The sequence below is a fragment of the Vigna unguiculata genome, chromosome 7 (genome assembly GCF_037176805.1).
Source record: "Vigna unguiculata cultivar grain cowpea cultivar isolate G323 ecotype 2 chromosome 7, ASM3717680v1, whole genome shotgun sequence".
NCBI classification, from domain to species: Eukaryota; Viridiplantae; Streptophyta; class Magnoliopsida; order Fabales; family Fabaceae; genus Vigna; species Vigna unguiculata.
In genome coordinates this window covers 30,578,131-30,650,219 of record NC_140798.1, presented here as the reverse complement: position 1 = coordinate 30,650,219, position 72,089 = coordinate 30,578,131, and the positions used below count along the sequence as shown (strand labels likewise).

At 32.0% G+C, this 72,089-nt stretch overlaps 2 protein-coding genes and 1 pseudogene across 7 annotated transcripts; 2 read left to right on the top strand and 1 right to left on the bottom strand.

Annotated features, from left to right (window-relative positions):
- Positions 1-18,190: 18,190 nt before the first annotated feature.
- LOC114192372 (bZIP transcription factor 53 pseudogene) lies at positions 18,191-19,227 on the bottom strand (annotated as a pseudogene). Its single transcript, XR_014996486.1, has one exon. The product of XR_014996486.1 is annotated as a bZIP transcription factor 53 pseudogene (transcript).
- A 7,108-nt stretch (positions 19,228-26,335) lies between these two features.
- Positions 26,336-40,365, top strand: LOC114191695 (vacuolar protein sorting-associated protein 51 homolog). Its single transcript, XM_028081042.2, has 20 exons — positions 26,336-26,605; positions 26,721-26,860; positions 26,939-26,993; positions 27,092-27,199; positions 27,359-27,457; positions 27,566-27,643; positions 28,011-28,088; positions 28,348-28,458; positions 30,134-30,234; positions 30,322-30,389; positions 36,729-36,802; positions 36,925-36,991; positions 37,298-37,407; positions 37,546-37,812; positions 37,919-38,035; positions 38,859-38,930; positions 39,023-39,073; positions 39,370-39,597; positions 39,684-39,860; positions 40,037-40,365. Exons 1-20 carry the CDS (start codon positions 26,438-26,440, stop codon positions 40,154-40,156), a joined length of 2,289 nt encoding a protein of 762 aa, XP_027936843.2. The 5' UTR covers positions 26,336-26,437; the 3' UTR covers positions 40,157-40,365.
- A 4,250-nt stretch (positions 40,366-44,615) lies between these two features.
- On the top strand, positions 44,616-67,784 carry LOC114190369 (WD40 domain-containing protein). Of its 5 annotated transcripts, none has more exons than XM_085675673.1 (26): positions 44,616-44,820; positions 44,971-45,050; positions 45,505-45,885; positions 48,842-48,996; positions 49,654-49,893; positions 50,190-50,299; positions 50,395-50,472; positions 50,547-50,647; positions 51,790-51,881; positions 52,250-52,380; positions 52,490-52,593; positions 52,673-52,750; positions 52,869-52,947; positions 53,107-53,275; positions 54,913-54,983; positions 55,253-55,333; positions 55,430-55,500; positions 63,439-63,535; positions 63,633-63,692; positions 63,805-63,859; positions 63,967-64,358; positions 64,425-65,233; positions 65,337-66,318; positions 66,477-67,037; positions 67,179-67,237; positions 67,360-67,784. In XM_085675673.1, exons 3-26 carry the CDS (start codon positions 45,533-45,535, stop codon positions 67,559-67,561), a joined length of 5,130 nt encoding a protein of 1,709 aa, XP_085531799.1. In that variant the 5' UTR covers positions 44,616-44,820; positions 44,971-45,050; positions 45,505-45,532; the 3' UTR covers positions 67,562-67,784. The 5 variants fall into 5 exon arrangements, with proteins under 5 accessions (XP_085531799.1, XP_085531800.1, XP_085531798.1 ...); XM_085675674.1 differs by having other exon boundaries at positions 44,616-45,050; positions 45,519-45,885; positions 65,337-65,668; positions 65,756-66,318; XM_085675671.1 differs by having other exon boundaries at positions 44,617-44,820; positions 45,519-45,885.
- The last annotated feature ends 4,305 nt before the right edge of the window (positions 67,785-72,089 follow it).

Here is a 72,089-nt window from a genome sequence, read left to right as displayed (position 1 = left end):
AGGGGCATTTGGCGACGAATTTATTGGTTGGTAAGGTGACCAGACAATTGCCGACAGTTGACCGACAGATTAATCCGTCGGTAAGTTCGCGAATTAAACTTAAAAAAATCATATTAAACACATTCCCCCATTGCAAAACTCGTCAGTTCTTCTCCTCCAAACACATCACCGAAGTCGCTGCTACTATTGTCGCTCACTGCTGTTGCCACTGCCGCTGTCGTGCCACTCCCAATCGTTGTCGTTGGCCTGAGTTCGACTTCTCGTTCGGATCTGTTTTGATGTCTATAGAGAAGCAGAGTAAGGGTTTTGTTGTTCGAGGAATCATCCAACCTTTTAATTAATCCTTACCAATCATTTTTGTGCTGATAGTTGCTTCCATTTATGTGGTGAGAGGAATTCGAAGTGGGCTTCCGCGTGAGTGGGGGGTTTCTGCGGAGAAGGGGTTGTTGTGGAAGGAGGGTGTTGTGTTTGGTGTTGCTCCGGCCGTTGAGGCGCTCTGGCCGTGGGGGGAACGTACTGGCTTTGGTACTGTTGGGCTGTCGTGGAGGTAACACCTATTTTCCTTTAATTTTTCTTCCTACTGCAGTGCATCTGAATTGAATGTGATAGGGCATGTTGCTGCTGTGATTTAAAGCTTAATTTTGTCCAAAGTATCTTGCTTTGATTGTAGTATCATCAATATGTGATTGTGGTATGCATGCTACTGCAAATTAAATTATGTTGCCATTTCCTATGTTAGTAATTGTGCAGCTCTTAAAGTATAGTGTTTGGAGAAAATTAACACACATTATTTGGTCGTTGTGTCAAGTCCAATATATGGGGGTTGAATCCTAATTGTAGAATTGTACAATATTTTAACCTTAAAGTACAATGCTAATTTCATAATACTGCTTGTGGAACGATGACAACAACACCACTAATTGCTTAATTGGTGTAGTGTAAATTTTGGGACAGCCTTTATCATCTTATTATGGCAGAAAATAAATAAATAAAGAGGAACATATAGAGTGCGTTTTGAACTAAAAAATAAATAAATAAAGAGGAGAAGACAGATGATGATATAGTAGAAAACTTGAGAAAAGAAAAAATTGAGAAAAAAATAGTAAGAGAAGAAAGTGTGGCATTGTATCACCAATTCCGACATCCTATACACTCTCAATCAATGGCAGTTGTTTCATTGTCTATTTCTTGTTATTTGTCTTGAAAGCCATAAATATCAACAAATGTCATTAATCATCCCACCATTGGTTACTCTTCTTTGACCTTGTTGAATTTCACTGAAGTTATTTGTCTCACTAATAAAAAAAAATGTAATTAAGCCACCAAAATTCGTCACTAAAATAATTCAGTCGTAAATTATCACTGAAATAGTCATCAAATTATAATGGTTACAAATTAATCATTGAAATCGTGACCAAATGGATGTATATTAATATTTATTGTTATAACGACCAAAATAGCAATCAAATACATTTAGTCTCTAAATATAATGTTTTCAGACATCGATTCAATGACTAAAATAAATATTATCTTATAAAATATATTTAATATGATAATTAGTTATCAATTTTTTTCAGTTATAAAATATTAGTTAATATGTAATATTTTAGCCACTGTTTTAACGACAAAAATAAATATTATCTTAAAAAATATAATTTAGTAATTAGTCACTAAATATTTTTTATTACTAAAACATTATTTGATATGCAATGTTTTAGTCATCGATTTAGCAATCAAAATAAATATTATCTTATAAAATATATTTAATATGATAATTTGTCACCGAATATATTTGGTCACTAAAACATTATTTAATATGTAATGTGTTAACTAGCGATTTAATCATCGAAAGAAATATTATCTTATTAAATATATTTGATATAGTAATTAGTCGTCGAATATTTTTTGTCGCTAAAACATAATTTAATATGTAACGTTTTATTCAGTGATTTATCAACCGAAATAAATATTATTTTATAAAAATATATTTAATATGATAATTAGCCACAAATATTTTTGGTCGTTAAAACGTTATTTAATTTTTTAACATTAAATTCTCTCTTATCTAGTTTCCTATTTTGCTCTTGTTTATTTTGGTCAAATTCAATTCCCTTCATTTTTGCATTGTCCCTCTCTTTCCTGATTTCACTTTATTTTTTTCATTTCAATTTTTGAATTTAAAATAACTTTGGCCTTTCATTCCATATTTACATGGTCATCCTCATTTCAAAACCCTCTCAATTGTCGTTCCAGCGGTGGAACTTACATATGACAGGGGAGCCATGGCTCCCGTTTTTCTTAATATATATATATATATATATATATATATATATATATATATATATATATATATATATATATATATATATATATATATATATTATTTATATAATTTAGTTTTAAAAATTTTTATTTAAATTTAATAATCATATTTTCTCTCTGTTGTAATTTCTTTTGTTTCTTTAATTGGTTTCTCTTTCCATCTCTTTCTATGTTATTCTCTGTATTCTAATTTTCACCCGCAATCTCTTATCATTTTCAAAATTAAACTGCACCACAACAAAACTGATGAGTTAAGGAATATTTTGGACCGAATAATTTTTTCTTTTGAATAAGTTCATTTTTTACCCTTTTTTTTTTGAAGCAATATGTTTTTCTCTTGTATGTGGCTTTTCTACGCTCTAGGCATATTTCTATCTGTTGGAGATCATAAAATATACTCTAATTATTCATCAAACTCTCTTTGTGTAGATAGAGCTATTTTAACCTTTGAAGTTGTATAAGAGGAGAGCAATATTAAGAATCTACTTTAAGGTAAGGGAAGCTAATCATTTAAAATGTGTTAATTTTCTTAAAATATCGAGTCTTGGTTTTGAGATCTAATTTGAGGTATTCATAATTTTATCTTTTCTTAAATAGGTAAGAGGTGACAAATTTATACTAGAAAAATCATGATAAAGAGCAGAAGAGTTGACTCTTTTTTCAATAGTGTCGCAACCGGAATCACGACAGGAAGACGAACCGAAAAAAAAAATGGGTTTAAAAAGATATTGGAGTCGCCACCATAGTTATTTTTGGAAAACTATGGAAAACCATAAAAATAAAGCAAGTCTGCGAAAAACCAAATTTTTGGATCCGGGAGTCGGTTACGCGTAGGGAAGGTGTTAGCACCCTACAGCGCCCGCCGAAGGCGGTAGCTTTAATTAAAAGTACAAAGTTGATGTGGTTTCGAAATATTAATTTTCCCCAAAAATAATGATACAAATAATACTAAAAAGAAACAAAAATATTTTTTGGAATTTTGGGCCCGACAAGGATTGACCTTGGTCCTACGTATTCTCATTAAAGATGAGAAATCAGATTTACGTAGTTCTTTAAAAGATATATGAAAAACAAAGAAAATGATTTGTTTTTTTAGAGGTGAACCTGACAAGGACTGGCCTTACTCCTACGTATCTCAAAATAGAGAATCAAGGATCACGTAGTTCTTAAAAAAATTGTTGGAAAATGTTGATATTTTGTATTTTTTTGTATTTTTGAATTATCTAAAAATGTGTCACACGACGCGAACGGTCGGACAGACACTAAAAAAGAAAGAAAATATTTTTGATATTTTGAAAATGAGTATCACGCGGTACAAGCGACTGGACAGACACAATAAAGTTAATGAGAATTTTTAGATTTCCTATTTTTGTAATTTTGATAATTTTCAAATATATATTTTTTTTTAGAAAAATAATAAATAAATAAATAAAAGGATGAAATTATTTAAGAAGAAAAAAAGTGGAAAATAAAATATGGGGTACATGAATGATTAGTGGGGGTGCACACAGAAAACACAACAACAAGCCCAAAAATAATAGACAAAGATATGGGGTGCATGAGTATCACATGTGAGAGGTGTACGAAGTAACAGGTGGGGTGCATGCAGGAAATAAAGGGGTGTGCTAAGCAAACACAACAACACATCAAACTAGAAGGGGTGTGAAGATTGAAAGGGGAGGTGCGCGAAGCCTTTTTCTTTCTTTTTCACAAAACCCTAATTAGAGCCATTCCTTTTACCATGGCAGCTCTTCCTCTCTTCTCTCGAGCCACCAAGATCCCATCAGCAAGCGCCGCTGCCGCAAGTCTCACGACCGGCGAGACACGCCGCCGTCGACGCCAGTCGCCACCGGAGGCATCGCCAACGAGAACCTAACCCCCCAAATCGTCTCCATCGTCATTTCTTCTCTCGCGCAAGACAGGACCAGTTTCTTCCTCGCGTGCGTGGCAGGGGTCGTTTCTCTCTGACGACGTCATCGACGCAGCCTCCGTGACCACCGTTGTGAACGTCGTAGCTGTCGCGACCAGAGCGTGTCACCGGTGATGCCAAGCTTCCCGAATCGCCTCCCTTTCTTCTTGTTTCTTATTCCCGTGAGAGAGAAAGTTTGTGCCCTAGCTTCAGCGACTCGTCACCACCACGCCAGCCACCGCGATGAAGATGAGAGTGTAGGTAGAAGGGTGGATTTGGAGTGTGTACTATTTTATTTGTTGTGTAAGCAGATTCGAATGAATTGGAGGCCGTGTGAATCTGATGGTGTTATTATGTGTAGGTTCAAGATGAAGGTGATAATGGAGGGATTAAGAAGAGGTGAATTTGTTGAGTGAATCTAGAGGAACAATGGGTTATGGTGTTTTAGTTGGAATCAAGAGGGTGAAGGTGTTGTTTTTCATCTTGTCCAGAACAGAATGAGAAATAGCCCCCTTGAGTGAAGAAGGTGAATCCTCCTGAATGAAAGGATCTTGATGATATTTGTTGTGCCTTTGCTCCGTTCATTTCCTACCTCTAGACGTGGGATAGGGCTGAAAGCAGATGTTGCTTCCTGCTCTTTCCTTATTCAGCCATCATGACCATAGCTAGCTAGCTACCATCCCTACCTATCAGAGACCTTAGATCTTACGTTAACCTCTTCTCCTTTTTTTTATTTCATTTTTTTTACATTTTTTTATATACATATTTTTTGAAAAAGGAATAAAACAAAATAAAAAAAAATAAAAAGTAAACAAAATATGATTAAAATCAAAATTAAAAAAAATTAAATTTAAAAACAAAAATAAAAATAAAATAAGAATAAAACAAAACAAAAATAAAATAAAAGTAAAATAAGATGAAATGACAAATCAAAATAAAATTAAAATAAGATAAGAAAATAATAATAATAATAATAAAGGTATTACCTGGACAAAATTGGGTCTTGACAAATAGGAAGGCTTGTGATGAAGATGAAAAAAATGCATCTTCGTCATCTAAACTTGAGAAACTTCACGATAATCCAAAATTGAAGAAAATGAAAAATAACTCTCTAAAGTTCCTATAGTTACATATATTGAATTTGAAAATGCTTTAGAACGTGATATGGGAAAACGTCCTCAAATTTGACAATACTCACCAAATCAAATTGATGAGGTACAAATGACTTATCTAAAATGGGGTTCATATCAAATGCATCTAAAAAATTATCTATTGTCTGGTAAAGATCATTATCCAAGAAGATTTCAAAACACATGGTTTAACTTATTTTCTTTATGGTTAGAGTATTCACCATTAAAAGATGTTGCATATTGCTTATCGTGTTATCTTTTTAGTAAAAAACTAAGCGGATGACATGACTCAAATGTTTTCATTGTTACAGGTAATTGAATTTATTTCCATTGAATTCTAACTGTTGACATGAGAAGCCTAGGTGATTTGTTTCTTGAAGATTTGATGAAGATCGAATGAAGCTCTTTTGAACTATCTTGAAGCCATTACCATTGAAATGAAGCCTACATTGATGAAGGAAAGGAGATTTGATGATATCCATGGTGATCAAGGTTGGAACGTGTGCTCTCCATGTAGTTACATCATTAAGAAAGTGTATTTGTAGTTTGTAATTCATGTTGTAAACCTTATAGCATTAATTAGATGTAGTTTGGCCTTTATTGTGTTTTTAATTTGTTGAATGGTTTTTCAACAGGTTAAAATGTCTCTTTTAATCTGTTGAATGACTTTTTAACAGGTTAAAATGTTGGCTGCAGTAGTCTTAAACTGCAACAAATTCAATCAGTTGATTTAGTTTTTAATCGACTGATTTCACTTAAGTCAAGTGAAATCAACCGATTGATTTGAAAATCAACATGTTGAATTTCGTAACTGTTTGACTATTTAAGCTGTGATTTTCGAAAGAGAGGTTAGTTGATCATTTTAGAGCATGAATTTGTTCTGGAAACTTGTAGAAACTCTCTCCTTCGTGATCATAGGTGTTGCAGCTGTTGAAGATTGATCTTGGATCAATTCTTGGAGCTTTTGGCTTGGTTTGAAGCTTAGAGAAAGTGCTTTGTGGTAGACTAGGTTGTGCTACCACTGAGGTTTGATCTTTCTCAAGCTTTGTGTGTGTGTCTGGTGGTTTTCCAGGTCTGCAAGAGGGTTCTTGCTGTGCTGGTGTGATTCTTGTGTGATTCAAGAGTCTTTTGTGGTGTTTTTGCATATTTTGGAAGTGTAAGGGTGGATACTTTGTAAAAATTTTGAAATAGTGCAAAGTCAAGCTAAGGTTGCCTTGACAAACTGGATGTAGCTCAGGTTTGAGTGAACCAGTATAAAAATCTCGTGGTGTCCTCTCTTCTCTAACCTTTCTCTCTTGCATTTTCATTTTAAAGTTTCAAGAACTTGTGCTTTAATAATCTTTTTCATGTTCTTGCATGTTTTCATGGCATCTGCAGCATTGATCATGTTTGTATAATCATTTGGAACTGGTCTTGATCATTTTTGAGTATTGTTTCTGGTTTAAAATTCAAATTCGCATTTCTGCATCTTTCCCAGTATTTCAGTCGACTGTTTTTCAATTTCAATCGATTGATTATACCAGAATAGAATCTGTTTAGTAAAATCAATATGTTAACTCTGTTTTTGATCGATTGAAAGTCTACAGTTCAATATTGTTTGCATCCTAACTTGGTGATCTATTTGATTCAATTAAAGGTGATTTTTAGCTTGCAAAGATAGCCTAAATTTTTAACTAGCCAATTCAACCCCCCCTCCTTCTTGGCTTTTCAACCATTTCAAAACTAACACTAACTGCATTGAGTTGATTGTCATCAACATGTTTTAACTTTTTTGAGTGTTTTTTATAGGTTTTAAAAGTCTTTATAAAAAGCACTATGATAATCTATATTGAAAGGGATATTGCAAAAACTTCAATTCTGATTCAACTATTGAAGATTTTAAGTAATTGAAAGAGCATTGAGAAGCACTCTGACTAAAGGTAACTTTTGCCTTTTTAATATATGATTGTTGATAATAATCTTTATGTCACACTTTCATATATATTATTGTTATATTTTTTGGATTCTATTATCATATGTGCTTATTTTGAATAGAGAAAATGATGTGAGGAAATATTTTTTTTTAATGTAGAAAAAATAATTTATATATAAAAAATATAATTTGGTCCCCCTAAAATTTTGGTCAAAGTTCCGCCATTGTGTCTTTCTCTCTTTCACTCTCTACACTTTTCAAATTCACCTAGTAAAAAACACTCTAGTTCATTTTTACTCAACCTCCATTCTCTGAAATCAATCTTTACACTCTCATGCCAGTCAATCCATTCATTTTCCCAATCCATTTTTGCACACATGTGAAGTTCTTTATAGTTTTTGTTTTTGTTGTTGGCTGCCTAACATGATTAGGTTACTAAGGATTGTTGTTACAACAATTGAAGTTCAATTTTCATGGTTGTTACTTATGATTTTAGGTTTCTACCACGAGATTCCCTTAAAAAAATTGTTGAATTGGTTTTGGTTTTGGTGTGGTCCATAGTACGATTTGTTGTTGCATTGTATTTTAGTTGACTTGAAGATTTCATTCAAAAAATTGAAAATTGAAAATTAGAGTGAAAATAAATACTATTTATTACTTTAGGAAGTAAAGATTTACCCATAGTTTAATGAACAATTATTATGTATTAAAAGAAAATATTTCTTTATTTTGTATGTCCAAAAAACATAGATGTGAAGTAATTGTTCAGTGACCAAAATTTAGTAGAAATATATATAAAAAAATTATTTATCTTTGAAAGCAAATGTTAAATGATTCTATCATTATTAACTCTATTTTGAGCGAATTTTATAAGAAAGTATAAATTATACTTAGTTATATGTTATTGTTATGTGAAGGGGAGAACATATAAAATTTAATGGCATGTTGTATTAATGTAGTTAAGATGAAAAAACATCATTCACTGGTGCAAATTTGGGTTTTAACATCAACATTTTACATAATATTTTTTCAAAGTGATGTAGTATGGGATGCAGTAGCAAACTTGTAATTATTGAGATATATATTACATCGGTTATTTGTTTAACCAATTTAAAATTTGTTTTTGGACCTAAAATATCTTTGCCCCATATGTGCCCCACGTCTTCATTAGGGTTTCTCCTCCACTATCTTTTCCACAAATGTTTCCATTGCAAGAACCAAATGTTCGTTCTCCATCTTTGTTGTCGCTTGTTCTTGGGATCTAAAGGACGTCTTCAAGAGGAAGCACCAAAGATCTGAGTTGCTTGGGTCTGTCTCCCCTGCAACTTTTGTAGATGGATTTGTCCCTGGATGGAGGTTTGAGGTTCGCCCAACCTGTATTGTGTGCCTCCACATCTTGGTTTTAATCCAACTCTAGTTGCTTAATCAGTCAAAAGTGTTGCCTTCACTCTACATTTTCATTCTAGGCCACCTTTCGTGCTTCGTTTTCGATCCTAACCCCCTTCCATTGCATTGCTGATGAAACCCTAAATCGCTAAAGCATTGTCTCAACATTGTGATTATCCAGTAGGGCCACTCCCTCACCATCACTTAGTTTTGTGCAGTGCCTTTATGTTGTGATTTTCCTCTCGCGTCGCACTCTATGTTATGATTTTTTTTCTCGCATCACTACAATTGTCTCATTGGTGCAGATCTTGGTCTACCACATGTTAATATTTTGTTTTCATGCATTTTTATTTTGATTAATTTGAGTTATCATTGTTTCAATGTTTTGAAGTTTGGGTGCTTCAAAGCAGGGATCTTTGGCAATGCTAAGAAAGCTTGAAGCACTTGAAAGAATTTGAATTTGAGTATGTATTCTTGTAATATTTTTTTTTATTAACATGAAGTATATTACAGGAGTTATGAAACAATCAATGTGAAGGAAAAAAAAAACTTATTACATCGACATATTTAACATTGGGTGTGATGTAATTACCTATAAACAACGGATGTAAAATGTTATTTTTGTACTAGTCATTACTAAACATACATCTAACCGATTCAAATTTTATAGTTCTTGATTTCTTTTTATTATATAAATGTTTATAATTGGTTGACAACTATGTTGAAGTTTTAAGCCATTACATTTAGATTGTACTTTGTTTTGTTCGTATTTTAAAAAGTTGAAACATAACAAAAAAATAATAAAAAACAAGCATATTTAGTCATTGGGTTTTCTTTTACACACTTACTTATATGATGTGGTTTGCTCTTGCATGTGTTTGAGGCATGCATGTAAGATGATATGTATTAGAAAGTTTAATAAGATGGTAACAAGTATTCAAAAGGAGTGAATTATGCACATGAAGATTTCTCTCTCATTATTGTAGAAATTATGTATAGATAGGATGAAAAAGAGACCAACATAGGATAAAAAATAACATATTATATTTTACCTTTAGTCGCCTATAACATTTTATTTTAAGGAAGATATTTAATGCCAAATGAGAAAATCATTTCTAGGGAATAATGTCACATTATAAGATATTTTTATAAAAACTTGATGAATTTGTGGGTGATGATTAAGTAGATGACTATTATTGGTTGCATATACTTTGGCTTAACCAAGTTCTATTTTTCAATCACAAACTCTTTCGTGTCTTTGAGCCCTTTTAATATATTATATGAGATTGATATGGAAAATATAATTAAAGTTTTTTGGTGCACCCTAGTGCAAGTAATGTTTGATTTTATCACCCATAATCAAACAAAACACCTCCAAAAACATAATGTCGTTTGTTTAGTCCTTTTTTATTATTCATTATGTGTCCATTTGTGCTTTTCAATATGCTTACTTGATTTTTTTGTGCTTATATCTTTAAACCCTTTTTTATCTCTATATCTTTGAAATTTTAAAAATGTAGTGTTATAATGATCTGAATCTTAACTATTTGAACTCAAGAACATGCAATCTTATCAATTTCAACTGAAGAACACTCAATTCCACCTAAAAACACATGTTTTTTTCATTCATTTTCTTTCACAAACAATTGGTGTGCATATTAAGGAGAATTGACATATTTACAATAGTGCTCATGTGAGCTTCAACAAAAAATATATCCCCCATTAACCAAAAATCAAGTATTTCAAAGTCTAATTTAGGGTATGATACCTATGCTACAAAATTACACAAAAATCGAACATAAAAACAATATACAAAACCTACAACGATCACATGGCTAAGAAAATAAATCAATGAAGAAGAAGAATGACCATCAACTACATTTTCATTATAGTTCTAACAATAACTATTCCCTTTTTTTGTTATCGATTCAGGTGGGCTCACTTTCCTATGCCAAAGTCGGGCTAATCTTGTGTAGGTGTATTCATGTTGTCATTTTAATACCAATTTGATCTTATGTGTGTGAGCTCACATTATCGTGTTGTCAGCAATATGCTCTTGTCTATATTGTTCATTGGCTTAATTTATTGTGTTTTCTCTATGTTGTTGTCATTGTCATTCCAATCATGTTTGGGTTATCTCACCTTCAATCCATTTGTTGGATATTTGTTCCTTCGCTGGCGTTTCGTTACCTAGAGTTTCTCTTTCTAAAACTACAAAATAAAAATAAAAGTTTCACTAATAGAAAATATGCAAAACTTAAAAGTGTGACTCATTTGTTAAAAAAAATGTATAATTACTCGTATAGTACCCAGTTTAGGACTAGTGTGTCAAATAGGTACCCAGTTTAAAAAAAGTGTCAATTGCATCCCAACTTTTGAAAAAGTGTTTCAATTAGGTCCCTTTCAGACAGAGTTAACTAACGCCATTAGTCAACGTGCCATGTGTCAGCCTGTGGTTTTTTTAAGTTTTTTTAATTTTTTTTTTAATTTTTAATTTTTTTTTAATTTTTTAATTTTTTAATTTTTGAATTTTTTGAAAAAAAAAATGTCACATATCAAGTCTCGTGTGTGACACGTGGCATTGTCAGTGTCACGTGGCATTGCAATGCCACGTGTCAGTATCACTATCAGATGTCATTGTGTTGATTTCGATTTAGTCCCCATATATGTTTCTTTGTTTCAATTTAGAACCTACTTATGTGTATCAGATTCAATTTTGACCTAATATTTTTTAATAATTAAAATCCATTTTTTATAAAATTAAAAGTAATTAATTATAAAAGTTTTACAAAAATTAAGTATTTGATATTTATATTAAAATTTAGTGGTAAAAGTCATTTTATTAAGTCATTTTTAATAAAAAAAAACTAGTATAACATTCATACCAACAGAAATTTTGGTTTAAAATTAGTAAGAGACAATATTGTTCTATTTTGGAAAAAAAAATAAAAATTAACAAAACATGAGTACTTAATAAAAAAATAATTAATAAAGTAATATATTAAAAAGTCGTTTTTAATAAAAAACATTAGTATAACATTTATACAAATAATAAATTTGGTCTGAAATTGAGAAAAACAATTAAATATTATTACTTAATTTTGTAAAAATATTTATACTTAATTATTTTTAATCTTATAAAAAATGGATAACAAAAATATTTTAATTATTAAAAAAAATTGGGACAAAATTGAATGAGATACACATACTTAGGTACTAAATTGAAACAAAAAGACATATATGGGGACTAAATCGAAATCAACACAATGACATCTGATAGTGACACCGACACATGGCATTGCAATGCCACGTGTGACACACAGGGACTTGGCACGTGGCATTTTTTATTTTCTTTTCAAAAAATTTTAAAAAAATTTTAAAAAAAATTAAAAAAACTCAAAAAAAAATCAAAAAAACCAGAAACTGACACGTGGCATGTTGACTAACGTTGTTAGTCAACTCCGTTTGAAAAGGACCTAATTGAAGCACTTTTTCAAAAGTTGTGATGCAATTGGCACTTTTTTAAACCGGGTACCTATTTGACACACTAGCTCCAAATTGGGTACTATACGAGTAATTATACCTAAAAAAAAATAAAAAAGGAAAATCATGGTGTTGGAATGATGATGAAAAGTGTACATAAGGTTTTTCAAGTAATAATAATGGATGATAATGTCACAAAAAAAGGTTTTGGACAACACACTATAATGAACAAAATTAAATCTATGTGAATTACAATTGCTCCTTCGTTTTTGAGTTCCACATATAATTGCATTTCTTGAAGATGCCATTGATCAAAAGAAGAAAAACCATATTATCCTCCTGGTCATGTGCAAACCCTCATGATCCTAAGTCTCGATAATTAAGATTGATGGATTATGTCTCTTTTTAATCTTTTTAACTAAGCATCGTGATCTCATGTCTATTTTCACCTTTTAGATTGAGATTAGGAAGAAGTGTATCTTTCACTTAAAGTCTCATCATGTCTTAATGCTTAAGGCTAAAGCTTAAGACCTAAGGGAAATGCACCTCCTAGTCATTTTAGCTCTAATATCTCTTCATGCATGTCACAATGCTCAATATCAAAGGGTGTGTAATTGTATTGTCACCTGTTAAATTAAGTCAATCTAAGTATTATCATTGCACAATTTTCAACATAAACCTTCATTAATCTTGAAAATTTACCTTTTTTAGAAAATGAGCATAAATATCTCTTTATGAGTTAATATATCGTGCAATAGTGACCTTCTCTTATATAAAAGAGTCATATTGCACTTTGTAGAGTTTACTCTTGAAATTTATGATAGAATGCTTATGTTGAGATCACTCCACTCTTCTATTATTTTTAGAGCACCCAAACTAGAGGTTTACAACATTTTTTCTAACTACCTTCCACTAGCCTAGTTTCTAGTCTAGTTCTCCTTTCACCACAAACATTGCTACAAGAGCCTTAAACACTTGTTTTCATTCCATTTTTGCTCCCTATGGAGTTTCTACCAGCCACCACAAGTTGGACCTCCATCAAATTGGTATCAAGAGTCACTCAACACTTTCAATGGACTAATATAGTTGTTTTCAATCCTACACAAATATTGATTTATGAAGTTCTTTTTCATAGGTAATTTTTTTAAAATAATTTTATTTTTGTTTTATGATATTTATTATCTACACTCAATTTTTGTAAGTAATTCTTTGTACGAAAAAAGCTCACTAAAACTTATCATGTTTATCTATGAAATTTTTGTATATAATTTTTTTTTTACCCACAAACTTTAATGTTATATACAAACTTTTGCCCAGACAAAATAAAATTATCTAAAAAAAACTATAGATAATATTATTGTAGTGTGAACAAAAGTTAAAGTCGTGAAACTTGGTTAATGCAAATTTCCATGGTAATCTTTTCACTTACACTCAATATTAGAGTTATGCACAGGTAGACATTTTATTGATCTAATTTATTGTTTTTTCACTTATCGTCAATGTTAAAGATTGTTAACTTGTATATATTATCAATCTAATTAGGTAATTTATGTTGTTGTAAGAATTATCATACCATATCTTAATTTACTTTTTTATGGGTTTCATTGAGCTGAATCAATCTTAAAACCTTCTTGCAACTTTTTATTCGAATAGAAACGTCTTATAAAGGTCACACTTAAATTTTTTGTATTCTTTTGACAAAAATCTTAAATTTATGACCCTCTAAATTATCTTTACAATAAAAGATATTCTTAACCATTTTTTTTACTTTCACTTAAAACTATATAGGATTGTATATTAGACATTTTATTAATCCAATTAATTGTGTGTGTGTGTGTGTTTTGAGATTACAAAATGCAATATATGATCTATTGCAAAAAAAAAAAAAAAATAACACAAAATTCAAATTCCTCTTGTATTCTTTCCGACAATCAATCAAATTATTATTCATTATTAAATATTAATTGAAAAAATTAATATAAATTATTAACTTGAATTACTAATTTAAAAAAATGTTAAACTAACATCATAATAAAGATAAACAACTACAAAAAAAATAATTATAATCTGGAAAAGAATAATTAAATATAAACAGGAATTTCATATTTAAGAATGGACGAAACATTTATAGGGACTTCTCATCTTGGCTTGAAAATGTATTCAATAGATTTATTTAACTTTATTTTTTTACAGATAATAAAATAGTCAAACACGTTTCTTTATTAATCTATTCCAAAACAATCATTAAGTTCATTTTCCCCCTTGTTAGAAAAGGAAAATATTATACGAACATCTTTAAATATTGTTACACCTATTCAACATTTAAATAAATTTTTTTTTTCATTTAATTATTCCTAAATGATTTTATATTTTAAAACAAAAACATAATTTTATAAGTGTTAAGTAAGTGTAGAATAAAAAGTGAAGTGTCCTTATCTCATTAGTCGTTAAAAAATGGCCTTTGGTGTGCACTAGGGCTACCCTATCTGAACCGGTCCATGCTTTTTTTCTTAAATCATATGTAAATTCACTTTAAAATAGTATTTATTAATATTTCACTATGTAATTACCACAAATAAACGCACTATACTTTAGTCCAATCAGAAAATGATTTCTCGATCATCGTCATTTAATGTTACTTTTTTTGTCACGTAAAGTTTTAAAGAAATGAAAGTGTTGTCTTACTTTAAAATTAAAGTATAGAATATATTTAATTATATAAGAGCAACATTTATAAGTAGAAAAATTGAGAGGTCAATTTTGCCAACCATGGAAAGTGAAAATATCAATCAACAACTACGAAACCCAAAGTGGTTGGTGACATTATTTTAATCAAAACGAGACATTTGAAATACGGCATCTCACACCACTTGGTAAATCACGCGCGAACCTACGAGCGTACTGCAACGCAAACAGTGTGCAAAGGAATAATCCGAATCAATTGAAAAAGATACCTTAACCATCAATGTAAAGCAAGGAATCCAGAATATTCCACTACTTTTATATGGGGAAATTAACCATTTGAGTTTTTACCGCGTTAAAAATTGGGTTTGTTAATTCCCACATTGCCACCTCCCTAGTAAGAAATTAACATATCAGCTTACTCCAAACTAGAAAGAACTATTCTTTTTAAAAAACACTAGTATTTATATTTCTTTTACTTAATAAGAATAAATTCATATTTCAAGAAATAGCTTTTTATGATGAAAAAGTATCACTTCATCTTCTAAGAAAAAAAAAAAACTCATATCTTTAGAAACAATCAACTAGACACTCAATTTCTCCCTTGATATTTGAGTAACTTTTCATGCAAGTGAGTTGTTGAAGAAAAATATTCTGTTACATGTAAGTGATGAAAAAAGAAATATTATAAAAAAAAAGAAATACCTTAGAAATTTAAGTAAATAGTTAAAAACTTAAATTATATAACAAAGACCTTTTTAAATAAAATAAAACAAAAAAATTGAAGATAATAATACCCTTTTTATATTTATTAATTTAAAAAATTGTTTAATAACTTTTTTAATATAAAATATCACAAAAACATTCAAATCGAACTAAAAATATTGATTTAGTTTAATTTGATCCAAAATATTACTAAATTTAAATCAAATAAAATCAAAGCGCCTTTAATTTTAATATTCAGTTCTACCGGTTGTTTGATAATCGAATTAAAATGAATTGTAAACAGAGATACATGTTGACCAAACAACTGATTAAAACAAAATATGATAATTATCCTACAGGAACACTTAAAATTATTATTTTGGGATATTGTTTTGTAAGAATTAAAGTCAACTATTTTTAAATTAGGAATGAAAATAGTCAGTTGGTCGTTTTAAAAGTATATGTTTAAAATTGAAAAATAAATTGTTCAATCCAACTTTATATTTAAAATTTAAACACGTCATTCTTTTTAAACTACATAATATATCAAATTAGCAACATAAAGTTTATTCATTTTGACTTAGCTAATTTATTGACAATATGATTAAACATAATATTATTCTAAAGAAATCATACTTACAGTATTATCTATTTAGTTAAGAGTAAATAATTTCACACTAACAATTTATCAAAATTTATAAGTTTTTTTTTTATTTCATGATATTTAATGATATAATTATTTATTACTGAGCAAGTTATAAATGAGAAAGAGAAGTGAAAGTTTATTCAGTCATTAATATAAAATCCTTAAATAACAATAACTTTTTAAATAAAAAATATTTTTTTTATAAGTATGATATCTAAAGTAATCTCTGTTATAAATAAAAAACTATAATTATATTATAAAGTAAAGACTAATTTAGACACTAATTTTTATAATAATCAAAGCTTTCATAGTTAATATTGGTTAGTCATTAAAATTTAAATCACAAACCAATTATAATTTTTTATTTATAATAATAACTATTTTAAAAATCAATATTGTTTAGTTTGTAAATTAATATTTAAATTAATCATTACAGAAAATAATTATTTTTTGTCTCTAAAATTAATTGTTATTTATTTTTTATTTATTTTTTTGATGAGTTACTTTTATTAACTGTTATTAGAAGGTGCATGTCAAAGTGAGTCAACCCGGCTCACACGGGTTGGCTCACCACGAGCCGGGTTGAAAATGAATGAACCCAACCCGGCTCACTTTTTGGTGAGCCAGAAATTTTGTAATCCGGCTCAACCCACCACAGATTGGTGGGTTAAGTGTGTTGGCTCACCAACCCACCTAAAAAAATTATTTATTTATTTATTTTAGTATTCAAATATTTAAATAAATTTTTAAGTAACCCATGAGATGACAATCATAGTAAAATCAAGAACCAATGTTTTGATCATGCTCACCACCAATATATGAAGAATTATTTCCAAGAAAGTATTCATTAGTCTAAGAAAGCATGACTAATATTACAAATTTTCTGTCATGCTATTCAACAAAATATAAATAAAAAAACTATACATTTTTTTCATTGTAATTTAGAAAAAAATTGTTTATAAGACGGTTACTTGAATAATTTACTATAAAGATTAAAGTATCAACATATATATAACTTGACAATCAAATTAATTAAACATTCAAACTATTCAAATATAATTAAGCAACATTCTAGCATTTCAAAATATGAAATTGTGAACAAATATAATAGAAGTAGTAAATAATTATTAAAAAAAATTAAAAGAAAATTTAAAAAAAATTAAAAAAAATTGTAAAAAAATGTTGGTGAATTAAGTGGGCCAACCCACCTTCAACCCGTTTAACCTGTGGGTTAAGTGAGCCGGGTTAAGTTCAACCCACTTTTAGAAAAGTTAAATTTTTTTCAACCCAACCCGGCTCGAACCCGTGGTGAGCTGGGTTGGCTCACGGGTTAAAACCCATTTTGACATCTCTAGAAGGTGGTCACGTAAAATTTTTTTTTTCATATAACTTTTGTATTTGTATTTGTTTTAATAAAATATTTTGAATGTAGAAATTTGTACTCCTACCAAAATCGTGAATATATGGAAATAATAACAAGCGAAAAATAAAGGAGGCCGTTTTAAAACGAACAAAATATAGAGCCTAACAATAATGCTGAAGTTCTTTGCAACTGAAACAAACAAGAATCCGTCAAAAATGTCTGTCCTGCGTGATTAGTTTATGAATCTGAAACACGTTTATGAATCTGTTCGAAAACAATGAAACACGTTTACGTTTCATATTTGATATCTCGAAATCTACATTCTATTGACCATAGACTATGTGAAAAAAGACCATTTCATACTAAGCTGCTAATTTCATAAGGAGAGGAAAGGAGAAAATATTTTACTTACAAACATTCACATTATCATAGTTCATAAAAAAGTAAATATTAGAAACATTCTAATCAGATTATATTTGTAAGAATTATTAATTAATTATTAATGATTAATTTATAGTTTTGTTTAGTTAATATGAATAAATTTAAAAATGAAATAAAGAGCCCCATTTCAATATCGAGCCAAAGAAATCAGTGAGGGCCACAATGCTTAACGAATATGGGACAACCACAATCCATGGCGGATACTCTGTCCTAATACAACACATTCTCCAATTTGTAATTTCAATCACAATATCGATACAAGCAAATACATTCAGAACAGCGAACGCAAAACGAACGAGCCTATAATGTAACACACAAAAATTAAAACCCACACACACTATCACTCAAACACCACCATTCCCTTATTTTATTTGTCAACACCATCAATAATTAAACCTAACCACAGGAAAACCTAATTCAATTATGAAGCAAACAGTCCTTGAATTCCATGGAGGAACATGTCCGGCGACGCCATCATAGGGTGGGGGATCTGCCAAGGATTGAAGAGAGGGTCCGGAATTTGCGGGATCTCGACGGAGAGGTCGCCGACGTCTTCGGCGATCTCGAGAATTGAATTCAGAAACCGCAAACGATCGGCGAGCTCCATTGTCTGAGCTTTGAGGATGTCGTTGGCGGCGTCCATCTCAACGTAAGCTTCCTCCTTCGCCTTTATGTTCTGCGCCAGACGCACGTTCTCGCTTTGCAATCGGCTTGCTTCCTCAGTTAGGTTTTCCAGCTGCTTCTGCTTCCGCATCCGCGATCTCCTCGCCGATTCGCGGTTCGACTCCATCCGCTTCCTCTTCCTCTCGTCAACGGCCGGATCTCCTCCCTCCGACGATCCTGAACTCGCAGGACGTTGAATCGAAGCCATTGAAATCGAATTTGGTGGTTTTTGCCAAGTTTAGGGAAATTAGGGTTTTGTAGATCTAATTAATTGTCAGAAATCCGAAAAAAAAATTGGGGGGAAATGAAGAGGCTACGAGATTGAGAGGGAGTTCATGAGAAGACGTAGAACCAGTAGAGGAAGACGACGGAGAAGGAGTGGAGGAGACGGATTCGACGCATGGGGTTCGCCAGGGTCATAGAAATTCCGTAAACATTTGATTTCGAACAAGGTAGAACAGAAGAGTTTGATCGAAGATAGGATATGGATTAAGAAGACACAAAAGGGAGATTTGGTTTGGGGTGGGTAGAAGAATCTGGGGAAGGTGAAAAGGTTTATCCGAAGAAGGTTTCAATAGGTGTGAGAGTTTGGTTTTATAGAAAAATGTGGGGTTAGGTTGGGGTGGAAAACGTGCTAGGGTGCACTAGGGTAGGAATAATTAATTGGAAATTTTTATTCTTTGAGAGCTTAATGACAACGCGTCACAGCTGGCGCCAACGTGACGACAGAGAAAGAAACAGCTATTTTCCTCACGCATCCATAATAAGTATTTTCAACTCTTACCTTACTCTTTCTCTCTTATGTAATTGGAGTAATTGAAAAACATGACTTTAAACTAGGAAACGCACATTTCATTTAAATATTTGCTGTATCAAAACGATTTTCAATTCAATCCTGACAAGAGTTAATGGTAAGAAAATAAAAACAATAAATATTCCTATCTACTTACTTTTTTTCATAAATATTTTTATCTTAAAATATTATGTATAACTATTTTTTATAAATTAGTTATTTTATTAAATTGTAAGTTTTTTCATAGATATCATTATTTTTTAGTTTATTTTTTGTTGAAAAATTAGTAGTTATTGTCTAATTTTCTTGTTAATAATATGATAAGATTAATATTGTATTTCGTTGTTTTGTTTACTAGTTTTCATCAATTAAGAAATTTCGGTTGTTGTATTTAATATAAAATGATATAGTTATTAATGAAAATTAATAAATGATAGTATTATCTTTATTAGAGATAGGAGAATATTAGGAAAATGATTAAAGTATAATTAATAAGCACAAAGTTTATAATTTTTTCTAAAAAATTTTACCTTAATATTTATTAATGTAATTTTAATTTATTTAGAAAAAAAAATGTTTATAAGTACTATTCTAGGCGATTATGATTATCTCACAGGTAATTATATGTTTGTAAGAATATTTTTACATGTGAATTTTCTCAACCAAACCAATTTGAATAACAGAGACAAAAATTTATTTAATATTTTCGTGTTTCCACTGAGTAGTAGTTAGTGGTAGTGTGTTGTTGTTTTCTGTTTCTCAAATTGGATTATTTAAAAAATTTTACTTAAGTTTTCTTAAAAAAAATAATTCAATTAATTAAAAAATAAAATCAAATAAATTTGAAAATCAACTTTTATTATCTGCAAAAAAGATAAATTTTAAATTTTAGGAGAAGATATAATCGAAGAATACTTGATTTAAAAAATAGTTTCAATTTAAAATATATTTTTATTTTTGAAAATCCGTAGAAACATAATTTTATTAATTCAAATAAATTAGAAAATCAATTTTTATTATATGCAGAAATGATGAATTTTATGAGAAGATCTAGTCAAGAACACTTGATTATAAATTCAGTTTCAATTCAAAAGATATTTTTATTTGTAAAAAATTGTAGAAACATAATTTAATTATGTTTTAATCTTAATTGATTATGTGCTTGAAAAAATGATTTCCTTTTTAAAGAGATGTGACTTGGTTGATTATTCCTCTTATGCTTCTTCTTTATCCAGAGTGACTTGACACTCTAAATATTATATATCTTTATATTGAGTTTCCCTTAATATTGAATAGGGATGGCAATTAGGGTCTGGCCCGTCGGGTCGGCCCGCAGGCCCGCAGAAAAAATGAGGGACAGGTTAGGGTAGTGAGCCCGTAGGCCCGCATAGGCCCGACCCGAATAGACCGCGCAGGCCGACCCGCAAGCCCGCATAAAATTATAAAAAAAAAACTTGCATTTATTTATATTAATTACTTATTTTATGGACTCTTGCATTAACGTTTCAAATTCTTGTATAACTGGAAAAAACAAGTATTATGTAATTTTTAATGTGCTAAAATTTAAAGAATACATTGTGTATGTCGTAGTATGAATATGATGAAAATGTTGAATTATCAATTTATCATCTAATTCCCCAAAGTCTTTACTTAATTTTGTGAACTTCTAAAAGTTTCCAAATTTTTAAACATTGAAAGTTCTATCATAAAAATTAAAAAAATTAAAAAAATTTTGAAGAAAGATTAAAAAAAGGAAAAAAAGTGGGTCGGCCCATGGGCCCACGGGCTAAGCGGTATGCGGGGCGGGCTTAAACGGGCCGGCCCGAACCGCATTGCCACCCCTATTATTGAAGTATTTTTTACTTAAGTATCCATTAAAATCTTTAAATCTTTAACTTCAAAGGGCTAGTGGTGACATCTTTTTGTTAACATTTGGTATCATAGTCAAGGTCACAATCAATATTTACATGTAACATCAATTGTCCTGTAGACATAGACCAAATGAGCCGGATTACAATGGAATAGTGGCGCTTGAGCGTGTGTTACCTTCTTACATAAAAAAGAGTTAGCGTCCAGAATAAACGACTATAACTTTTATATTGTGGTAAGCGTTCGATTTTAACCATTCTCAATTTTTTTTCCAATGTACATGGATGTAAATTTCATACATCACTCTCGTAGTTATTTCTTCAAAATCACACTATTTTGTTTCATTTTCAAACTTATTTTTTAATCACAATTAGTGGAAAATTTATTCTTCAAATCACATTAGTTTGTTTTGCTTTTAACTTATTTTTAACATTTAAAATACCAACAAAATAACAATTTTATATCCAGTACAAAAATAGTTAAGAAAATTAACTACGTAAGCAAAAATTAACAGAAAATAATTTCGTATTTTAGAGACTAAAATTTATTTTTTATGCTATGAATTTGGGAAAATATAATACAAAGAATATATATTAAAAATGTATTATTAAAAAACTAGATACAAATTAAAAAATAGTTAAAAAATTATAATTTATAAATTTAAAATCTTAAAAAAGGTAATTAAAGACTGTTTATTAAATATATTTGTATTAATTAAACTAACTAATAAACTAATAGATAATTTATTAATGTTACATAATACATTCCTAATGTGAATAATGTAAATTTTGACATAAATGTGAGGAATGCCTGAAACATTTATCAATGGTCAAATAAAATTCTGTTATAGTGAGAGATAAGCACGAGATTCATTAAAACATCATTAATTTTTTAATTAAAGAAGAAAAAAATTACCAACGAAGGAAAAAATAATTGAAAAGGTTTTAAAAATTAAATTTATTGAAATAAAAAAAATGTTTGGTTAAAATGGAAATTTGATGTCTTGGAGGGAAGAAAACCAAAGTATGGTATTTACCACGTTTATAATTTCCTAAGATTTGTGTGAAAAAAGTCCAACACTTTTTTGAAAAATAAGAAAGAAACTTTTTTATGAGTTAAAAATAGTTCTTATATAAATTAAAATAAAAATTTACAAAATAATATGATTTTTTTTATAAATTAATTTTAAATTATAAAAAATAGTTTATCCTGTAGAAAAAATTATAAAGAAGTTTGTGATTAGGGATGTCAACGGGGCAGGTAGGGTACGGACCGTACCCTACCCGCTGGATAAATATTCACTCCATACCCGTATCTATATCTGTCGAGTATCCGTTCCGCCTATTTTTTTATATTCTCGGTTATCCACGGATACCCACGAGTATTTAGAAAAATATTTAAAATAAATAAATATTTAACCATAATTAGTATTTGGATCAACAAGTTCATTTTTTTCGATTGATTCATGAAAAACAATTTATATTGTATTTTATTTTTGAATGAAATATTAAAAAAATTACTAATTTCATCAATGTCCACATCTTGCAACATTGAATAAAGTTTCAGTCCAATTTTAATCTAGAAGCCTCAAAACATAAGAAGTTCATTAAAAACAATTTAACAATCACCTAATTAAAATATCTAAGTAAAAGTGTTAATTTCATTACCTTCCATGTTGGTCTATAACAAGTCTATGTAGAATAAGAATCCGACCACCATTACTGAATGAAAACTCATAATGTTTTTTACTAATATATATATATATATATATATATAAGTTTAACGGGTACGAGTATCCACGAGTACGGATACTATAATATCCGTGTTAACATACGAATATAAAAAATATTTATACCTATTTTTAATATTTATTTTTTACAATAATAAATTTTATCCACGGATACGGATTATGTTCACATCTCTATATGTGATGATACCGTAGGGAAAAATGTAAAATAAAATGTACTGGGATTCGTTAATCTTTCAAAGTGATAAATGTTTCTCTTGAATAACTCACCGACACCGAATTATTGAGAAGCTACATCGGACTTGGAGCTGAAATTAATTTGCTGGTAATGCCTCTTCCTCCCTCGTTAATTCCTCCTCCACCTTCATATTTCCTAAACTTCTATTTAAAATTATCTTCAACAACCTTCACGAACCTCTATTATGCATTATGCCCCTTTTCGGATTAGTTTTAAATGTTGTACAAATTTATGTTCGGGATGAACAGAGACGACAAATTGCTTATATTTGTGGGTATTTGTCCATAAAATTTGGTATAAATAGTAAGTGAGTATTTTAAAGGTATAGTGAATAATTTAATATTTGTTTATAAATATATGAGATGTAAATATTACTTAATTTATATTTTATTATGTTAAATTTAAGTAAAATTAAATTAAATTAATATTTTTATTAAGTTAAATTTTAAAATAAAATTTAGTTAATATTTAATTTAATTTACATTATATTTTATTAAAGTAAACATAAGTGTTACGTTGTAAATATTTTTGAAATATATATGATATTATATTAATATTTGATGATATTATAATCTCATAAAATTATTATACAAAATACATTTATATTTATTAAGAGTAGAATGAAATAAAAGGAAAAAATAACTACTGATGAATGAAAAAGAAAAAAAATATATATTAAAATAATTTTACTGAAAGCATGAAAAATAAATGTAATTTTTTTAAAAATAAATAAATAATTTATTATAAAGAATAATAATTATGAATAAAAAAATAATTTATTATAAATGGAAATAATTTAATTTAAATTTAATTTTAAAATTTTTATTTTTTTTAATATCTACCTACATTCATTGACTTCTGCAAGTCTTAAAAATTTTATGAGTATTTTTTAATTGGATATATGATAAATAATGATATAAATTTTCTTTTTCGAGTCAAATAACAAATAGAGAACATCTACATCTAATCTAACATGATGTTATCTTATAGGTAAAGATATATTGTGTAATAAAATTATTTGACATAGGTAAATTTTTCGTTTTATTCGAGAAGAATTTGAACACCTTAGTAAATGTTTATAAATATTTTAAATTTTTTAATTTAATTATGCAAAATAGTAGTTAGAGATTCTTTTTATTTACAAATAGTGAAAATATATGTGCATGCATGTTATGTTTTTTATGATAATAAAATATATAAAAAATTAATAATAATAATAATATTATTAAAATTAAATATAAATAATTTTTATAATTTTATTATAAATAATTTTTATTATTTTTTGTAAGTAAATTCTCAGTTAAAAAAAATACTAAGTTAAAAATGGTTAAATAAAAAAAATTAACTATAAAAAAAGTCACTTGAAGAATAAAATTAAAAAAAGTAATTATTTAATTTTTTTTAAAATATTTAAAAGATAAAAAAAAAATAGGGACACGAAAAAGAATCATTATATATACATTTTCAAAAGACAAAAATAATTTTTCAAATATCATGTAATATATAGTTAGAAAAACATAAGTTATGAATTGTCAAATTCAGAAAAAAAAAACTTATTTAGTATTATTTTGGATTTTTTTGATATAGAATTATATTTTTCAACATGTGGATTGTGAATTTTGTAAGATATTTTCAAATTGTTAAATTTATGGTTAAATATGTTTTTTGTCTCTGAAACTGTAAAATTTGGAATTAGTCTCTTCTCGAAACTTTTGACCAAATTTAGTCACTTCTCTTTAGAAATGCATATATTTAATTATTTTAACTAAATTTTGTTAAATTTATCTGATGTTTCAAGCTTATTTCATGATAGTATTGAATTATTTGCACTGTTTGAGACATTTTTACTTCAATACTAACTCAAATATTATCATAAAACACGTCTGAAACGTCAAATAAACTTAATAAAATTTGGTTAAAAAGACTCAACTCACGCATTTATAAAGTTTGAGGACTAAATTAGATCAATGTCTAAAAAAAAAACTAATTCCAATTTTCACTGGAAATTAAGGGATAAAAAACATATCTAACTTTTAAATTTATAATATACTATCACTTTTGGATTTGACACTTTGGAATACACTTTTACTTCACGGTTTCATAGTGCACACGATCTACCACTTCTTTTAGCATAGCAATTCTTACATGATGGGATTGAATAGAAGAGATTCATGGGACGAACACATAAAAATAGACTTACTGATTATCCTAATTTTAGGTTGTGTTGGAATTAGAGGTGAACTTGAGAAAATGAGAAAAATGAGATTAGAAAAAGAAAGAAAAGTTTTGACTACCAAAAAATTGTGAATAATTTATTTGATCAATGTGATAAATAAAAAAATATTTTATTTGTTGAAATAACAAAATTATAATTGTATCTTTATAGTTAAAGTTAATTAAAAACAATTTTTTAGTGAAAGAAAATAATTTTAATGAGGTCAATTAGACTCAGCTTGCTAAAATCACAGCAATGCATAGACTAACAAAAACATTTGTACCAATTGAAGTGAGAAATGAAAAGATTGAAATACATACAAAACTCCCAACCAAACAGCATTGGTGACAAATAGTTAGGGTATATAAATGATTTCATCAATGAGTGTAAAAGTTATAATGAAGAGAATTAGATCATACCTAAACTAATGACTATTGTAGTTCGGTTGCATAGACAAAGATAAAAATCTTATTGTGGTGATATCGCTCTTAGAACTTGATAGAATGGTGACTCATAGAGAGATACACAGACAATGCTATCATAAATTGAATAATCCAGAAAAAAATACACATCTAAGGTATTCCTAAAAGACAAAAATGCGAAATCACATGAATTGAAGGTCGAAACTCACAAGGCTTATTTGAACTTCTATTAAGATCCAACGGTGGTGTAGAAAGAAAAACCTAATTTCTTGGTCAATCTATCAGGATAAGAAAGCTGGGCCAGACTTGTCGCTGACATCGAGCTCCGGGTAGTCAGCCCAGGTCAACTAGACATGGGCCAAGGAGCAATGTAGGCCCGTTTTCCACTGAACTTCAACACGGTCATTCCCTTTCAACTTTCAACAAAGATCAAACTCGTTTCACAGATCGGAGGGAGAACGGAGTTGGTTCAACCGACACAGCGGAGGAAAACGAGAAGAGAAAGGGGAAAATGGGAACTGATGAAGCACCAATGGACGACAAGGCGAAGAGGATGAGAGATCTGCTATCGAGTTTCTACTCCCCAGACCCTTCCAACTCTGACACCACTTCCAAACACGCTTCCCTTGACGATATCAATTCCACTTCCTTCGATCCCGATCAGTACATGAATATCCTGGTAAAATTGTATCCCTCTTCTTCAATTAATCACTCTCATCGCGAAACACGAACTTGAACTAACTTGAATTTGAACTTTCACTCGATTTCATTGAATGGATGGATGCATTATGCAGGCGTACAAGTCCAATTTGGAAGGACTGCTTCAACGTCACGTTGAAGTGGCTGCTGAAATAAAGAATCTCGATACGGACTTGCAAATGCTGGTCTACGAGAATTACAACAAGTTCATTAGTGCCACAGACACTATAAAGAGGCATGTATGCATATAACCCTCCCTCTCTTGCTTTATCGTGTCAAAATTGTCTGCATCTAATGCTTGCTTTTTGAACAGGATGAAGAGTAACATTTCAGGGATGGAGACAAACATGGAACAGCTTCTTGAGAAGGTAACCGTAGCGTACCAACTTTGTTGAAAGTATTAGAATCAAAATAGTGATTGGAAGAAAAGGAGTTTGATTGTAGTTCACATTTTTCTCCAATGCAGATCATGTCTGTGCAGTCAAGAAGTGACAGTGTCAACAGTTCTCTATTTGACAAAAGGGAGCATATTGAGAAAGTGCATCGGACTTGTAATCTTCTTCGTAAAGTTCAGGTATTACTTATCAAAGCAAGCGTACCTAATTCTTTATTCTGGTGGCTTTGGATTACTGAAATATTCATGTTCCATATATCAGTTAGTGATGTGAGTTGTGAGCGTTTTTTGTGGAAGTGGAATATGACTGACATGCTTTTCACCTTTGCCGAAGGGTAGTTCATATATGATCTACCCGATAGACTAGGTAAGTGCATCAAGTCAGAAGCATACGCAGATGCCGTCAGGTTCTATACTGGAGCAATGCCAATTTTTAAGGTTGTGCCTGGCTTATATAGTTTCTGATTCAATCCCTTTATTATTTTTACATACAACATGTTAATCCAGGTCTCAAATGAAATATCTCGTTTTCCCCTTCTTTATTAGGCATATGGAGATTCATCATTCCGGGATTGTAAGCAAGCTTCTGAAGAAGCAATGGCTATCATAGTAAAAAACTTACAGGTATAGTTCTTTCATCTATGTCAGACTGTTCGGAGATGAATCATAAAGTAAAATGCAAGTTGACACTGAGTTTCTTTATCTATTCCTTTTTTGGCAATAATGGAAAATAAATTGCGGCTTGTTTAATTGGTAAGTTGTAAAATCAACAATTGATGGATAGCTAGATGCTATCTTTTGTAGTTACTGAATTCATCATAGTAAACTTGGATAGGATTAGCTTACCCAATGCACCATTCTAATCTGATCTTCCAAACACGGTAAAATTTAAAATGTTCAATTGGTCACTATTAACATTAACATACATATATAGTCTCTTGTTTTTATTGGAAGCTTGTTATCATGATTTGACATTTTTCTCTCTAACCAGGGGAAACTGTTTTCAGATTCTGAATCAATACAAGTGAGAGCAGATGCAGCAGTGCTTCTTAAGCAGTTGGATTTTCCGGTTTGTTCACTTTTTATAAACAGAAAAATTTCTTTTTGCATGCTAGTTAAGATTTGATGGGATATTATCAGCTAGTAAATATTTTCTGAATTTTATTGTTGAAGAACTGCCTCATGATGATTTTTTTTTGGCGTTGTATGAAGAGCTTTGAGCAACCACCATATTCTCTTTCCCTACCTTTTAGAGAGAAATAGCATCATATTTTTTTGTGTGTTATTAATAAATGTTGCATGATGCTAGGTTTTCAATTTATTGGCAGGTGGATAATTTAAAGACGAAGTTATTTGAAAAGTTAGAACAATCTATTACAGATATTCGACTTAACCCTATAGAAATGAACAATGCATCCAGGGACTATTCTGCTCACGAGGTAACTAGTGCCAAAGCATTATCCTTTTGTATATTGTCTTTCTCTCGTACCCAATGATATCTCATATTACTAATTCACTATCATATATTTGGCTACTTAAGATGTTGACGACAAAACAACATTGAGGTTATGTGTGTATCCTAGAGCACCAATTTAAGCAAGATATTCTTCACCAAAAAAATTAAGCTAGTTATAGATTAGGTATTAAAAAGAAAAAGATATAGATGTAGATGTTTTTGTGAGGCTATGATCATGAATATGATACATGTATGGGATACGAAGCGTATCTAATATGGTGATATGTTTATTTTGAAAATAACAAGATATTATACATGAAAGATATATTTAGCAATGTATACAAATTCTTAAAACAGAATGAATATATAATTGCAATTGTGCTGATTCATAAAATCACATTTCTTGGGCATTGTCAAAATAAAAAAAAATATTATAAATTATTGTCATAATAAAAGTATAACCACTCCATAGATTACACACTTCATCCATAAGTATCGGTTTAGTATCCTGAAGTGTTGAATATGAATATGTGGCAGAGATTGAAGTTGTTAGAATGAGTATTAAAATCTGGGTAGGAAGTAGTTGTGTTGGGAACTACTTCCTGATGTACCTATGAGTTGCACCAAGTTTTGTACCTAGGAGTCTAGTGCAGTCTTTTGATCATTCATCTTCTCATTGTATTGGATTTCTATCATTACAAATAGAAGATCATAAGAAGGGTCTTTTAAGCCCTCTAGAATATATTTTTCTCTCTTTTTTAATCTTAAGTTTCCATGCATCAGTTAGGCAATGTACATGTTGGGATTTTTCTTGGGGATACATTGGGGAGATTCATCATTAATGAGTCATGAGTCACCATATAAGAGATCATGACACCACCTACCCAAAACTTTAAGGCTTTGTGTTTGAGTTTTTTTTTCTTTCTTATGTTACTCAACATTTTCATTTTTACTCGATGTAAAATTTTAAATTCATACTTGAATTCCTAACAATCTTTCCTTTAAGTGTGTGTTGAGTTCTACCATAGGTTTTTTACTATAATGGAACATGCTTGTATCTATCAACTACCTCAACACATTTTCCCTCACCCTAACTATGTTGTGTTTTACTATAACGAGACGTACTTACCTTCCTCTAAGCCATTTTCTAAGACAAACCATACTTTAATACTATTGTTGGGATTTTTTTAGGGGGATACACGGGGAGATTCATCACTAATGAGCCATCAATTAACTATATAAGAGATCATAACACCACCTCCAACCCAAGACCTTAAAGCTTTGTTTTTATGGGTCTTTATTTCTGATATATTACGTAACTTTCTCATTGCCATTTAATGTGAGATTTTTAACTCATACTTGAAATTCGTAAAATTTTACTTATGCAAGTAGCTCTACAATTGTTGATGTTCATTTGCTGGACAAGAATGTTAAGGAGTTGGTTGATAATAGGAAATAAAGAAGTAATGATTACATGGATGGTCATGTCAAATAATCTGTGAAATATGTGATATGTTATTACTTTTCCAATCCAATTCCATATTTTCCCTTTCTATTCAGCCTATTTTACCTCCGTTTGTATGTATGTTTTTTTCTTTTACCTGATGTTATAAGATTGATGAATTAGGATCTATCATTGTTCCCATTTCTTAATGTAGGCAGCTGTTCATGAATTTGTGGAGGCAGTTCGTGCTTTTAGAGTTATATTTCCTGATTCCGATGAACAATTGGTTAAACTTGCTGAAGACTTAGTTACCAAGTTTGTATCATTATTTTTCCTCAAGAAACATTTTTATTCACATTTGATTAAATTTATATAATATGCACACTTTTTAATATATGTTAGGAACTTTGTATTTGCTGAGGAATATGTAAAGACACGGATTTGCTCGGATGATCTACTTGGTGTTCTTCGTAAGTAGTTGGCCTTTGCTAGTACTTCCGCATTTTTTGTGTTTTGTTTGTGTGTGTTCATAGCTTTTTGGAAAAGTACTTGATTTCTAAAGCTATATGTCTTTCTACTTTCTGTACAGCATTAAATGAGTCAGTGGCATTCGTCCCATGCCTGTTATATGATATTTACTTTTAATACAAAATGTAGCATTTTTTTTATCCAATTTCATTATTTATATGCCTGGATATTTTTAAATTACATGGAATTGTTCTCCCTCTGAGCAATGCAGTTGTATTTCTCAAAGACACAAGGTGTGTTTAGTAGGCTTATTTACTGCTTATCGATATGACTACATAAACACTTAATGGTAGTACTTCTAAAAATAGCGTTTGATATGTTCTTACTAGTTTTCAGCTTATTTTGATATGCTTTCAAGGATGACTTATGGAAATAATTCTAGAAACAACTTATACAAAAATGCTTACATAATAAGTGTTAGAATAATTAAATTTATGTATAGTCATTAAGTCTAAGTAGGGAGTAGTGTGTTAGACAAGCTATCAGCTGTACCTAGTTTTGCACCTAGGTGTCTACTGTAGTCCTTTAATCTTCCATGTATTCTTGTATCACTTCTCATTACAAGTAGAAGATTATGAGAGGGTCTTTGAAGCCCTCCAAAATATATTTTTTCTCAATTTTTAATCTTAAGTTGGTATCAAAGCAGTTTGATCTTGCTCTGCTTGTCTCTGTCATTTCCAACACTTTCTTCGTCGCTGCTCAACGTCTGTCACCGCTGTCCTCAACTAGCCACCGTCGCCGACCACCATTGTTTTTGCTGATGACCACTGGATCTAGAGCGCCTCTCCGAGCAACAACCAACCCCACCGACACTAGAAGCTAGTTCTCCTCCATGTGCCGCCATGTGCTCAACGTAAGTCCGTCGGCCGTCGCCAATCTCGCTGGACCTTGTGTCTCTGTTTTGGCCTTCAAAGATTCGTTCCAACGTGGTTCGAAGTCATCCTTCTGAAGAAGTAGGGGCAACGACATGCTGAGAAACCTTATTTGCTTGCGAGATGTAGTTGAGCAGAACGTAACCCTAATTGCAGGGCTGAATACGTTCTCTTTTCTGTTTATTAAGTGGGTTAAAAGCCCAACTAATGTTTTATTGAAAATTGGTTCAAACCCAATCAATGTTATTGATATCGGATAACAGAAAATATTGAATACCCTAGAAATCCTTTATAAAGTTATGGCGGAAACCATAACAGGTTATGGCGGAAATATTAGAATTAAAAGAAATATAATATATGAATATAGATAATTAAAAAAAATTATATTTTGTCTAGAAGAATGTGAAAGGCAACGCCTGTCGGTGAGCGGTGGAGACCGGCGGTGACTGGTGGCTACCGGCGATGAGCGGCGGCGACCAACACCAAGCAGCAAGGCCAACCCAAGAAAAATAAGAAGATAGACTTGGGAAAGGTTAGTGGGGGTATTACGTTAAAAGAAATGTTTATTGGGCCTGGCCCAATTTTTAATAAAACATTAGTTGGGCTTTTAACTCACTTAATACACAGAAAAGAGAACATATTTAGCGCTACAATTAGGGTTACATTTTGCTCAGCTGCATCTCGCAAGCAAGGTTTCTCAGCATGTCGCTGCCCCTACTTCTTCATGATGTGCCGGCTTTTTCGCCATAGCCGTTCCGCACCCGCCACTCGTTATGAAAATAGTGGCTGCCATGGGCCGCCATATGAAAACCCGCATCACCACCGCATTCGTTTGGCGGCAGGCTGAAAAACCGCCACTGTTTTCCACCATAACACTGCCATAATGGAGTTTTAATAACACTAGGCCCAATAAACATTTCTTTTAACCTAATACCCCAACTAATCCTTCTCAATTATGCCTTCTTCTTTTTCTTGGACTGGCCTTGCTGCTTGGTGCTGGTTGCCACCGCTCATCGCTGGTAGCCACCGTCCATTGCTGGTCGTCGTCGGTATCCGCCGCTCACTGGCAGTGGTTGCCTTTCAAATTCTTCTAGACAAAATATAAATTCTTTTAATTATCTATATTTATATGTTATATTTCTTTTAATTCTAATATTTCTGCCATAACTCGTTATGGTTTTCGCCATAACTTTATAAAGGATTTTTAGGGTATCCAATATTTTCCGTTTTCTGATATCAATAACACTGATATCCTTGTTGTTTTCGCATCTGCTCGCTGGTTTTTTGTTTCCTTGGTCAGAAATGGCTATTGGAATTGCTATTTCACTCTGGAAGCCCCTCCATTACTTTCAAAAAGCTAAATGGAAAAAATTATCTTTCTTGACCTGCACCCGTTTAAATGTGGTTCCTAGGCCAAGGTCATCGTGCCCACCTTGAGCAAGATGGAAGTCATGTACCCCTTGAAAAGGGTGAACAGTGGTAACAAGTTGATTTCTGATTGTGTGCTCTATTGTGGCAGTATGTAGAACCAAGAATTCTGATGTCCCTTAGAGCTTTCAAAATATGTCACTCCCTTTGGAAGAAAGCTCAACATTTATGCCAATGATATCCAATGTCTCTATGATTCTGCGAATAAGCTTGAATCTCTCAAAATGACTAACCATGATATGGTATCCTTCATGACTGAAGCCCAATTTGCAGTGGAAAAACTAAAGATGTTGGAAATCGAATCTTTGAAGGAAATCAAGAAGAAACTTGACAAATATTATATGGTGATGACTGGGCCAAGTTGTTGGACTTGAGTTGTAGATACTCTTGATACTTGTCCTCAGTGAACTTGGATTCAACAGTTTCAGCCTTAGAGACATTGGTTGTTTTGGCAGGAAATCCATGGCGGGAATAGCAGTTTTCTTGGGTGTGACTATTCTTTTACAGTAGGTGCATTGAAGACGCCCTTGACCGCCACGTCCTCCACCTCGGGTGACAACTATGACAAATGGTTCCACTAATTCCTGGGTTTCCTTAGTTTAAGTCATCGACACGCGAAGAAGGCGTGTGATCAAGCAATCCATAGAAGGGATCTCATTACATGTCAGAAGTTGATCTTTGACATGATGATAGTTCGAACACACGACACGAAGGATCATCACCATATAATATTCGTCAAGCTTCTTCTTGATTTCCTCTAAGGATTCGACTTCCAAGAACATCTTGAGTTCTTTCTCGGTAGCTTGGGCTTCATTCATGAAGGAGATCATATCGTGGTCAATCATTTTTAGAGGTGCGAGTTTGTTCGCATAATCATAAAGACGTTGAATGTCGTTGGCATCCAACGTCTTGAGTTCCAAGAACATCTTGAGTTCTTTCACGGTGGCTTGGGCTTTATTCATGAAGGAGATCATATCATGGTCAATCGTTTTGAGAGATGCGAGTTTGTTCGCAGAATCATAAAGACATTGATGTTGTTGGCATAGATGGTTTGAGCTCTTTTCCAAAATGAGTGACATGTCTTGAAGGCCCGAAGAGGCATCAAAAGTCTTAGCTCCACGGATTGCCACAATAGGACACATAGTTGGAAATCTGCTTGTTTTCACTGTTCAACTTTTTCTTCATGCACATGACTTCTATCTTTCTCAAGATGGTTATGATGTCTTTGGCCAAGGAACCACATTTCAATGGCAGCGCACCAAGATAGGTAATTTTGTTCATTTAGCTTCTCAGAAGTAATGGAAGGACTTCCAGAAAACAAAATAGCACTTACAATGATCATTTTGGATTAGGGAGACAAAGTACAGTAAGCAAACGTGAAAAACAAGAGAAACCCTAAACCCTAGGGTGATTTCCACAAGGGAGGCTACGGGACCTCACCCAAACAAGATTCTAAGGGGCTGAACAGAGAAAGGAAGCTCTGGTGATCCCTGCGGTGGTGGCGCGACGAAGTTCCGATGGAGGGAAGGTGGCACGTGAGGGATACACGCCTAGATGCAGTAGACTGTGAAGTGGCACATGGTGGCAAATTAGCCTTCACATCGGCAAGGTTGGCTGTCTCTCGAAGAGGCAATCCAAATCCGGTGGTCGCCGGACGAAACTGCAACGACATACTGGCAGAAAATAGTGGTTGACAATGTTGGATAGTTAAAAACAGCAGTGAGTAGCTTTAGATAGTGACGAACCAAGCTGGACAGCCGCAGACAACTAAGGGTGGTGGACAAGACGAGACAAAAACCAAAGCAAGATCGTCCAGGTATGATACCAACTTAAGATTAAAACTAAAAATATATGATTAGAGGGCTTAAAGGACCCCTCTTACTTTTTTTTATTTATAATGAAAGTCTGATACAAAGATACATAGAAGACTAAGAGACTGCACTAGGACCCTAGGTGTAGAACTAGATACAATTGTAGGAGGTTTCTCACACTCTACACCCTATACTTAGGGTTAATGATAATACATAGACGTAACAAAACAATTTCCTCCAAAGATTCGACTTCCAAGAACATTTTTAGTTCTTCAATTTTAGATTGAGCTTCAGTCATGAATGATACTATATCATAGTTAGTCATTTTGAGAGATGCAAGCTTGTTTGTAGAATCATAGAGATGTTGCATATGATTGACATAAATGTTTTGAGCTTTCTTCCAAAAGGAGTGACATGTTTTAAAAGCTCTAAGGGATATCAGAAGTCTTGGTTCAATAGACGGCCACAATAGAGCACACAACTAGAAATCAACTTGTTTCCACCGTTCAACTTTTTCACGGGGCACATTGCTTCCATCTTGCTCAAGGTGATCATGATGACCTTGACCGACCTTGACCAATAAACCTCAATTCCACATATGCAAACCAAGAGAGGAAATTTTTTCCATTTAATTTCTCAAAAGTAATGGAAGAACTTCCGGGGAATTACATCTAGGTACGACTATAGGTATAGCTGATAGATGTTTCCAACACTCTACCCTTTATAATGATAGTACATAGATGTAGTTATTCTAACATTTCTAATCATGTCTTTTAGATGATATATTGGGACCATAAAGAGAAACTCATCATTATCTCCATTTGTATTTGGCTATATATTCATCTCATAGATTGTGTTATGTATGATAAATTAAAGGTTCCTACTTATGTATTTTGAGTATTTAATCCATTGGAACCACTATAATACTAATCAGTAATATGGATATGTTTTTGCGAAATATTTTCAAGATGCTGATGAGTGCATTCACCTTAATACATCTTGGCAAAGAGCTATACCAAAGAGAAAAGCTAAATTCCATTTGCCCTGTTTAATATAATGGGAAGCACTTGATTCTGTTTTCCCCATTTACCCTTGTGCAAATTTTCAGTAATTTGTGTGTCCGAACCTTTTCTTTTTCTCTTAAACTTGTCAATATTTTGTATTTATATTATTTTATCCGTTTCCGTTTAAGTGTCATTTCTGTGTTTTTTTGTTGGGGAGGGAGTGGAAAAGGAAAGAAAGAAGGAGAAAGAGAGTGGGAAAGGGGAGATAGATGAATAACAAGTTTGTTGTTAAGTTTATTGATGTAACAAAAGAAAAAAATTAAATTAATTGAAAATATAATAAATTACCAAAACAACAGTAGTTAAAATTCATTTAAAATAAACGTAAATTAAAATTAAAAAATAATTAGTTATAAAATAATTATTTTACGAAATTGGAAATAATATAAAAATTATTTTAAAATTATTTAAATTATTAATTCTAATTATACTATCTATTTTCTACCTATCAATTTAAAAAATTAGAGTATAATAAAACTAATTTATAATTTAATTGATTAAATTTATCTTTTTATAAAATTAATTACTGAATATTATATATTATTTTATATAATGTTATTATTTAAATTGTTTTACTTATTATTATAATATTATTCATTTTAATTATTTATTAGATTATAATAAAACGTACCTAAGCATAATTATTATGTTCGAATTTTTCAACTTTCGCCTTAAATTTTCGGGGAAAGCTAAGTATGAAATTTTGTTTAGTTTTCCATTTTTTAAGGTTTTGTTTTCAAGTTTTCTTCACTTTTCTTCATTCCCTATGTTTGTGTAGTTAAAAAATAAACGTATGGTTAAGATTGTTTTGGAGAAATCAAGAAATGTTTTAAATTTTCTCTATCTTAATAAAAATTTATAAGATTTCTTATTTTACGCTTTTTCATTTCTATGCCCCAACAAATGCATATACGTAACGTAATCTAATACAAGATTGGATGAAGAGTAAATGTATAAATGAGAAAAGAGTAATTAGTATTGTATTGAAATTTGAAGAAGAAAGCTAAATAAAAAACAAAAATCTTTCAAAATTTCGATAGTTAAAAGGAAATAAAGGGAATAATTGTTAAACCAGTTTCAAAACTTCTTTAAATTTGTAATTACAGGAGTTATCTGGAATGATGTGCTCCTAATAGATGAAGTCTTGCAGGAAGCGGCTCTCTCAAACCATTCTCTTGAGGTTATCCATTTATCTTTTTTTGTTCACCTAAGTTGTAGCTATTCAATTCTTTCCTTTCACATATTTTTATAATATAATCATTACCAAGTTAATTTGAATCGACTAACCCAAAATATTTCCAGGCTGCAAAGGTTGTTCTCATGTCATTTGTTAGAAGTGCATTTTCTCATCTTCTGCAAGACATCTCAGGTTAGTTCTTTGACTTGTAATCAGAATGTTTCTGATATTAGGTTTCAGCTTAAAGTTTAAAATACTTTCCGTACCTTGTAGGAGAATCAAGAAATTAAAAATCTTAGTTTGATGATTGCACCAATGTGACAGATTTTTTTTTTTTTTTTTTACAATGATCAGAAGCATAGAATGCTTTGAATTATGCTGTTGCTGATTCTCACTTGTCAAAATAGCTCTATTATATATTCACATGGTTTTTGCTACTGGAAAAATTTTAGAAAGTTGTCTTCCTAACTGTGCACTGAGATAGCATCTGTTTTGTAGGCTCCCTCTTACAAATCCTGAAAAAGGATGGTGCAGAACAGTGCTCTCTTGATGTTGTTCTTGATGCAAGTACAAAAGCAGTTCTTCAAGGAAGCTTGAATGTCTTGTTGGTAAGCACGTTTTTATCCTTAGATTCTTCTAACCAAGTTTATATGCAATTATGTATGCATCATACATGTGTTGCCATTGAGATTTTCTCCTATTTCCGTTTTATGTCATTTCATTTACATTTAATCACTCTCGTTCAGGATTTCCGCAAAATTTTAGATGAAAACTCCGGGATCGTAGTTAGATTAAGAGAGTTAATTATTGATTGGGTTCAAGAAGGACTTCAGGACTTTTTTAGGAAACTGGAGGATCAGTTCCTTCTATTTTCAGGTAGAAGTAACTCATCTATTCAAGCACACGGTTTGGCAGAGGGTGCTCAAGGGGATAAAGCTTTTGCTGGCCTTGTCCTTGTACTGGCCCAGTTGTCTTCTTTCATTGAACAAACTGTCATCCCAAAAGTCACCGAGGCAAGGGTTCACTTTATAGACTTATATTCCATTCTTGGAATTTCACTGTGTTACTTTTTGTTTCAGATCCTCTGGGTATACCTAAAGTTTTCCTTGTAATCTTCAGGAAATAGCTTCTTCCTTTTCTGGGGGTAGCATTAGAGGTCATGAATCTGGACCTGCATTTGTTCCTGGAGAAATATGTCGAAAATTTCGGTCAGCTGGTGAAAAGTTCCTGCACTTGGTACGTTTTTAAGTTCATATTTTGCTTTTAATGGAGTTGCAATTCATATGACGCTTTTTGTCCTTGTCTGTATGTCACTCATTCTTATTCATATATTCCCTAGGTAAGGCATAAAGCATTTTTATGTTTTCCAGCTTGATTTTAATACCATAGAATATTTATGTTTCCATGGAAAAGATGAGTTTCAATTTGATTGACCATTTAAGCCTGTAGACAGTGCCTGTTTGCATGTGAAATACAATACCATTCAAAACCTGGAAATGATGCAGTTGTTACATTATGTATTGTGAGCTTTCTCTCAAGAACTGATTAGTTTAGCTGCCTGTTCATTTTTTACACTGTCAGTTAATTTTATCTGGAACGATGTATTAAGTTTTTCGGGAATGTTGACAACTGAGTTTTGAGCAGTTCTTATTAACTTCTTCTGTGGCTTTTGTTGCTTTTTTCTTGGCTTTTACTTGACTGGTAGAGGACTTTGTAATCCTATCATATGTACGTATGGTGCATTTGATTGTAAAATGGTCATGTTTTCTACAATGTTTGGTTGTCCTTTGAATTTATTAAGGATGGATAGCTCTTATGGCTTTGCTTTGATGTTCTGGGATCGTTTCTTTTGAGGGGCTGTTGCCTGATTTATAAGCGAACTAGCAACCTTTACTTCACTTTCTTTGTTTCGTAGTACACTTTCTTGAGTGCTCTGGTTTTGGTGGATATTTAATCTCCAGTTATCTGTACCTGATCCGTTACAAGTCCTCTAATTTTTTATTATCTAAAAATATTTCAAATTGAACAGTGTTTCCCTATATGTTTTTTTTTTTTTCAGTACGTAAATATGAGAACTCAGAGTGTATCATTTCTCCTGAAGAAGAGGTTTACCACCCCTAATTGGGTTAAGGTCAGTCTGTTATATCCGTTTTTTTCACAAGACTGGTGATTGGTTGTCTTTAAAGAGCTTGAATCTGAAATTTTTTTCTTTTCTTTACACAGCATAAAGAGCCAAGAGAAGTTCATATGTTTGTTGATCTGTTTCTTCAAGAGGTTGGTATATCTATATATTATCAACCGCACTTTTCTGTGTCTTTTAAGTTTGCATTGAATGGTTTAAGCATCGCAATTGAATACTAGTCATAATAAATTTTGCTTATGTGGAATATAATGAATGTGATGAAAATGATCTGTAATTAATTGAAGCAACAACAATAAAAAAATCTTATTCCATTCGGTGAGGTTTACTTTGTGGATTGCACAACACTGTTCGCTTTGGTTAAAGATCAAATTTTAATGGAAGCAAACTGGAGGAAATTTTAATTTCCTTTATTTTCATTTTATTCCAGCTTGAAGCTATAGTTAAGGAAGTGAAGCAGATATTGCCTCAAGGTAGACGTAAGCACCGCAGGACTGATAGTAATGGAAGTAGTGCTTCCTCAAGGAGCAACCCATTACGGGAAGAGAAACTGGGTAGGTCAAACACTCAAAGGGCAAGGAGCCAGCTTTTGGAAACGCATCTGGCAAAGTTGTTTAAGCAGAAAGTTGAAATTTTTACCAAAGTAGAATATACACAGGTATTTTATGATTATTATATTGGAGATTTAAATGTTAATAGTTGATTGGGAGGGAACCTTGATATCATTTTCCTTATGGACCGCAGGAGTCTGTAGTTACAACTTTAGTTAAATTGTGCCTTAAAAGTTTACAAGAATTTGCCCGACTCCAGACTTTTAACCGAAGTGGATTCCAGCAAATTCAAGTGGATATCCAATTCCTAAGGATCCCATTAAGGGATATAGTTGAAGATGAAGCTGCAATCGACTTCTTGCTAGATGAGGTAGGAAAAATCCTCTTAAACATAGTTTTCCATGGTGATGTCACGCAGTTTTCTTATGAAAATTACCTTTAGGTCTACAGTTTCTTTTGCCCCCTGTTCTGAACTAGCTTCTTTTAATTCCTAATATCTTATGCATCTCTTGTGCTTATTTTGATTTTTGTATCTTTTGGGCGTAGGTGATTGTTGCTACCGCAGAACGGTGTCTAGATCCGGTTCCATTGGAGCCTCCCATATTGGACAAACTTATACGAGCAAAGTTGGCTAAAACCGAGCAGCAAAATACAGTTTCTTCGTAAACATTTTTGTGGAAGCATTGGATATATATATATATATGTAATGTTTTTGCTTCTGTGTTTGTCATCTCGTAGAATTTGTGGTTTGGTTTTGGCCGTTGAAAAGTTACTTTCTGTTCACTTTGTAAATCTATTGTAACATATGTTATATTGCCATGTTATTTTTGTGAGCATTGAAAAATAAGGAAGTTATATTCATTCATGAGTCGAAATGTGATATTTTACATGGATGGATCCAGAAACCAATTAAACCGGGGTCGGTTTTTCCCCACTTTATGATATTTTAAATATAATCTTAAACAAAATTCTTTACTAAATACTGACGTTCACAAATACAATTACTAATTTTAAACATAAAATTATATTTTTTGAACGTATAAAAATAAGAACACATAACAGCAATATTACTAAAGATTTCTATTACAAACAATAAAATTTTCTATATATCTAGAAGGATGCACGAACTTGATTTGTTTACTCTATCTTTAAATACACCAAATCTTTTGAGAGAAGTGTAATTTGTTTATTTTAAGATGGTCATAATTCAGAAAAGAATTAAGTTTATGAGTAACCATTATCTTTAGTTCATGATCAATTATTATAAATAGATAATCGATTAATTTTAAAATATAATTGATTATTTGAAAATTTTCCTGAATATTGTTTGTATAAATAATAAATTATCGTTTTGAACAATTGTTCTTAGTAGATTTCATATCTTAATAAAAACAATATAATTGTTATCATAAATAATAATCAATTAACCTTGTTTCTCAATTATATATTTATAGGAATTTCTCACAAAATTTAAACAAAAACTTTTTTCGTAAATACATATTTGGTAAAAGGGTCAGTTATTCAAGATTCTCTCTAGTTTTAAGGACATCATTTTAGTTTTTTTAAATGATGTAGTGTTCTTGAAAGAAGTTCTATCTACAAGCTCTTTATGAAAAAATTTCTTTTTACATTCACTTATATATTCAGAGATCAGTGACATTTAAGTGATATCTTTTCTAATTCATTTTGCTCATTAGTTGATTTGGTTTCTACACGTATTTCAGTGCATTAGTGTAGTAGATTGCTATACTACTTAGTATTGTTTTTTTAATAGGTTAATAATAAACCTCATGATAAGTTAATAGAAAAATGTATGTTTATGTTGAATTCCAAAAACGATGGAATAATTCATGATTGGATTGAACTCGACATTCAGGCATAACCAAATTAATCTATATTTTTTTTTTTTCATTATGTCTATCATTTATTTCTCTTTTTGTTAATATTTACTCTTCTTGACACTTAAAAAACTATGGCTAAGTAATGATTAAGTACATTTTATCCTTCTTTTTAGGGTCAGTTGTTAATTATATGAATAGTATTGTGTTAAGTGATTACCTCATACTAAAACATGTCATTAATAAAGTTTTATTTTTATTTTTAATTTATTAAAATATGATTAGAGAATCAAAATAGATTTTTTTTACTCTCTTGTACATTTTGTTCCTTTCATTTTAGGTTAAATATTCCGTTGGTCATAGCTTTTGTACCAAAATTTCATAAGTCTTCAGATTTTTTTTTGTCTCAATTAAGTCTATATTTTTTAAAATGTATAACAATTAGGTCAATTACGATAATATGGTACTAATGGTATATATCACATGTCAGCTTATCGGGTTTTTAATTTTTATTTATTTAAAAAAAAAAATTTATTTTAAAAAATTATTTTTGTCACGTGTCATGTCAGTATTGTGCTATGTGTCAAGTCAATATAGTGAAACGTGTCAAGTTATTTTCTCAATATCAATTTGTCCATATATTTGTTATTTTGATTCAATTTCAGTCTCATTTTTTTTAAATATTTCAATTTCATCCCCTCCAAATTAATACCAAATTTAAACTTTTATATAAATATGATAATGATATTTTTATTAACATTGATATTTTTATTAAATATTTTAACAATATTAAGTTTATTTAAATTTATATTTTACATTAAACTTTATTTATATTTAGTTTTAAAATTTTAAACATATTTATTTTAACTTGTTATGAAATTGTTTTAAAATTTTACATTTGAATTTCTAAAATTATTATTTTTAAACCAACTCTAACTTTTTTATAGAAATTATTGATATATAATATTATAGAACTATTTGAAATACAAATTTATCGATCTATATTTATATTTTAAATTTTAAAATAAAGTTTAAGGTAAAATATAAATTTAAATAAATTTAATTTTGTTAAAAATATGTAATATAAATATCACTTTTAATAAAAATATCATTATAACATTATAAAATTTATATAAAAATGAAGTTTAGTCTCAATTTGGAGGGAATGAAATTATTTTTTTTTAAAAAAAAATTGGAATTAAAATGAAATCAAAATAACAAATATATAGATCAAATTGAGATTGAGACAATGATTTGACACGTGTCATCCTACTAACTTGACATTTGACACGATACTAACATGATACGTGGCAATTTTTTTTTAAATTAAAAATATTAAAAAAATAAATAAAAATAAATAAAAATGAGAAGCTAATACGTGACATATAGTTAATGCTGATAATACTATCATGAAATGAACCTAATTGTTACATATTTTCAAAAAAATATGGGACTAAAAAGAATTTGGAGACCTATTTAAAATCTTGGTAAAAAATATGATCAATAAAACTTTTTAACTTTCGTTTAGCCAGAAATAGAAGGTGGTAGAGGAGGAGAAAGAAGAACCTATTATTGAATATAAGCTTTATTGTTTTTCGACTCGTTATTAAGATTTTGAAATTAATTTAGTTTCGGGAACACGAGTTTTAGGGTTCCATCTATTGATGTAGGTAGTAAGGTTTTGATTGTTCCTTTGGTAAGGATTATTGGGTGGGCGATAGTTAGGGTTTGGAAATTGGGATTTTGAAGGGTCATTATTAAGGATTTTAATTGCTCCAGAAATGGAGTAAGACCATTCTATCAACACATTTGACGATTCAAATTTTTTAAAGGATAATGATACTTTAACTCAGGACTCACTTTTAACCTACCATTCACATTACATCACTACAAAAAGTTAAGATAAATGATTTAAGGGTGATGAGAGTGATGGATTAAAAGTAAGTAAAAAATAGTAGGTTAAAATATCATTTTCCTTTTTTAAAATACAACTTATCATATAATTCTTATATTGAAGACAGTAAATCAAATTCATTTTTTTTTTCAACTTACATATCTATATAGTTCAAAATGATTGACATCACAATTAATTATGAAAAAGAAAAGTTTGAAAAAATTGAAACGAAAAAAAAATTCTGATAAAAAAAAATTGCTGAGTAAACTAAGTTTGATATAGACGTTTATGACATTTCAGTCTTAATTTTGTAGCTGTAGAGAAAAACAAGGAAAGAATTCTCTAAATTGTTGGAGAAGTAAAAGAATTTGATTTTAGAAAAATTGAGCATTTACAAAAGAAAATGAAGAATGTAATGCATAGTTTTTTTTTTATAACCTTATAAATTACTTTAATTACAGTATTTGTTATTCTAACGTTAAACCATTATTTCAATGCAATCCTTACAAACAACCTTAATGTGACATCTGAGAGACAGGTACCTAGATTTAATAAAGTGAGTGTGGGACCAGCTACTATGTTTTCAAAATTTAAAACACAAATTATTTTATTTAAAAATATGAAATTAATATTTATATAAATCTTAATTTTAACTCACTAAAATAAAAGTTTAAATATTTATTTCGTTCTACTTTTTATTGAGTTATTAAATTTAGTCTTAATTATTTTTTAATATATTTTTAGTTTTTGTTAATTTCATTCAATTTGTCTCGTCGATTTGTATTTTTCTTTTATTCTTTTTTATTTTTAATTTTAAAAAATGTTGACGTGTATTAAAGAAGATCAACGACACAAAATTAATATTTTATATTCAAATTTATATCTTCATTATTTTTATTTAATTTAGTTTTATATTTTTTAAAAGTAAAATAATTATTTTTAAATTAAGACTAAATTTTACTTTTATATAAATAATATATTTATATTTTAATTTAAACTTATAATTAATTTAAAATTACAACAAAAATAAAAAAAAATGCAAAATAATTCTGTAGATTTAAAATTCTACTTTTTATAATAAGGATAATGATGATGTCATATAGTTTAATCAATTTATTCTGAAAAAAATGGGACTGTTTCGTAATAATATTTTTTAAAGTAATTATTATTGTAAATAAATCAAAACAAACAACACGTAAGGGTACATTTGTCATTTAAAGGAAACGATTCGAGAGCATAATACCCCGAATTCTCAAAATCTCGTTAACTTCCCAAGACTCGAGATTTTGTTTTGACCTATTTGGTCTGTTGCAGGATACAGTGAGCGAGTTATATTTTCCTACCGTATTTGAAAATAATTTATTGAAATTAATATTTTTATAAAATCCTTCCAAATTTCATGTAAATAAAATCCCCTGAAATTCATTCACCTCCCTTCCCGGCTCCGTCGCGGACACCCAAGAAACACCGCAAAATTGCTTCCGAAACAAGAACCCCAATTCGAAAGGGATTTATCTTTTTCCTTTCTTCTTTTTCCATTCCCTTGCAAGTGCAAGACCTAGTTAATCACTTGCACCAAATCCATCGTAACAGAAAAGGTCAGTGGTGATGGAAGCCCGATTAATTTTCTTGCAGTTTCTGGATTTGCATTTTTGGAATTGTATCTTCAATCGAATTGCACTCCCGAACCCTTTCTTGAGAACAGTGTCCGTTCCACCTCGTAAATAAATAACACCTTTCGGTTTCAGATTCTGCCCTCATTCTTCAATCTGCATGCGGCTTTGAAGTGCATCCTCTCTTAGCAACTGCAACTTCAACCGCTTTCGAGGTCTATCTTCTTCTTTCGGATTTTCGTTACTTTCGTTTTATTCACTTCACTGTTTCGCTTTCTTTTATGTTCACTTTGCGCGAGCTCCAAGGCGTCGTCGACTTGCGACTTGCCAGTTCCTTTTAAATCTTTGCTTCTACTAAATGTTAAATTCGAGACTGATTAGATATCGGTTAGGTTTTACCTTAATCAATTACTCTCTCCGTTGCTATATACGCAGGAGAACTAGAAGAGTGACGCTTGTTTTGAATTCAATTCAATTTAGATTGATAACGGATAAGTTTCTTGTTAATACATAGTTTGTGTGGAATGATGTGGTGATGTTATGTTGTTAAGCCAGAGTTTGTGTTGTACGATGTGACGATGCAATAGTGCACAATGTATGTATGCTGCTGTTTTTTCAGGGATTGGTTTTGGAGTTTGTAGCTTATTGAGGACATTTTATGCACTGTAGTTTGTTACGTGCAGGTTGCTTTAGAAATATGGATTCGCGGAAGGGCAGATCTTCTTGTGGTGCATCTTCGCTTAGTGTTGCACATTTAAGTGTTTCAAATAAGGTGGATCAAATGGTGGCGCCCCCTGGGGATGTGGGAGTTGTTCAGAATGATCTGGATATAGACCTTAGGGAGGTTTACTTTTTAATCATGCACTTCTTGTCTGCGGGACCATGTAGGCGAACTTTTCTACATTTCAAGGAAGAACTTTTAGAGCATCAACTTCTACCCAGAAGATATCATGCTTGGTTTTCAAGAAGTGGTGACGTTGGAGGGGATGATGTCGAAGAAGACGATGATGGCTTCTCTTTACCTTTAGATTATAGCAATTTAGTGGGCAGGTATTTTTTTCTTTACATTTGATGATTTTATTTCCATTTTATTACCATATGTGAGGTTGTACTTTTTATGCATTGCTTTTCAGTATAGATACATTTTTATGAGGGCATGATGTTGGTAAAATGGGAAACTAAATTTCGTTACACTTCACGTTGAAAGATGATCCACTTTTAGTATGTTTGTTAACTGCTACCAGAAACATGTATTATATCAGCCTGAGTTCGTTTTTTTCTTCCATCATATCAGTAAACGAGAAACATACTTATTCCCTATGTTTCAAAATATATGTTGTTTAAGATTATACACTGGGATTAAGAAGGTTATTATATGGTTAATTACGAAAACAAAATGTAGTTTTGTTTAACCAAGCTACTTATATGTTAAGGGTCCTTTTGTGATGGTTTTTCGTTGTAAGCTTTTAGATTTAAGAAACTACAACCAGTTTTCAGTTATAAAAATATAAATTTGAGTTTTTTCTCTTATAATTTTTTAGTTTAAAAAAAAGTTAGTTTAAAATTTCCATATATTGTTAAATTAGTTTCAAGGTATTTTTAAATGGTGGTTGCAATTCTCGTGATGATGATGAGAAGGGTCATGTGCCATAGGTTGCAATTATGTATTTTTGTTTAACAATAATCCAAATTTACAAATATTGAAATAGAGTTAAAAGCAATTTCAGCTTCATTTTTGTCGAACATGTTTTGTTTTGAAAACCCAAAACTTAAAACTCACAACCACCCCAAAAGGCCCAAAACTCTCAAAATATGATCACTTCATTAATGCAATCTCTCATTCTATTTAGTGGAGCTACCAAATGATAAAGCTAGAAAAACATCATACTATTTTCTTAATTTTTCAAGTGATAGAAATTGTAAAAAAACAAGTTTTCTGAAGTGCAGATGTTGTGATAAGGTGATCATAGTTTGGTGCATATACTTGTTAACATTGAAAAGACTCTTTTAAAATCCTATATGCTATATCCTTGTGAACGTGCTTAATGCATATGCTCATAGTATTAGTATTTAAGCAATTAATATATGTTAAACCATAAGAAACAGAGAGACATTGAGCTGAAATTGTATGTTTTTGTGACAGTACGAGTGCCTCGTTTATATTGAGAAAACGGAATAAATACAATAAATTGAGGAGATTTGATGTACTCTAATAATAAAGGTATGATACTAGAAGTAATAATTATGTTCCTAATAATGCAAATATATTCTTGATTATGAATATCTATTATCTACACCTTATTTTATAAAGATCCATAGTTATAACACTTCCTTTCAAGTTGGATCATATAAGTCATATGTGATTAGGTTGCAGCAAGTATGATTGGTCCTTGATGATCCTTTCTAATATGTCTGCCAACTATTCACTTTCATTGACAAATCTAGTGATGGTATTCTTAGACTCCTCCTTTTCTCTTATGAAATGACAATTTTGGTTCATTCATAAAGGATAGGATCAAAGACAATATGTAATGCTATATGGTTGTCAAATATGAGGTCCGTTTTGGAATTTTATTCAAATTTAAGCTCTTTGAGCAGTTGCTCTAGCCATATGAGCTCAAAGGTGACTAAACTCATTACCTTGTATTTTGCTTCTACACTGGATTTTGGCTCAACATTTTTGTTTCCTGGTTTTCCATGATATTAAATCTCCCCAACAGGAACCCAATACCTAGAAAGAGAGCATATATCCTAGGTGAACCTATACATCAACATTAGAATATCCAACAATTTGAGAACTCCTCTTATCTTCATAAATAAGGCTTTTGCTAGGGGTATTTATTTTGGATATATCTTAGGATTCATACAACTGCATCCCAATGGTCTTGACAGAAAAAGTTCATAATTTGACTTACTACAGTCGCTTTCAAAGGCAATGTCAAGCATGTCACAATGAGATAATTTAGTTTACTAAGTATTTGTACCTCTCAGGATTTGAATTAAACTCTCTTTGGTGTGGTACAAGTTTGATACTTGGATCCATTGGTAAGCTACCAAAATATCTAGAGCATATTTCCTCTGCGGTTTGACCAAACCACCCTTGGATTGAACAACTTCAATACCAAGGAAGTTGCACAATTTACCAAGCTCTTCTTTCTGGAACTTCTGAACAAGGTGTTTTGGATAGATTATACCCTCCTTATCACTACCTATGATAACAATGTCATCCATATATATTCACATACACAATTAGGTAGATACATCCATGGGAAAAATGATGTTAAAATAATGAATGATCAACTTTACTTCGTATCATTCCAAAGTGCTGGATGACAATACAAAAACATCCAAACCGAGGTGATTGATTAAGGTCATAAATGGACCTGTGAAGATGACACACCTTATAAAACAACTCCCCTTGAACAGTAAATCCTAGAGGTTCCTCCATGTATACCTTCTCATCAACATCTCCTGGAGAATAAATACAGATATAGTAAATATACATATAAAGTAAATAAACCTTTATTTTCGTGAGTCAAAGTGTTAAACTTCAACATTTAGTGGACTTTGATATTCTCTGTACTATAGTTATCTCTGAATGGTTGACAGTTGACTGGTACTCTGTATTAGATGGGTTATCACTTGACCTTTAATTGCATATGAATGATTATCATTTAAAAAAAGGCTGCCACACTTTATGGTCAATGTCAGTATACTTAAATGTTTATTGCTATTAAGCATTTAGTGAGAATTTTTATTTATTTGAAGTTTGGTATATTGGAATTATTTGTTTTAAAAATAGAAAAAGAAAATAAAATTATTTTGGAAGTGTGATTAATACTCTTAGAGGCATCTCCATCTAGAGATTACTTTCAAATAGAGAATGCTTCATATTTTAATCCAAATATATTTTCTTGGTTCCGAAATCTTTTCTCTTAAGTGAGCTATAGCTGCTGTTTGATATCACCTAAGTCTTAATTATTGTTCATCTTTTTTTTGTTACTAGGTATCCTCACATAACTAAGGATCACTTGGTAAAGCTTCTGAAACAGTTGATGCTGAGTACGGTCCATCCTTTGCATGGAAAACTTGGAGGAAGTAGTCCTAATGCAGCTGATGTTCCTACTTTACTTGGACATGGTTCATTTTCGCTTCTTGATAGTACGTGATAAGCTACAGTAATCTTTTTTCTTGATCATTCAAGCTAAGATCGCTACTCATTATCGCATAAACCGAAAATAATGTCTACAATTTCAGTCTATTATATGAATTTAATGAATATGCTATTTATACATATTTATTAATGAGTTTCTGTTAGTTATTTGAAATATTCTCAAGGTAATGGTTCCTATGTTAGGACTTGCTTTAAAGGTTAGGAGTGGGTATATATCAATCCCTGTTTTGGTTTATATGCTTTGATAAAATTGATAATTGATTGAAGACATGAATCTTCAAGAATTATGTTTGCTTCTATATATGTACACGGTTTACAGTTGCCAATGCCATCCTTGGTCTTCTCCACCAAGATTGGTAATGGCATATACAATGTCATCATTGTGTGGCAAGTAGTCATGAGCATGTGTAAAATGGGAAGGTCCAAGATCCCAAACATTTAAAGACTTGATTAGGTAGTTGTCTAAGGTTTCAAAAGTGTTCCCTTTTGACAGATGTTGTTCTGGTTTGAAGCTTTTATTAACAAAGTTGGATTTAAATATGTCTTGAAGTTGCTGTAGTTGGCCATGCCCCCAACATTAATCACAAAATAGATATGTGGAGGAATGGGATACTTACTCTATTTTTATTCCTGTGTATGTACAGGTGATAGAAAAACAGCTGACAAGTTTGTGAAGACCCCTCCACTTTACATGCGCTGGCCTCACATGAAGGCTAATCAGGTTCAGGGGCTAAGTTTAAGGGAAATTGGAGGTGGTTTTACAAAACACCATCGTGCTCCATCCATTCGTAGTGCATGTTATGCTATTGCCAAACCATCTACTATGGTGCAAAAAATGCAAAATATTAAAAAACTAAGGGGGCATCGTGTGGCTGTCTATTGTGGTATGTATTGCTCTTCTTCCAAACTTACTATTAATATGGTGGCTTTATGCAGCTGGATTGTCTGAGTTCATGTTCAGTTATTCTTATGAAAGTCACTACTTAGATGTGCATCACATGACACAAATAAGTGTTGAATCCAATGTTTTTATAGTATAATTGTTGCTTTCTCTTCTTAGAGTTTCCTTATGAGGTTAAATGTTGATGTTGATTTGTTATGAATTTAGATGCATATAAATCATTACATTCGTAGCTGGACTTATGGTTTATAAATTTTTAAAAATGATTTTATCTTGCAGCCATATTTGACGGATCAGGGAGATTTGTTATTAGTGGTTCTGATGACCGTCTTGTCAAGATTTGGTCTATGGAAACTGCATTTTGCTTAGCTAGTTGCCGTGGACATGAAGTGAGTAAAAAATATAGTTTATGGAAGTAATTTTGACAAGTTTGTTTTCCTTTTATTACCATTTCGTCTTATGTTGTTTTGTTATTAAAATGAAGGGTGATATTACTGACTTGGCTGTAAGCTCAAACAATGCTTTGGTGGCATCTTCTTCAAATGATTTTGTCATTAGAGTTGTAAGTAGTATAGCTTACTTTTTATGTTGTCCTGGAAACCTTGGGCATCTAAGTTGACATTTGCTTTACAACAGTGGCGATTACCAGATGGGATGCCAATATCAGTTTTGCGGGGACATACAGGAGCTGTTAATACTATTACTTTTAGTCCCAGTGTTGTATACCAGCTGCTATCGTAAGTTTAAAAGTTAGGCCTTTGTTGCCTTTCTATCATTGTCCTAGTGATTCTTGAGACTCAGAATAGATAAGTCTTGATGTTAATCTATTTATTTATTTCATTCATAAATAATTGAATTGTAAAACAGTTGCTAAGCTCATGTTCTGTGTCATACAAAAATCTTTACTATTTTTTATTTGTTAAACCAAGTGTTTTGTTTGGGTATTTATTATTGTACTAAATAATAATTGATGGAGATTCCACATCAATTAAAGATATAGCTAAATTATAGTATATAAGTAAGTGCAAATTTCACTTAAAAGCTGGTTTTTGTGATGTTGAGTTGGAGTTAAAGTTATTCTTGTGAATTTAACATACTCCTTTGCATGACATTGGATCTCTTTGCCCCATTCCAAATGGCTTACAAAGTTTGTATGTTTTTTAGACTCACCAGACATGTGACAAACATTTAATGATTACATTCTTCTGCAGATTAATTATTTATTTTTAATAAATTCAACTATGCTTAGTTTTTCTGTTTGAATATATGAAAAGTATTTTATGCTATCTTGTTCGTATATTATAGAATAACTTATCACATCTTAAATCTGTCTTCTAGGATCCTTATTCTTAGGGATTTATTTTATCTTTTGGAAGTTATTTGTTTCTTTAGGATTAAGAGTCTAGTATTGGTATAAATAAGGGTTAATACTTCATGTTTATCAAGTTATCATCAAATCGAAACCATTACAATATGAACAAAATTATTTTTCGAAGTCTTTCTTTTCTTTCCTTTCTTCAATATTTAAAACGTTTTGATTTCAACATCTTATCAGAATGGTGCTATCCCCGTGTCATTCCTTTGTCATCAAGTTCTGTAAATCAGGAGCTCTACTGTATTTGCATCTGTTTTCTTAGCAACTGATCATCTATTGCATTGTTTCCTGATTCCCACTAGTGTAGATGCTGCTCTGTTTTTACCATTGTCTCCATTGCTGTATCCACTTACCTTTGTATAGATCTGCGTCTGTGATCACATCTTCAACTTCAGACCTCTTTTCATTTTTTATAGGGGTGTGGGGTTGTGCTAATTTCTTCATTATTTTACACACATGTACATCATTCTAGTGTTAATAATCTAACTTTTATGACTTATGTAGGTCATCTGATGATGGAACTTGTAGAATATGGGATGCGAGGAACTCACACAATCCCCGAATATATGTGCCTCGGCCTCCAGATGCTATACATGGTCAGTTAATTGCTTCTATTTATGTTAACAGATTAGGCCTGGAATTGGAAGTGACTTAAATTTGATATGGTGGTACAATCTTTTCAGTTTTTAAGTTGGATCAATGACATTCTATTAAAATCTAAATCCAATATAAAAATAAAAAAGATTTTTTTTTATATTTCAACATGTTTTTTAAATAAATACTACACTTGGAATACTGGATGGAATTATCAAATCTTGTTCAAGTCAAACTATGCAAGTTTAGACATACAAATGGATGACTTGTTACTTAAACCTTCCAGATCAGTAGTCTGACCTGCTGACTAAAATAATTACTCTTTTGTTATTAGGTTATTATTGATTCAGGAATTATAAACTTTTTGCAGGAAAGATCAATGCTCCACCAGCTAGTTTGCCGTCCTCAAGCAATGGTCAACAAAGCTATCAAGTACTTTGTTGTGCATATAATGCAAATGGAACTGTTTTTGTAACCGGTAGTTCTGATACTTTTGCCAGGGTAGGTTTATTGGTGTACTCTTCACAAATTTCGTATTTTCTCTCAGGAATACTATTAGCTTATTTAATATTTGCTTCTATGCTATGTTTATAATTACTGCTATTTGCAGGTATGGAGTGCGTTGAAGCCCAACACTGATGACCCAGAACAACCAATACATGAGATGGATTTATTATCTGGTCACGAAAATGATGTTAATTATGTACAGTTTAGGTTAGACATCCCGGCTAGATCTACACTTGTTTGTTTTGCTTTGCAATGATCCTTATTATGTTTGTTATTCTGCAAGCAGTGGTTGCTCTGTGGCTTCAAAAATTTTAACATCTGACCCCTGGAAAGAAGAACATACACTGAAGTTTCGAAATTTCTGGTATATCCTAGCACTTGTTATAATCTTTTCTACCCTGGTTAGTTTTATTTAATGTAACAACTGTACCCCTTCTGTCATTACTAAGTATATGTTGCATAACTATGTCATAATATTTCAGGTATTGTCATGATAACATAGTTACCTGCTCTCGTGATGGAAGTGCAATTATATGGGTTCCCAGATCACGTAAATCTCATGTGAGCTCCTTGAATTGGATTACCATGAATTTTGGTCTATTTTTATTCTTGAAGGCATTTTCTTTTCCAGAATTCTTTTGGGATCTATCTATGTGGCATGTGTAGGTTCATTTCCCCCCTTGCTTTCCATGTTAAATATATTTGTCTCTTCTGGTTCAGGGAAAAGTAGGACGTTGGACTCGAGCATATCATCTAAAAGTGCCACCCCCACCCCTGCCTCCCCAACCTCCACGAGGTGGTCCAAGGCAGAGATTGCTACCTACACCTCGTGGTGTCAATATGATTATATGGAGTCTAGACAATCGCTTTGTGCTTGCAGCTATTATGGGTAATGTTCTTGCTAAAATAAATACTGGAGCAGCGAAATTTTAACCGGCAAATTATACATTTTTTGTATACTTAAGTATATTAAATTGGTATAGCACCTTGTATACAAATCATGGTCAAGGTGGGATATACAAGTTTATTTTTTATTATTACCGTTTGATTATCTTTCATTTTCTGAAATCCTTTGCTTGACCCATCATAAAGTAAATCACAATCAATTCACTTTGTTGCAGCTCTATTGTGTTAAATACTAACTCTTTGATATGATAACTAACTACAATTACATATTATAAAATTTATCTGGCATCAAGTACACTATATTGTTAGGCTCACTACATTTGAGATATTGTTGCTTTTGGTCACATGGGCCTCATGATTTTGTTCTTAAAAAGTGTCTCTAGTGCTCACTGTTGGGCTCAAACCCTTCGTGGTTGTGAGTTTAAGCCTCATGGTAATTGAGGCCCAAACAAGCATCAAAGTGGACATTATCTTGAATACTGTGAGTGATTCTGTCAGTAAAACAAACTTGAGGTCTGAACAGCAGTTGAAATATTTAAAGGATCCAATTTCGCTAATACATCATTTGGAAATGGATTTTCTTATAAACAAATCCGCCACGGAGCATGCATATTTTCTACTTGCTACTACTGTGTACTACTGCTTGCTTCTGTCACATATATCACTAAGCATTATATTGCCACAAGATGTATGTTGGTTTAGTATGCAATTGAATTGATATTTTATTATCACCACATTGCGTAGAGATTATTGGTTTAGTGTTACAATTGATTGTTTTTAATCCGTTGTGGATTGTGGAGGTAGAGAATATGCTTGCATTGTTTTATATATCACTAAGCATTATATACTATCTATGTTCCTTGGTTTACTATGCAATTGATATTTTATTATCCCCATTAGGCAATTTGAACTTGTACATCGTTTGCTTATGTGATATCCCCCTTGCTCTCATTTTTAACCAATGTAGGACTTCTTTTATTTGCAATATTATCCCATCTAGAATAAAAGTATGTACAACGTTTTATTTTTAACCAATGTAGGACCTGAAAAAGTTGCAGAAAATTAGAATAAAAAGTAACAATTTATTAAGTATATAGTCAAATTACACACAACAAAAAGAAAACTGCTCTTACAAACAACAAAAGTGTTATCCCACTAAATGAGGTCAATTTCATGAATTACATAACATCATTTGGCTTGGTTAAAGACCAAATGTTCAAAGAAAAAATTAACTGCACTTGAAGTAGAAAAATAGAGCGCAATTCATAAAGAAAACATATAGTGAAATATAGTTGAAGATGGATGCAAAATTATATTTACCATCACAATCGATGCAATTAAGTACTATTTCTCCAGCGCCAAGCTCTTCAACTGCTTTTGCTAGTTCATAGGCACCAATTGGTCGGCCTTCTCACCCTCCATTAACCTGACAATAAACATAAGTATTTGAGATTGGAAAATACTTCAGACAGTAAATAGTCAAATAACTATATTCATTTGACATAACATTTCACAACTTTGTGATCCCTTCACTTGTATAGATAATCAATCTTATGTTATTTAATGTGGAGAGAAGGTTGTTGCTTGCTTTAACTAAGTACTTGTCTTCTCTTCTTGAAGATTGCAGAATATGTGTTTGGAATGCCGTTGATGGAAGCTTAGTGCACTCTTTGACTGGTCATACTGAATCTGTAAGACCTAATTCTTTATTTATTTTTTGGCTGAGAATCTGCAAAATCTGTCATCTATCTTTCTCTACCCGCCATCCTTTCTGTATTTTGTATGGGGGTAATTTTTCTCCATTGGTAAACATGCTCAACTTGTATTCTTTGGACTAAAAGTTGAAATTTGGTCATACTTTTGTTATTGGGTTAAGTTCTAGCCTCTTGTTTTTTTCTTTCTTGATTTGAATTTGTACAGTTCTGTCATGACTAAATTGTGATTCTTCAATGGTTGGCAGTCTTATGTTTTGGATGTTCACCCTTTCAACCCTCGAATAGCTATGAGTGCCGGCTATGATGGACGAACCATTGTTTGGGATGTAAGCTTATTTTATTTGGGTTCTTAAAGTTCTTAAGGTTTAAACCTTTTTTTTAGACACATTAATTTATGCTTTTCTGGTATATTATTTTTCCAGATATGGGAGGGCATACCAATTCGAACGTATGAAATTGGACGCTTTAAGTTGGTTGATGGGAAGTTTTCTCCGTAAGTATCTAGAACAATTGTCTTGAATGGTTTTTTATATTTTTGTTTTTCATTTAATAATTCCATTCTTGTATCTATTTTTTTTTTCTCTTAATAGATTTTGGTTTGTTCCTCACTTTGGTGATACACAGTGAATGTCTTCCACACCCATCTGTCTTTCACTTTTCATAATCTGTTGGTACAGAAACTCATTAGGGAGATCCAAACTTTACAGCTATGTATTCCCTGTCAAGTGTTATAAATGCTGAAAAGTGAACTGAGTTAAGGTATCGCTATTTATAGCCGTACAAAGAACCTGAAAGTAAAACTACACTCTAAGTACACCACACAACTATTTTCCTCCTTTCATTTTTCAATCTAATTAAACAACTAAAAAGAAACAATTATTCTCGTCTTAATTCCATTTAACGAAACCGCTTTAAAATTCCACTTCAATTCATCCCAATTTCTACCATTTCCTATTTCTTTCATATTTTGATGACTATCCAAACAGGGTGCAAGAGAGTACAGCATGAAGACTGGAAATAAGGGAGACTGAATCAGCAAATAATTGTTGTAGTGACAGTTATATTAATCCCATAGTCAAGGATATGAACCACTGCAGGACTATGTGAATAGACAAACAAAGAAGAATTACAATTTTGTGGCCTTAAATTAAAACTGTAAAATAATAGGCTATAGGAGTCCATTTGAGACCATAAATTGCCTTGTTTAATTTGAATACCAAGGACTAATCATTATAAAGCCAGATGGATGACACATATATATCTCCTTCTGAAGCATAACATTTAGGAATCTATATTTGACATCTAGCCGTTGTAAGACCACTAGAAAAGGATTAATCTTGTTGGAAGTCCCACATCGACTAGAGATAAGGCCAATTCATAACATGGTATCAAAACCAAGTTAGAGCCTATCCTAGCGGAGGTTAGGCTTAAAGCCCACTTCTAACATGGTATCAGAGCCAGGTTAGAGCCTATCCTTGCAAACTTTCTTGAACATGCTGTTCCACCTAATATTGGGCCGCTAACGGACCACCCACTAATTTCTTGTCTCACGCACGAGATGAAGATACCTCGGCGTGAGGGGGTGTTGGAAGTCCCACATCGACTAGAGATAAGGCCAATTCATAATATATAAGTGAGGTACAAACCTCACCTTACAAGCCGGTTTTGTGGGGTTGAGTTAGGCTTAAAGCTCACTTCTAACAGTTGTTTTCAACGTGTGAGCCACCTCTATTCTTTGTAGGTTGAAAAATCTCATTTCTAAAACCCTAGATTGGTTTATTCAAATGGAAGAGAATAAAGCTCTAATACCAAGTTAGGTTTAAAGCTCACTTCTAACATGGTATCAGAGCCAAGTTAGAACCTATCCTAGCGAGTTTTCTTGGACATTCTGTTCCACCCGCTATCGGCTTGCTAACGGATCACCCATTCATTTGTAGTCCCACGCACGTGATGTATATACCTTGGCATGAGAGGGTGTGTTGGAAGTCCCACATTGACCAAAGATAAGGTCAATTCACAATATATAAGTGGGGTGCAAACCTCACCTTACAAGCTGGTTTTGTGGGATTGAGTTAGGCTTAAAACCCACTTCTAACAAATCTGAATAAGAGGAGATTATATGTAATTGATTAATTTGAAACACTACATTAGCCTTTATATATAGAGAATTGTGATCCTAAACTATTGATTAGAAAGATTCTAATAGTACACCTAATATCCTACTAACAAAACTTTCTCCCCTTACACTTAATGAAACGCAAAGAAAGTGTGTTTATAAATTTTATCCCAATTTATATTTAAAATAATTTCATAATCAATTTATAGAATTTTACATGTTCTGAATGTATTGTGTGTATAATGTAGACAACACAATATGTATTTATACTATTGAATAGAATCAATTACAATAAAGGCACCTAATAATTAGAAATCAATCACCCAAATTTACGAGATTATGTAACAGTTGATTTCCTAGAAATCTATAACCGCTGATTGTATTCTAACATTGCCCCTCAAACTGGAGCATATATGTCATATGCACCAAGCTTCCGAGGGCTTCTAAGGGACTTGGTGAATACATAAGCCAACTGATTGCTAAAGTTGACAAAATCAGTAGTGATTTTTTTAGAGAGCACCTTTTCTCTAAAAACAATCAATTTCAATGTGTTTGGTTCTTTCATGGAAGGTCGGGTTTGATGTAATGTGGAGTTCAACTTGATTGTCACAAATAAGCTTTGTCTCATGGATGTCTCCTATTTTTAGTTGTAGTAGTAGTTGCCTGAGCCATGTAAGCTCATAAGTGGCTGCTGCCATGGCACGATATTCTGCTTCTGCATTACTTCTGGCACCTATATTTTGCTTCTTGCTTCTCCATGAGATAACGTTTTCTTCGATAAGAACACAATACCCAGAAGTGGATCTACTATCTGATGGTGATCCTGATCAATCTGTATTAGAGTAACAAGTGATCTTAGTATTGCCTTTGTCTTTGTACAATAATCCTCGTCTAGGAGCATTTTTTATGTATCAAAGAATACGTGTTACAACATTTAGAAATTGGCTTTGGTTATCACAAGGAGCATTTAGAAATTGGCTTACCACACTAACCGCGAAAGTGATGTCGGGTTTGGTGATGGTGAGATAGTTGAGTCTTCCTACCAGGCGACGATATCTTTCTGGGTCTTTCAATGGCTCCCCCTGACCCGGAAGAAGCTTGATATTGGGATCCATAGGAGTATCCCAAGGACGACAATCAAGCACAACAATTTCAGTAAGAATGTCCAAGACATACTTACATTGATTAATAACAATTCTAGAAGTAGATTGAGCAACTTCAATGCCTAAGAAATATGTTAGAGGGCCCAAACCTTTAATATGAAATTGCTGTGAAAGATGCTCTGAGTTGTCGAAATCCAGTCTCAAAATCACTTGGTGATGACAATGTCATCAACATAAACAACAAGGTAAATGCACTTGCTAGAAGAGTAATGAAAGGAGAAGACAAAATGATCAAGACAAAATTGAAGAGACAAAACCAAGCCCAAGGAGATTGTTTCAAAACATAGACAGACCTTTGAAGCTTACAAATAAGACGAGAATCACAAGAAGCAAGAAAGCCAGGGGGTTGATCCATATAAACTTCTTTCTGCAAATTCACCATATAAGAATGCATTTTTAATATCTAGCTAGTGAAAAGGCCTATGATGAATAACAACTATATCCAGAAAGAGATGAACAAAAGTTATTTTGGCCTCGAGGGAAACGGTGTCCCAATAATCTAGACCAAAAATTTGTGTGTATCCTTTGGCGACCAAGCGAGCTTTTAATCGGTCAATATGACCATCAGATCCAATTTTCACTGTCTAAACCCAACAACAACTAACAATTTTCTTGTCAGGAGGTAAAGGAACAAGTTCCCAAGTGTCATTAGAATGTAAGGCTGTCATCTCCTCTACCATTGCCTGACGCCAGCCAGGATCAACCATGACTTCACCTGTAGTCTTAGAAATAGACACAAAATCCAAAGAAGAAACAGGAGAAATAGGATGGAGACAAACGATCATAATTAGTGGTAAAAGCATAGAGGGTTGGGATTACGAGAGGAAGGTGTACTTTTTCGTATTGCAATAGAATGTTTAGGTGCAGGAGGCGTGGGTGGAGGGGCGGTTGAAGCATCAGATGATGCTTAAGGATTAGTAGAGTGAGTCACAATCGGAGTTTGAACGTTGAGGAAAAGCAATTACTTGAGCCGGAACAGAGGAGACTTTTGAAAATTCTACTATAAGATTGACATCTAATATAGTGGAAGGGTAGAAGGGGTTGTCTTGAAAAAAGTCACATCAGCGAAAACTATATAGCATTGAAGTTGAGGACAAAAACAACGATAATGCTTTTGAAGGCATGAGTAACCAAGAAAAATACATTTGAGAGACTTGACAGAACGTTTATCTTTACTTAGAGTAAGAACATGAACAAAGCATGTACAACCAAATACATGAAGAGGAATGGAGTAAAGATCTTGTGTTGGATATAAGAGAGAGTGAGGAACCTGATTATTAAGGACGGAGGAAGGCATGCGATTGATCAAATAACATGCTGTCAGAATGGCATCTCCCCGAAATCAAGAGAAACATTTTGGTGAAGAAGCGTACATGCAGTTTCAACTGAGTGTAGATTCTTTCTTTCAGTGACACCATTCTGTTGAGGTGTGTGAGAGCAAGATGTTTGATGGAGGATACCTTGTGAACTAAGGAAAGACTGAAATTGGGAAGACATTCACGAGCATTGCCAGTGTGTAAAATTTTAATAGAGGTGCCAAATTGATTTTGAATTTCAGTCAATGAAAGTAACAAAAGTAATAAAAGCCCAAAGTAGAACAAACACGACTAGGACCCCAAATATCAAAGTGAACTAAAGCAAAATTTGACGAAGAACTTTTATTAACTCTAAAGACGATCACTAACAAGACTCTCACTGAAAAGAAGATCTGTTAGACAAATTGGGAAGCATGAGACGCATTTTGGTAGGACTAGGATGACCTAAGCATTGATGCTCAAGAGCTTGAGACGCATTGGAGATACAAGCAACCGATTGTGACAGATAGTATAATCCTCAAGACTCATGTCCTGCTCAAGCGTCTGTCCGGTACGTCAATCCTAAACAAGAACAAAATTATTAGCAAAAAGAACAGAAAGTTGTGTTTGACAAATGCCATGAACTATTATTTAAGAGCCATTTGCTATGGTAACAAAAGATAAAGAATCCAAATAAGTCAGTTGAGAGAAAAAGGACTTGTTACTAGACATATGGTTAGAGGCGCTGGAGTCAAGAATCCAAGGTCCAAGGGAAGAGGACTAAGAAATACAGGCTACAACGAGTGACGGCGGTGACAGGTTGGGTAGGTTGCATGGCTGCCTTGTATTGGAGAAACTCATTATAGGCAGCAACAAAAATGAAACCTCATCTGATGGTTTGGAGAAATGACCTGAGCAATATTAGGTGTCTTGTAATGTTGTCGTGCCTTTCCAAGACATTTTGCCTTAGTATGGCCATATCGTGGGTGAAAATTGCAACGAGAGCGTTGACCACGATATCCACCACGGTTTCCACTTTGTCCACCACAGTAGGAAGATTGAGAGTAAAAAGTAAAGGAATCAATTGGATGTACAGGAGAATGACCAAACATGTGAGGAACTGAGAGGCAAAGTAATTGTTCACTAATGGTGTCATAAGGTGGAACAACCGTTCCATATAAGATTTGATTGCGGACAGAATCAAACTCAGTAGGAAGTCCAACAAGTGCAAGAACCATAAAAAACTTGTCACGTTCAACATCTTGGTCTGCATCATTACTAAAAGGAATGAGTGACTCAAAATCAACAATTAAGCAATCGAGCTTACCAAGATATCTCTGTATATCATTATTTTCGAGCTTCACAATGATAAGGTTAAAGACAACATTGTAAAGGCGATGAACATCGTTGGAGTACACTCTCTTGGCTTTGTTCCAAACATCATAACATGTAGTAAAAGTGTGGTATTGAGGCTGCAATTTGACATCAATAGAGAACCAAAAAAACGTTACACAATGAGGCATGAATTTGTATCCATTGGGCTTGATCGTTACGGGAATGTCTTTGGCCTGTTTGGTCAAGTGGTCGGCACGAACTTGTCCCTGAGACCATAGCAGCAACAACCCAGGAGTTATAATTGGTCGTAGAGGGGGTACTTGATTGTGAGCTTTCAGAAGCCATGAGAAAAGTACTTGAAATGGACTAAAAAAGGGTCGCCTTGGTGTGAGGAAAAGGTAGAGGGTGTGCCGACAAGTGGGTCATGCCACAAGAGTGAGAAAAACACAAGCTGAGATAGGCACGTGGGACGCACGTGTCGTAGGAGGAAGACGTTCCTAATCGTAATGGGCACCATAGGAAAAAGGAGCTCGATGATAGCACAAAGGGGCACACAATGGCCATGGGTATTGTTAACAAAAAAAAATTCTGGATCGGATCCTTAAACTATTGATACCATATAGAATTTGTATGTTTTGAATGTATTGTGTGTATAATGCAGACCACACAATATGTATTTATACTATTAAATAGGATCAATTACAATAAAGGAACCTAATAATTAAATCAATTATCCTAATTTACGAGACGGTTGATTTCCTAGAAATCTGTAACTGCTGATTATATTCTTACACAAATAAACAAAATTAATTAAATTTAAATAAAATACAATAAAATAAATAATAATTAAATAATACATAAATAATTAAATACAAATAATAATAATAATTTTTATCTTGAAGGTAATTTTGTCATTATATAATTTTATCTATTAAAACAATTTTTATATCATCCATATCATAAATCATTTATAAACTTTTCCATTTCTCATCGTCTTTCTCTTAATCCTAACAATCTCACTTTCACCTCTCTTTTCCCTCAACTTCACTTATTTCAACTCTTCCAAATTCATCCTCTAATCCAAACACAAGCTAAGAGGATCTAAGATTCAATTTATATGTTTCAAGCTTGGTGCATATAATCTATATGCTCCAATTTGGGGGAGTGTTGAAATATAATGTTATTTGATTAGTATTTCCTTTTTGTATTACCCAACCACGGGGAGTGGGGGAGTGTTGAAATATAATGTTATTTGATTAGTATTTCCTTTTTGTATTACCCAACCACGGGGAGTGTTGAAATATAATGTTATTTGATTAGTATTTCCTTTTTGTATTACCCAACCACAGGGTTAGGGTTTTAGGCAAGTGACTTGCCTTCTTTTGTATCGTCGAAGACAACGTTAATAAGAGCAAACATTGTGATGTTTTAAATAAACTCAAACTTATTGTGCAAGTCTTTATTATAATTAGAGATAAAGAGAAGATCTTATATGATCCGGAATATTTATATTATATGTATTGTTAGGAACGTTTTTATTTATTCTCGTATCATATCTTCATATATTGTAAATTTTTTTGAAGTTGTTAATTTGTCTTTAGATGAATCTCATCTAAAATGTCTTTTTCAATGATGATGATAAAAGGGGATGAAGTGACAATATGGTTAAATTGTTATATTTGACTAACTTTGTTTATAGATGATTTTGATTATATATATATATATATATATATATATATATACTCATTTCAACTCAGAACAAAAAAGCGTGCTATATAAAATAAATCCCATTCACTAAACGAAATACAATTCGTTGAGCGAGTTTATTTAGGAAACTATCCTGATTGTACTCGGATTGCAATTTGCTAGGCAAATCTTACTTGCCAATCATATTTAGGGATGAAAGGGTATTCAACTTTCTTTAATCTTGCTCCTATCTCTCTCTCTTGAGTAACCATCTCGTCCATCATTTCTCTTTAAATGTTCTGATATTCTTTTGAGGTCCTCATCAGTTTTTATTTTATTTTCTCTCTACTGTAAATTCTAAAACCCACCCAACCACTATTTTAAAAGTAATTCTTCTTAAATTTAAACCAAATGTGTCTTCTACATTTTTTCTTAAATTGAATTTTTAATATAAGAATGGAGGGTAAGCATTAAACACTGGACCACTATGTTGCTTTAAAGCGAAAGCCAATAAGTAAGAACACTTGACCACTATCTTATTGTATGGACTATAGTTATCTGTTCCATATTCAGTTCAACTGATTAATATTTTTTACTTTGCTGTTACCAATGTTAATTGTCTGGACCCATGCTAACACTAAGATATTATCATTTTTGTGTATTAATTATGTCAAGCTATGAGCTTAAGCTGCTTTGTGTCCAAATGGGAAAAGTCTGTAGGCTATATGTTTACCTTGCTGATCATTAGTGTTTCGTGTCACACACATGAATTGTCATTTTTGTGGCTATCACGATCTCTAACAGTGTAATTTGTTAAAATATTCTGTTCATTTTAGGGATGGAACATCAATTGTGCTCTCAGATGATGTTGGACAAATATATTTTCTGAATACAGGTCAAGGAGAGTCCCAAAAAGATGCAAAATATGATCAGGTGGTAAAATATTCCTCGCCTACCTTTTTTTGAAATCAATATAAACTTTATGGCAAGTAAATTTATCTCTATCTCTTATTTACTTTTTTTCTGGCAGTTTTTTCTTGGAGATTATCGACCCCTTATTCAAGATACTCAGGGAAATGTTCTTGATCAGGTTGATAGTCGATTTGCTTCTGTACTTTGTTGATTGTCTATATGTTTGACTTGATAAGATTGTTGAAATTTTCTGTGGCATACCCAGCTAACCTGTGTCACATCTGATGCAGGAGACTCAACTTCCACCACATCGAAGAAACATTCAGGAACCTCTGTGTGATTCTAGTATGTTTTTTTTTTTTTTTTTTTTTAATTCTAGTATGTTATGGCTTACTACGTAATTCTTATGTTTAATAGGATGCTAATTTCTTACAATTTTTCTTTTATAACAGGCATGGTGCCATATCCAGAACCTTATCAGAGTCAATTTCAGCAACGTCGACTTGGTGCTCTTGGCATTGAATGGCGGCCTTCGATGATAAAATATGCTGTCGGCCCAGATTTTAGTGTTGGCCAAGGTCAAGACTACCCAGTCATACCTTTGGTAGATTTGGATGGAATGGTTGAGCCACAACTAGATTTCTTAGATGCCCCGTTATGGGAACCAGAATATGAGATAATTGTAAGTGAGGATACTGATTCTGAATACAATGTGAATGATGATACTTCTAGTGCAGCTGCACAAGGGAGTGTCATTTCTTCTAGTGATCTAGAGTGCAGCGAAGATGACTCTAGTAATAGGGACGGCCTTAGAAGATCAAGAAGGAAAAAACATAACGTTGGAGTAAGTGTCTTCTTTTTTGTTTGATCAATAATTAATTACAAATTATCTAATCTTAATGTTTCTCAGGTTGAGGTAACGACTTCCTCTGGAAGGCGCGTTAGAAAAAGGAATTTGGACGAGTGTAATGGTAATACTTCTGGAAGTAACAGACCCAGTAAGAAATCCAAGGGCAGTTCAAAATCATCAAAAAGGAAATCTTCAAAAGCGAAGACATCAAGACCCCAGAGAGTTGCTGCACATAATGCTCGCCATATGTTCTCTCAAATTGATGAAACATCCACTGATGAAGAAGATAATGATTCCAATGATGAATCATCAGACAGTTTCCAAGATCCAGACGATTTTAGTGATCCTGAGAGGGAAATGGACGTGAAGCATGATGAATTTAAAAAGTCTCAGTTAAAAAAGTTTGCAAATGTGTCCAAGCCTCCTGTATGCTCTGAATCCCAGTCAAATGTTGAAACTAGACCAAGGCTGGTACTTAAGTTTTCACTTCGTGATTCTAAGAAGAGTGTGCCCACAGAGGACACAAAACCTACTTGTGAGACTGAGGATAATATGGTATGTCAGTCTTCTAGACCTCAACCCCAAGAAAGCCATCATAAAACTTTTCCAGATTCAAAATATTTGGACTCTGTGCTATCTTCTATGACTGCAACTAATTCTGAACTTCCCCAAAGGCACAATGGAGATGAAAATGATGATAAAATTCAAACTGAGAATGCTACAAATAATCTGGATCCATCTAGATATGTTGAGGAAAACACAGATCAGTGCAGAAAGGTGGAGACACACACATATGAACCGTCAAGATCAAGGGATGCTTTGCTGACTGATGCTGAAAATGATGACCATCTCGAACACGATGCCAATGGGTAAGTAAAGATAAATGTAAAAAAAATGTTTATGATACTGCTTCGTTTTCTATATTTGGCAATGTCTTCAGAATCCAATGTTTTTCACTACCTTGTTTTGCAGGAGATCAGAACATATGATTGGCAAGTTAGAGACTGCCCGTAGTATGATTAATAAAGGGCTGACTGGTTTTGAAGATGCACTTAAATTTTCCTCACCCGAACCTTTGTTGTCTGGAAATGCTCAGCCAAATGCTGATGCCTTCTGGACATCTGGTTATGAGAAGTTCAATGGTGTTAATAAATGCCAGTCTGGGTCTGGCAAACGTGCAGAGGACTCGCTAGAAAACAATGAAGCTGTTCACTCAAGCCACTCTGGTGACCTGAAAATGAAAGCACCTGTGAAATCAACCAAGCTAATTATTAAAAAGAAACAGATTTCATCGGAAACCGAAGGTCCTTGCAAACTAAAATTTGTTAGTTCTAAGGCAGATTCAACTGGTGCTAGAGGTATTGTTATATCTGGAAATTCCTCTATTACAGGTCCTAATCTTGTACCGGAAGGAGAAGAAGACAGAAAATTTAGTACTACACAGCTACTGCATTCATATTCTGACAAGAGAAGAGATTTCGTCCATGAAAGGGATAAGTCGCATAAAGGGAAAGACAATCAAGATGGTTTTGAATCTTTTGATTGTGATATTGAAGAACATAATTCTGTTTTCAGCAATCAACATGGTTTAGGAATTGTTTTGTCTGATGTTTTGAGTGATCCTATACGTCGATCACGATCTGTAAGGATAAAGTCAACTTCTGAGGAGCCAAGCACTTCAAACAGAAGGTTTAAAATTCATGGGGGTCAAAGTTCGAGGGGGAAATCTGATTGGGAAGACTGTTCTACCAAAGTGTCTGATCAACTTCATCGTAGAACTAGGACTTCCAGACATAGACGTGATGAACATATTTCCAGTAATCCTGGTGGTTCTTTAACTCGAAGGGTGTCAAATCATCATGTCAAAAATTCGTCATGGCTGATGCTGTTAATGCATGACGATAGTTACCGATATATTCCTCAACTTGGTGATGAAGTTGTGTACTTTAGACAGGTAATTTACATTCTCTTCACTTATGGTTTGTAATAAATAGTTCATAGACTCTTGGAAGTCAAGTTTCCCTAATCTGTTTCCTAGTTTATGCTCTTATCCTTATGTTGTTGGTTTTGTAATCTGCTTCCTAATTCATCTTCTTGATATTTGATTGCCAGGGACATCAAGAGTACTTAGAGTCATGTGCATCATCTGAATCAGGTCCATGGAGATCATTTCTAGGACTAGGCTTTTCTGAAATTTGCAAGGTTGAAGAGCTTGAGTACGCAGAGCTCCCAGGCTCCGGGGAGAGCTGTTGTAAACTTAAACTTAAATTTGTGGATCCTTCTTCACACGTGCATGGCAAAATGTTTAAATTAACCCTACCTGAATTGAATGACTTCTCTGATTTTGTTGTTGAGAAAACATGGTATGATACTGCCATGAAGAGAAATTGGTCTTCAAGAGATAAATGCAAGGTCTGGTGGAGAAATGGAGACGGGGATGGTGGAAACTGGTGGGATGGTAGAATTATTTCAGTGCAGGCCAAGTCTCATAACTTCCCTGATAGTCCTTGGGAAAGGTATCAGATCCAGTACAAGAATGATCCAACCGAGAATCATCTGCATAGTCCATGGGAACTACGTGATCCTGATCCTGAGAATCAATGGAAGCATCCCCACATTGATCACACAATCAGAGATAAGCTGCTTTCCTACTTCACTAAATTAGACCGCAGGGTAAGTAAATATAAAACTTTATTAGACTATGTTCTTTCACTGAATTAGGCTTATTCATACTTGCAAGATGCAAAGTTCTAATTTTTATTTAAAGGGTGGTGGGTGGAACGTTTCTCATTGTTTGTATTTCCCTCAATTCAGGAGAAATTTGATATCCACGCATTGAACAAAGTAGCTGAGAAATTAGAGTTTGCAAACAGGTACTAAAGTTTCTGTTTAGGGAAACACAGAGGATTGATGTGCCTGTCGTTTTGTATACAGTCTTGTTGTAGCAATTAGGTTAAACCTGTGAGTTAAAATCATTTTTGGATTTGTTTTACAGGTTTCCCGTCCCACTCTATCCTGAATTGATCCAGTCAAGGTTGGAGAATGACTACTATCGTACTGTGGAAGGTGTGAAGCATGATATAATGGTAATGTTATCAAATGCCGAAGACTACTTTACAATTACAAAAAATTTTCAGCTGTTGAGCAAGATCAGGAGATTATCAGAGTGGTTTAGAAAGAAACTTGAAAAGGTATAGAAGGCCCAAATTGGGGTTTATAGGTTTCTTCTAACATTGTTTTTCATTCTTTAATCCAATTTTGGAGAATTAGTTGGTATTTAAGTTGGTTTTATAGAATGGTGAAGGCCATAGGAGAGGTGGGTAAATATCAGCTATCACGTGTATATATACGAACTCATCCTTTTTAATGCAAATTCTCGTTATGAAGCATCATCTTCGGCTTTATAACTTTGATTTCGAATTTTAATGTTTTGATGGATTTGCCTAGGCTCCTTTGAAGTTGAGTTTAATATTCTAAATAAATTTGATGAATTTGGATATAAAATTTTATATTATATTTTATAAATGAAATTTCAAATAAATTTTGATATAAATTTTATATTATATTTTATAAAAAGATTATCTAAAATGTCATCATTTATGTAAGTTATGTCATAATTCACAAATAGTAAACCATGAAAGGATCAGGCTACAGTAACAATTTCTGTTTCTGCCTCAAAACATAGTATTTAGAACATAGTATTTAGAATATAAGTAATATTCTTTTCCGTTGTTTTTTTTTACATTCAATTTTTAACTGATTTTATATATTCACTTAACAACTATATAAAATAATTTTTTTTTTGTAATATAATATTTTATTGAGAAAAATAATTATAAAGTAGATGGTGTTTATAGAAACTGTCAATATATTTTTTCTAAGAATAACAATTGAATTACAACCTTCCTATGATTCATCTTTGTGTCATAGTGCCTTTTACTTTCTTGGAGAATGACATGAAAATAAGTTTTTAATTTTTAAATATTTTTTATAATGTTTTCTTTTTCTGAATGAGAATAAAGAACCACCACTTTAATAAGAGAAAAAAATTCCATAAAATTTATAAAGTTTCCAAATCTTTTTGGGAAGTTATATAGAAAAATCAAAATAGTTAACTCTACAATATTGTTTTAAGGGATTTTATTTTCAACTTTATTAATATTATTTTGCTCGACATTTAGTTAACTTCAATAATAATGTTATCTATAGAGTTCACTTTCAATCTTTAGTGTTGATATGCCCTATTAGCATAACAAGATTTAAAATCAAAGAAAAGTAAACATTTATTCTTTGTAAAAGATGTAGTTAGGTAGTTAGTTAACTTCCACCCTCGTGTTGATTTTTCATTTTGGGTTAATTATGTTTTTCGTCTTTCAAGTATTGTGCGATTTTGTTTTTAGTCCCTCAACTAACGTTTGCTCCAATTTGGTCCCTTATGTTTTGAAACGATTGGAAATGATCCTTGTTTTTGAATGCCATTAGTTGTGTTTGACACTTGGTAAACGGACTGCCACGTCTGGATCCCGTTTTAAGCTGTGTAATAAATTTTATGTTTTGTGCACGTGTTAATTAAAGATGAAGAGAATGAAATAAAAGAGGGGTTGAGAGAAGTTTGAAACCCTAAAATTTAAATTTCAGAATTGGGGCTTCGTGGTGGTGAGAAAGTGATGCATAACGTGTTGGTGCAGGCAAAGTTTGGCAACAACATTGACGTTTTTACTGCATTCTTCACTGATGAAGAGTGGTAGCAAAGGCTTTCCATGTACGTAGAGGAATACTGGTTCCAAAATATCGCAAAGATGTGTGTCATCTTCAGAAATGTCATCCAAAGTCTGTGGCTGTGGGGAAAGATTGTTGTTCCTAAAGGCATCTACTGTGAAAAACAAAGACAGATTATTTTGGAGATGTCGAAATTAGGGGTGGCAATGCGGGCCGGCCCGCCCCGTTTAGGCCCGCCCCGCATAAGGCCCGCACACCGCGGGCCGGCCCGCCCCGCCCGGCACATTTTATGCGGGCCGCATACTCTGGTCCGCCCCGCATATACGTTGGCTCGCGGGCCGACCCGCTTTTTTTTTTTTAATTTATTTATTTATTTTTTTTATGATAAAACTTTCAATGTTTAAAAATTGGGAAACTTTAAAAAGTTCACAAAATTAAGTAAAGACTTTGGGGAATTAGATGATAAATTGATAATTCAACATTTTCATCATATTCATACTATGGCATACACAATGTATTCTTTAAATTTTAGCACATTAAAAATTACATAATACTTGTCTTTTCCAGTTATACAAGAATTTGAAATGTTAATGCAAGAGTCCATAAAAGAAGTAATTAATATACACAAGTGCAAGTTTTTTTTTTTCAATTTTATGCGGGCTTGCGGGTCGGCCCGCGTGGGCCGCGGGCTAGCCAGTGCGGGCCGCGGGCTCACTATCCTGGCCCGCCCCGCGTTTTTTCTGCGGGCCTACGGGCCAGGCCCTAATTGCCATCCCTAGTCGAAATTGGGCTGTAAGTTGAAAATTCTGTGACTTTTATTGGATGTTGCTTTTGTATGTGTGGTAATTGTTTCATATTTTTTTTTTGCAGACTAATTCACATTGTAATTACTTTGAATGGATTGATGACAAGGAATCTGATTTTCAAGGGAAAGAATCTGAAAGTGAAGTCAGTGGTGGAAAAAGAGTTGAAGGTAGGAAAAGAGGTGAAGAAGATGAAGTTTGTTTGAAAATGGAGAAAATTATACTAGATTTGATCAAGAAAAATGAGAAGTTGAAAGATGAAATTGCAACACTTGTAACATTTGTTTGTTATATCGTGGGCCTCAACAATTGTAATGGTTGTTCAAAGTTAATTGTAATGTTTGAGATTACTTTAGTGGGAAAGTGTTTTGTATTTCTATAGTGGTATTAACGAATGGTAATGGAATTTGAAACATTTGGTATTAATGTTTGAGTTAACTTGTAACAATGATTAGTTTTTCATTACTGTTTTCTGGATTAGTTTTTCATTACTGCAACATATCCACTTATTATTTTCCATGAATCTCAGAGTGTGCAAATTTAACTTATTACCAGATTGAGCATGAAGAAACAGAACTCATGGAAATGACTACATATGAATTAATTACAACATAATTTACTGACATAACAAAGTGGTCTGAATTTTTTTCATTCATAAACAATAAAAAGTTATCCAATATCAACTGTCAATAAAGTGTAGCAGACAAGTGGTCCATAATTTTCAATACAATAATCCAATTCTAGTTCTTCAATCAAAAAAGTTATCCACTATCACTATGCCCGATAATCTAAAAAAGTGGTCCACTATCACTATGCCCTATATTCCAAAAAAGTGGTCCACCATACAAAAAAGGCAACAAAAAAGCTTGATTCCTTCAAATTCACGAGGGTTGTGCGGAAGTTCCAGTACTTGCTTGAGACCCTAAAACCTGTGCTGCCATTCTTCTTGTCCTTATGATTGGTGCTTTTTCTCCTTGGTTCGTGTTTGCTGCAAACCGGGGTGTGAATCTGGTTCTACTGGTGGAGCTTTGGTTTATGTTCCTGCAGTGTTGCTAGCTGCACTACCAATTGTATGCGTCTGCAGTGGCGGATCTTGATCAAAATTGATGGGGGAGCCAAAATAATATACTTAAAATTTATATATTTAACATTATTATCACTCATTCAATAAAAATGAATAATACTTTAGTATAATTATAACTATAAAACAAACTATACTATTTAATGGATTGTCCATCGTATGTATACGATGAGTAACCATATTGTCATGTTTTAATCTTCACTCATTTTTTATCAATTTTAAAAAATGAATTTATTTTTTTGTTTTTCATTAATATACTTATTTAAAAAACAAGTTTAAGACTAAAAATAATTTATCATAATATAACCAATAATTGAGAGACATAATTACTAAAAAATTATGATAAACAAGTCACAATTAAAAATTGTCTATAAAAAATATATATATACAAAAGGGTCATGAGATAAAAAGATAGTGATAAATATTAAACTTATTTCAATACCAAGTGAGACCAGAGAAAATTACTTTTTTTTTTCTTTTTTAAGAATGGAAGGAGAAGATACAAAAAATGAGGACATAGATAATAAATTTTTTCTTAACTTTTTTTTGTTTCTTCACAACATAACAAAATGAAATTAGGTAAAAATGAGAGATAAATACAACATGTGAAAAACTAAAAAGACAATTAGAATAAAAAATAAAAATTATCTTAATAATTTATTTTCTTTATTATATTTGATTTTATATTTTATAATTTATTAACATTAAATATTATACTCTATAATAGAAATAAAAAATACCTAATTTTATTTTTATTAACTTTTCAATATACTATTATCTAATTTAAAAAGATATGCATTTAAAAAAATTTAAAAATAAATAATTAACAAATTTTAAGCATATATAATTTAAAAAAAAAACTTAAAAAATTGAAAGAATGAAAAAGTTTGGAGGGGCCGTGGCCCCTCCCTGCCTCAACTATGTTCCGCCCCTGTGTCTTTGGGTATGAATTAAAGATTCAGAAGTCTGTACTTAGGAAGGAAAGAAATTGCAAATATCATAGATGTGCGTTTACCTATGTCCTAATTGTTTACACCTACTAAACTTGATGGTATTCTTCTTTGAAAGTTTGGAATGGCTGACATGTTCATCAACTTCCCTTCTTCTTAGCTTTTTGGGTCT

Excerpts from the sequence above, each read along its gene's own strand:
- LOC114191695 (XM_028081042.2), top strand. The coding sequence starts at position 26,438 with ATGGGAACTGATGAAGCACCAATGGACGACAAGGCGAAGAGGATGAGA. Across the intron at positions 26,994-27,091 it reads TGGAACAGCTTCTTGAGAAG|ATCATGTCTGTGCAGTCAAG; the intron begins GTAACCGTAGCG and ends TCTCCAATGCAG. Across the intron at positions 27,200-27,358 it reads ATCTTCTTCGTAAAGTTCAG|TTCATATATGATCTACCCGA; the intron begins GTATTACTTATC and ends GCCGAAGGGTAG.
- LOC114190369 (XM_085675673.1), top strand. The coding sequence starts at position 45,533 with ATGGATTCGCGGAAGGGCAGATCTTCTTGTGGTGCATCTTCGCTTAGT. Across the intron at positions 45,886-48,841 it reads TATAGCAATTTAGTGGGCAG|GTATCCTCACATAACTAAGG; the intron begins GTATTTTTTTCT and ends TTTTGTTACTAG. Across the intron at positions 63,536-63,632 it reads AAGATGCAAAATATGATCAG|TTTTTTCTTGGAGATTATCG; the intron begins GTGGTAAAATAT and ends TTTTTCTGGCAG.